Source organism: Mytilus edulis, chromosome 6 (assembly GCF_963676685.1).
Source record: "Mytilus edulis chromosome 6, xbMytEdul2.2, whole genome shotgun sequence".
NCBI classification, from domain to species: Eukaryota; Metazoa; Mollusca; class Bivalvia; order Mytilida; family Mytilidae; genus Mytilus; species Mytilus edulis.
In genome coordinates, this window is record NC_092349.1 from 84,002,045 (window position 1) to 84,074,133 (window position 72,089).

The 72,089-nt window shown below is 31.2% G+C and overlaps 2 protein-coding genes across 2 annotated transcripts; both read left to right on the forward strand.

The window, feature by feature from the left end:
• Positions 1-18,560: 18,560 nt before the first annotated feature.
• Positions 18,561-25,760, forward strand: LOC139528700 (multiple epidermal growth factor-like domains protein 11). The gene is made up of 6 exons (XM_071324825.1): positions 18,561-18,726; positions 19,473-19,546; positions 19,959-20,123; positions 20,725-20,853; positions 21,182-21,283; positions 24,736-25,760. The coding sequence occupies exons 1-6, from the start codon at positions 18,605-18,607 to the stop codon at positions 25,080-25,082; spliced, it is 939 nt and encodes a 312-aa protein (XP_071180926.1). The 5' UTR covers positions 18,561-18,604; the 3' UTR covers positions 25,083-25,760.
• Positions 25,761-28,125: 2,365 nt separating this feature from the next.
• LOC139528701 (multiple epidermal growth factor-like domains protein 10) lies at positions 28,126-36,135 on the forward strand. Its single transcript, XM_071324826.1, has 6 exons — positions 28,126-28,382; positions 28,810-28,886; positions 29,493-29,657; positions 32,003-32,131; positions 32,801-32,890; positions 34,811-36,135. The coding sequence occupies exons 1-6, from the start codon at positions 28,285-28,287 to the stop codon at positions 35,191-35,193; spliced, it is 942 nt and encodes a 313-aa protein (XP_071180927.1). The 5' UTR covers positions 28,126-28,284; the 3' UTR covers positions 35,194-36,135.
• Positions 36,136-72,089: the final 35,954 nt, after the last annotated feature.

Here is a 72,089-nt window from a genome sequence, read left to right on the forward strand (position 1 = left end):
ACCGTGATGTTTGTTCTTCTATCGATTGTTCCAATTTTTAATCGTTTATGTTGAGCTAATCACATGTTAGATACCGTATTATCTAAAGAAAAGGAGAAAAAATCTGACAATCTTTTTTTCTTGTCGGACGGGAGCATTATCTTTTAAATTTAAAAGAATTTCATTTTAGAACTTTTGCTGTTAATCATTAACTTCGATTTTAAAAAGGAACATTATTTATAAACTACAATTTAAATAGTGTTATTTGCATTATTTTGTATCTAAACAAAATTTTTCAAGCTATTTGGGTTTTTTATATTTAATTTATGTATGTGTTTGTCATTGTTTTTGAGTGTATATGTGTTTGTTGTTATTCAGGGTTTCCTTTTTATATTTCAAATTTGTCATGCCTATACTCTTAATGATCTACTTTTCAGCATGTTCATCAGGAAAATTTGGTAAGGATTGCTTGCATACATGTATTTCTAATTACTACGGGGTCCAGTGCAAACAGAAATGTAACTGTACAGATAATAAGAGATGTGACCCCGTTCATGGCTGTGTTTGTAATACAGGATTTACTGGCTTAAACTGCTCAAATGGTTAAAGTTTTTAATTGTCATCCGTGATTTATATTTACTTGCCATGCATAGCTATATCAACGATAAGCAATTCAGAATGGAAGTAGCTTAGTTTATTTTCCGTAATGAAATATTTATGTACCAATCCAGTAAAATAACAAAAATATCAAATTTAGAGGAAAATTTTAAACAAAGGCTCACTAAGCAATTGACAAAGTCCAAAGATCAAACACATCAAACAAATTGATAACAACTGTCGTATTCCTTACTTGGTACAGGGATTTTCTAATGTAGAAAATGAAGGATTTAACCTGATTTAATAATTCACCTAATCAGAAATCATCATGCATTATCACCACATCAAAATCTTTAACGATATGCTTGTTATAGTTAATGCATATATGGCTTGCCTTTTGATAATTTGTATTTTGACAACTAAACTCGTTATGTCTTCTTACTGGAAGCAAGTCATTTCGTACCTTGAACATTTCGTACCTCTGCCATTTCGTACCAACATTTGCCATTTGGTACCCAACATTTACATTTTTGTACCCATGATAAAATCAATTTCGTACTCTATGGACCAAACGCATCTACCATTTCGTACCTCATGGACTTATACCTGTTAACTATTACGTATCATATTTTTTAAGAAGTTTTTCATGATTTTAATGTTTATTTTTAAATATAACAATAATAGAATTATGCATCTAGACGTAGACATTTTATAAACACCAACGATTTGTTTGATTATTCCGCACTAGGAAACTTTAATAGTTATAAATTTAGCTTCATACTACACAATACAGTTGTTAAGATGATTTGAATTTCCGGGTTGCAAATTGGGATTAAAACGTCGTATATACCTCTGCAGTTTCTTGAATTAATAATGACATCTCTGTGTTGTTATCCATCTCAAAACTCGACACATTTGTATTTTGTCATATACATTATTATTTGTATCGCCAAATTTCGATTTATTTTTTGTGTTGTACTGTCTGCTCATCTAAAGTGAATCAACGTTATATCAATAATAACTTGGCAGATTCGTTTGTATTATACTTGTTTATGTCATTATATTCATATTCGCGATACATTATTCCAATTGAAGCATGTCCAGCTGGAACATACGGTGTAAACTGCAAAGAGGAATGTTTCTGTGCACAGGGTGCTGAGTGTGATCCTGTAACTGGAGACTGCTTATGTACTGCTGGCTGGTATGGGAATCTCTGCTCAATGGGTAAATAATCATTTGCTCTGCTTCCATTTTTTTAAATTATTTATTCATTGAAATACATGCTTATTGACTTACTAGTCAACGTTCAACATTGACTTAAGGATGTATGCTTGTCATGTTTGGGGATTTTTGTCAGATTTTCAGAATCCGCTGTTTTTATCCATTTCAATGCCTTAAAAATATTTGCCTATTGACCTCCATTTTTCCTTTTATAAATCTTTTATATGTATAATTATAAGCCATCTGTAAAAGTCTTATAACATCTTTGTTATTTTTTAATAGTTTTTGAGAACTTTAACTTGTCAATGATAAAGCTATGCAAAAACAAGAGAGAACATTTTTCCGCCAAAATTTCAATGGCTAACATCTCGTTATTTTAAAACTGATTAGCGAACTTCCTTAAGTATGGAATCACGGGTAGTAAGGTCGTCATATCGAGGAGCGTTTAGTACAGTGATTTTGTCATAGTTTGGATAAGTTTGACATGACGGTGTTAAGTTTTTTTGATGACAATCAATGCAAAAATGTAAACATTCGGATATTTTGTAAAAGGAACTTCTGATCAATAATTCAAGCTGGTAAGTACCTTTGTACAAAGTAAATATGTTAGTACATCACAAGTTGTATCATATAGTTAATGATTTAACAAAGAACAAAGCTTGCGTATGTCAAAATTTAAAAGTTGCTTATTGGTTTAACGCGCATAAAAAAAGTTATTATCTTTCTGTCTGTTACATCACATATTTCTTCATGATATAATACTGCCGTCAATTATTCTGAAAAATACCTACTTTTGCACTCAATTCAAAATTACTGAAATATCTGTGTCATGGTTTGGTTCATTCGTGTCATGGTTAAGTTCATGTTGGACATGGTTCAGTTATGCAATTCTTGTCGTGTATAATGAAGAGTTACTATCAAAATTAATAACAATTGTTTCATTTGAAACACAAAAAGGGAATATGAACGCACATACAATGTAGTAATATGTTATCAGTAGATGCAATATGATTGCCAATGAGACAACTATCCACCTAAGATCAAATCACGTAGATGTTAGCAACTATATGTCATCAAGAGGCTTTCAACATTCAACAATGAGCAAAACCATACTTCTTAGCAAGTTATAAAAGGCTGCGACAAAATCAATAAGAAGACCACTAGCCTAATTTCTGTTCAAAATAAATAGCAAAATATGATATACAGTTACAAACGATATTCACGGCATTACAGAGACAGTATATGCAAATTATTGCGGAGTTAAACATGTTTGCGGGCTCCCCAACCTCTTCTTCGAATTAACCCTGGCAGACATGCAAGATTTACCTGATCGGTTTTAAACAATAAAATCAAGTTGATTTAGTGGGACCTAGTTTCAAACCAATAACAAATTATAAAAAAATCATGATTCCAAGATAGCTTCCTTTTAAATTTCAGGATGGAATTCTGCTGCCAATATTGTGAGCTGTACAATTTAGATATATTTTCAATTCTAGGACACACCATACTGAATCATTACATAAAAAGTAAAATATTTGAAAGAATTAAGTGATACTATACACGATGCATTTATGCAATATTACTGCCATTGTGTATAAAGTACGAATCCAGTTTGTTCATTTTCACTGTTATATGCGAGTATTTCTATATTAGAATAAAGGATGACGGGAAAAACTGCGTTTGTTTACTTTTTGAAAGTACGAAATAATTGATTTAAATGTATGTTTTAACACAATTAAATAAGAATGTAACTTTCTAATGTATAATCACAAGAATAAAGTCCAAAAAAGTGTAATTAAAGCAGAGCTAGCTGAATTCATAATATCGTTGACTGGATGCTATTCATTTCAACAATAATTGCGATAAATTATCACTGAAAGTGCAATCATTTCTGATGTGGAACTTTGGCAGGTGCGATGATTTTTCATTATCATTTTATATGAAAATTCGAAATTCAACAACTGAAAATAGTCTTAAAAAATTACTTTAATACTGATGATATTTAAAAAGCAAGCTGGTCGTAGATGATCACTTGAATATACACGGGTATAACCAACTTATGGTTGATTTCGGACACTATGTACGGTTCATCGATATTTTTTCTGTACTAAATTTTATGGTTTTTTTTCGTCATTGTTCTGTACCGTTCGTAAGTAAAACATCGAGAACATGAGAAATTCAAACATATATCAAAGTGACTCGATTGTTGCCTGAACTTTTTTTACTGTATAAGATGTATATAAAATGGTATTACAAAAACTAATTACGCAGCCATCCAGACGTCAAATGTAAAACAATTGTTTGTGCGAGACGAAAACGCTACCACTCATCAATCGTGAAATGAAGATCGTTATGTGACTTCTCTTTGATTTTCATAGATGCATCCATTAGAGCTATTTTCATAAACTTGAAATGGCACATTTGAAAATGAGTATAGTCTAATATTCAAAATTTTCCTATGGGGGGGGGGGAGAGGACCCAAACCCTCCTTGCAGGTTTTGATCACTACGTGAAAACAAATTGTTTTTGATTGGCCCTGGTAAAAATTACAAGTTACTTTTTACTTTGCCTCGAAAAAATTACAGGTTATTTTGAATGTAAAAAAATACTTTTTACTTTGACTCAATGTAAAAAAAATCCAAAGCCCCCTCGCTCTTCCCCCCCCCCCCCCTCCCTCAATCTGAAAATCAAATGGTAGCTACTTTAGCTGTCCAAATTATATGTATAAAATAATGGCGTGTCAAAGGAAAGGACATATTTAATCTTACATATAGATCTGGGTCTGAACAAATTATCAGAGAATATAGGATTGACAATATAAAAAAGAAGATGTGATATATATGCCAATAAGACAACTTTCCATAAGAGACCTAAATGACACAGAAATTAACAACTATAGGTAACCGTACGGTCTTCAACAATGAGCAATACATGCCATTTTTACGGCATTTATTGAAATATTACCTCAGACTTTCACACTCACAAAGTATCATACATAATGAATCCTTCTGACTTCATAAATTATGTTAGAGAGTCGGCTAAATTACGACTTTATATGATGAAAATTTATTAAAATCCTTCTGTGAAAATGCATCGCATATACAACAGTAATGAATCGCTCTACAGTGAAAATGAAATTTATATATCATTATTCAACAGTAAACATGAATCGCATCACAAAAACAACAAAGTGGAATTTGATTCAATATCAACAAGCTGAACAACAAACCCTATTTTAAGTTATACTACATTATTAACCATGTTAAAAGGTACATTTTTTTTTCTGCAAATGAAACTTGACTGCTACTTTTAAAACTCTAAGACTTGTCCGCTCTGTTCGTTAACTATTCTTTATCAATCTGTGTATCAGTTTTACACTTGGATGGCTGTAGGGTCCGCATGAAATACATTTATCATGAATTTATGAAAACAGTACGTATTGTATATTATATCTTATTTTATTCAAAAATCGTGAATTTGTCGTCTGTTTATTTTATCACTCTACATAAGAAATTCATCACGGATACAGTGAAAATGGCATTTCAGGATTTGCACATTACATACACTGATTACAAAGATTTGTATTGATTCGTAATAATAATTGATAAACTTGAACGTTATGTCGGCTTAAATTCAAATCGAAATTGTGATCTTTCATATTTTAAATTCGAACTTTGAAAGTGTTTTTTTTTTATTGTAAATTCACATATAGTTTTAAAACTAATATGTTTTAAAACTGGTGTCCATGTCACGCGTAACGATTTGGTTTCATAATTCACGCTTTGACAATTACACCCACTAAATTTGGTTAAAAAGGCGTTTTTTCTTCTTAGGCGGTTAATATATAGTGTAACTTCGTTCAATAACAGGCGCTATCAAACAAATTTTCAGTATTAAAGTGAAACACATATATATTTATTTCGATCTAAACCATGACAAACTTGACCAAAACCATGACGAATTTCTAGACTATTAACCGAACCATGTCAATCGCTTAACCAAACCATAGCAATTCCGATATCTTGCTTATTCTTCATTAATTTCGTGAAACAACAATTCCAATGTAGATCGTTTGATTCAAACATTTTATGTGCTCTTCCTCTGCTTGTGTGAATAGAACTGAGGCAATAGTTTAGAAAAGTAACATAAATTAACCATGTCAAAATTATCCAAACTATGACAAAATCACTGTACTAAACGCTCCTCGATATGACGACCTTACTACCTGTGGGAATACAGTGTATAATTTTGTATTTGTTTTAATTAGCTTTAAACTACTTTTAAGTATATACGAGTACTGCCATATCAACCCGTTATGAAGTTTTTTTTGTGTTGATTCTTTCTGTGCTTTGATTGAATTTTATTTTAAAAGAATAGTTCGTTAATAGACTTTTGAATTATTCAAACAAATTGTGTATCAATTTAATACAACAGTATACGTCAATATATCTTGCAGAATGTCCCGTGGGAACATTTGGAATCAATTCCAGTGGAATTTGTAACTGCCCAGATGGTGAGAATTGTGACACTGTAACAGGAAATTGCAATTCACCTAAAGGTATATTGATATTTTTATGCCTTCCAAGTGTCTTCAAATGTAAACTTTTGGGATATTTCTAGAGGTTTTACCTAAAATAATAGAAAATATAAATTTTACTAAGGAGGGAAATGAGTGGTAACAGGCAAAGTGTTTATGGTAGTGAGTAGTTTACAAGTATTGATAATAAATCAAAATCAGCAAGGTAAACTGGGGATGTACGTAGATGTACAGTAACATACACCAAAGAAATATTTACGATGTACTCAGGTGCCTTAGGACATTCAGTATATGTGGTGTCTATATCACAAGATTATAATAGGAGAAGACAATATAAAATCTGCAAACTCAAACAGCATAACATCCATACTTACGACCTCGCCGTCTTGAATCAAGCAGAACACGTTTTAAAATGTTGTATAACATATTTTGACCTTTGTTCTGTAAAATGCCTGATTGAATCTATCAGTGATTGAAGTTGTTAGTTTCATGTTTGTGACTTACGGTTTTCATTCTGATTGCTTCATTTGTCACTATCTAAAAAGATAGCTTTTGACAATGTCAGGAAATTCAATTAGAATTGTGTTATCGATCAATAACAAAATGAAATGTACCTTGTAAAAGTAAGGACTTCTTTCTGATGAGTAACAAGAACATAAACCAGACTGGTTAGATATTATTAAGCAGTATAATAACTCACTTGATAATCAATTCAATAGATAATTACAGCTTATTCATAATCAGGAATAGACACCATTTTCATTAAAACATATGGAACGCCAAAACTGTCTTGTTATGACCATTTTCATTATATGATGTGCATTTACCTTTATATGATTTGCACTTGTCATTATATGATGTGCATTTACCTTTACATGATGTGCACTTGTCATTATATGACGTGCAACTATGCTTATATTATGTGCAAGTATCTATATATGATGTCCAAACATCTTTATATGATGTACAAATATACTTATATGATGTGCATATATACTTAAATGATGTGCAAATATCCTTATATGATGTGCACATATATTTATATTATGTGCAAACATCCTTATATGATGTGCATACATCCTTATATGATGTGCAAACATCCTTATATGATGTGCAAACATCCTTATATGATGCGCAAACATCCTTATATGATGTGCAAACATCCTTATATGATGTTCAGACATTCTTATATGATGTGCATTTTCCCTTATATTATGTCCAAACATCTTTATATGACGTTGTTGTGTCATTATATTATGTGCTTGTAATCTTATATCATGTGGTTCGGTTAACTTCATTATATGATGTCGAAAAGTCATTATATGATGTGCTTTCATCGTCGTTATGGTCAATGAACCTGATTACGATTAGAATGATTACTGTCTACGTCATAACTGATTCCGTTCTGCTTCTGCAGAATTAATATAAAGCCGGATCAAATCTTTAGCTATCGTTTGGGAAATGGTTGAGATGTAAAAAGAAAAAAACCTTGACATGTTTGTCACACCATATATTATTGATGGAAAATTGTCAAATTATGATTTTTTATCGATGGGTCTACAATAATGAATATACGGGATCTACAATAATGAGTATATGTAGTTAACTTATTACGTTTAAGATATAGATCTGTAATCTTTTAAGCGAAAGTGCATTTTTTAGATAAAGTGAGACAATGCTTTTTTAACAAAAATTAACGTTTCAAACATTTCGATGGAAGATTAAGATCAATTGATACAGGAACTAGTTGAAGAATTTCCCTGCAGCGGCGAAAATATGATAAAACAAATTTTGTGGCTCTTATTTATAGCTTGCTGTTCGGTTTGAGTAAAAGCTCCGTGTTGAAGGCCGTAATTTAACCTATAATTGTTTACTTTTTACAAATTATGACTTAGATGTAGAGTTGTCTCATTGGCACTCATATCATATCTTCTTATTTCTATTCATTCCAAAAGACACCAATGAACTCAAAGTCATATTTTTTTTTTTATTCTAACGCTGATAAACAATCACATGCAAGTGAAACGATTTGTCTAACAGACATCGCTTTTGTAATCCTATTGCTCTTTGGAGCGGAATATAATTAGTTTCAGATGAAAAAGAAGACCTGAATTCAGAAAAAGACACTGATAAATCGAGTACAGTTATGATTTACATAATGATGGCTGCTGCTCTTATTGGTATGGTCTGTGTTGTAACAATGATCGTGATAGAAAAAGAAACAGTATGTCGTTGAGTACAAAAACCAAAGAAGGACACGTCAAAGCCAAAGTTGAAACGCCAATTAGCAAAACGGAGGAGGAGGCGATCGTCAGTCCAGACACAAGACGCTCAAACTGGATCGTTTATTATAGATTTCAGAATTTTCAGTGTTTCCATCTCAAATGGAAGAAGATGTTTATTGTGAAATTAGAGACATCAGCACACTAGAACCGAATCGTTAATATTGTCTACATACATATAATGACGTCAAAAATTCAACTGTGTTGCTTTGTATCCGGTTAATAGTTGCCTCAACAGCACTCATATTACATTTTCTCATTTTTATAAATCAACGAATAAATAATACACAAAATCTGTTTCAAAACGTTTATCAATTGCTGATGTCTTAAATCGAAAAAAATGTTGTTAATATTAAAAGTATTGGATTTCATCCAGGCATTAGACTGGAATAAATTGCGGTCGTATGCAGTTTAAATGACTATGCCTCAAATTGTTGATCAAGTTAGTAGTGTTTTATTGCTAGCAAGTCTGCAACCGTTTGTTCATTTTATAAAGTTTCTTTAAATTTTCGTTTAGCGAGTGAAGTGACTTAGATATCTTGTCGGCAGTTACTTTTAAATTTAACCACCCATTTTTATTGTTTTAAGGTTATCACAATCAGTATATCAGAATGAATGAAAAAAAGTGAAAAATTGTAGTGTACAGGAATGTTTGAAGTATAACCAAAGTGTGTTATTATTTGTAAATATTTGTAAATACAATTTTTGAACATGATGATAAAATTCATTGGGTCTTATGTTAAAACAATGGAAATATAATCAAGTACTTTTTTTTAAATTTTACATGCAAGAATTAATGGTTCTAACTAGACAGTAAGCATGAAATTTTCTATCTTCTTGTCTGTAACTAGGGAAGCAGACATGTTGAATTGCGGAATGTATTGACATGGAATTTCTACAATAATAATATAATAAACTCACATGTTGCACCTAGAAATCTTCTTTTTATCAATTCAATTTCATTCTTAAGTGGCCAAGAAGCTAGAAAACGCCCACTGTTTACTTTAGACGACAGAAGCATACATATGACGTCACCTAGTTTGTGTCCAAAGAAGATAACATCTTTTTGTGGAATTTTCTGAAATGAAAATTTTACTCTGAAATAAAGATTTTGAAATTGTATTATGAACTTGTTTTGCACAAGTATAGATATACCTGTATTGTATTTGAAGCTTTGTGGACGTCCATCGGTAGTTTTACTGTCGCAAATACCCGTTTACCTGTCTCCACTACGTGTCTCTAGGTAAACTAAATTTGCGACATTAAACGACAGATTGATATCCAAAAAGCTTCAAATATAATACAGTTATGATTTAAATGAAAAAGCTTGTTTTTAAACAGAGGAGTAAAATCCTTAAAGAGAAAAAAAGCAATTGCAAATCTAAATGATTTCTGCATTACATACTAAGCTAAGGTTATATGAAGCTATAATAATTTATTATTGGAACAGCAGTTTTTTAAATCCTAGTGTCTCGTAAGTATGGTCAAATGAATTCCTGGTACCTATATGCAGATTTGGTGATGTTAACGATGCATACACACTTTCTTGGTATTATAATTGTCAGAAAAGTATGTTATTGATTTACATCCATTTTGAAAAGAAAACTTAAAACGATATTTATCGGATGCACTGTTTTGTTTTAACATGATTGTGATGGTTAGATATTTTATGTTGTTAACTAATATTCTTTTTTGTTAAATACATCTAATACCATAAACTTTTTTTTTAATTTACTGTTAGTTATTTTTTATTGTACACAATCATAAAACTAGGTAATAAAGGGACATTTTTAAAAAGTCCTATGTTTTATTATAAGCCTGGTTCCTTTGATAACTATTTACACCACTTGGTCGATGCCACTGCTGGTGGACGTTTCGTCCAAAAGAGTTTCACCAGCCCAGTAGTCAGCATTTCGGTGTTGACATGAATATCAATTATACTGTCATTTTTAAAAGTTTACTGATTAAAAAAGTATGAATTTATTCGAAATACATATACTAAGGAATTTCTTATCCCAGGCATAGAGTACCTTAGCAGTATTTGACACATTTTTATCATGAAATTTTGGGTCCTGAATGCATTTCAATTTTATGATTGTTAAGCGTTCTAACTATTTTGATTTGAGCGTCAACGATGAGTTCTCTGTAGACGAAACGCGGGTCTGACGTATGTAATTATAAGCTTTGATAACTAATTATACTATAAATTTATGTTGAGTAATGTTATATTGTATATTACATTAAATGCACAGAATTACTTTTGTCACAACCTTGGTTTGGTGAAAGGGGTAGTGTCTTCTACTCTTTGATTTTGAAGAATGTACAAGATATGAAAACTGTATATCCGTACACATGGATGTCCTTGTTTGCTGTTTCATACTTTTGTGTAGTTTATTTATCATTATTACGACTGTTTAGGCGTGGTAAAACCCTTTAAAGCTTAAACATAACATGTATACAAAACAGTGATACATTGTATTGAATGTTCCGAAAACAACTTACGAATTTTGGTCATTCATAGGCAATTGAATGAGAAGGAAGAGGAAGTGTGTTCTAATTTTATTTTTTTATAAATGTACCATGTGACTTGTTTATGTTGCTGATAACACCATCACGACATCAACATTTCATTTCAAAGATATCGAATTACCTTGATTATCTTTCAAGAAAATATGTTCTAATCAACATATTTGACCTCTCACAAATAAACAAAAACTTGAGAAAGTAAGCACCTGAATGAGGTATTACAAAAGTTTTGAGGATTGAAAAAAATTAACTTAGGAAAAAATGTTAGATGGTGCAAAACCCTTTCCTTGTCAACGCTGTGTTTTCTGCTATGTATTTTTCTTGGATGATAATCGTTCCTTTTTAAAAATGAAAGGACAACGTAGAAATTTATATATTTTTATCGATTTAAAGCGAAAACAAATAGATAATCATTATAATACAATATCATTGTTTGTAGTGTTTACATTTCATTCAATTAAATTTTTCCTTTTGTTTTCTTTAATTATTATTTTTAAAATTGCAGAATGCCACCTTGGATATTATGACTACAATTTGGATTATAATTGCTCAAAAACGTGTATATGCAACAATGAAGCAGTATGCAACAAGATATCCGGCACATGTGACTGTAACGACAACACGTCATGCATTAACATCAGAAAAATAACATTCCCGAACAACACTACAGCAAATTCTATTAACAGGTATTATAATTATGATTTTAAATGTTGATCTTAATTACAAATTGCACAAAAGTATGATTTAAAATTTCTTATTAGCTAATTTGCACTTAATAAATCGATAAATCTATCAATCAACAGACTTACGATATTATTTAGAATTTTTGAAATACTAAGGCTTTTCTACCTCAGGCATAGATTACCTTAGCTGGATTTGGCAAAACTTTTAGGAATTTTGGTCCTTAATGCTCTTCAGCTTCGTACTTTATTTGGCCTTTTTAAACTTTTTTGGATTCGAGCGTCACTGATGAGTCTATTGTAGACGACACGAGCGTCTGGCGTATATATAAAATTAAGTCCTGGTATCTATGATGAGTTTATTGACTCATAGTGTAACTAACAGCCTTCAAACAGTAGCTTTTGCATCCTTACTGGCTGACCTTTCTCTTTTTAACATGCCCAATAAGTATAGAAATATCAAGTCAGGATTGTGGCATTTGTTATCAAAATAATTCGTTTCTAAGTATCTTAGCATTTGTTTTTTTACACTTCATAGTTCCGGTTGTGTCTTTGTTTTCCTCTTATAGTTGATGTGTTAATTTTAGTGTGTAACGCGGGTTTGCTTCCTCCCAATCGATTTACACTCGATTTATAACTTTGAACACTGGTATACTAATGTTGCCTTTATTTGTATCAAGTTCACTTTATTTTTTATAAAAATCTTAATTTTCAAACGAAACCGATCTTTAAATGATGAAAGCAGTTAGATATTTGATAGTTCACGGAAGATACTGTTGGTGAATTATATTTCAATATCTTCGTTTGCTTATTGTTCAAATTGTGTGATGGGTTTGTGTCTTAGTTTGTTTAAGTGACTGCATACCTGTTTGAACTTTAATTTGCATCCATTTTAAGTATACCTCAAAGACCATACTGTGACCAATAATGGTTTACTTTTACAAATTGTGACTTTGATGGAGATTTGTCTCATTGACACTTATACAACATCTTTTTATATCTTTTTAGTATATATATATTTTGATGATCCAATACTAAGTTTACTGGTTGGTAGATTCTTATAGACTCTCTCTCTCTCTATATATATATATATATAGCTACATGAACTATTGTAACCCGTTATTTCTATGTGTAGTGAATCTAGAATGGTGTTTAAATTTATAAAACATGAACCAAGCTTAATGTATACCAAAAACAAAACAATGGGTACCTAGGAAGATACCATTTACAATGATTTATAACCTGTTGTAGTCGATCTGATTCAATCCGGTTTTTAAGAAAGGAAATTCATCTAAAAATCGAAAGGAAATGGTCTTTTATGATAACAACTCATTTATCCTAACGGAAATACAAACATTTTTTTTACTCAGACTATTAATTCCCATTTGACACAAACCCATTTGTTGAAAGGAATTTTTATTGCTGTTATATATTTACAGGAATTTATTGGTTCTGGTGATTACTGTCGCTGTTTCATTAATTGGTGTACTTTTGCTGGCTTTAACATATCTGCCTCTTAGGAGGTACTTGAAGCAAAGGACGCAATCGAAGCAGTCAAAATAACGTTAACGAAACAGACAGTGTCCAAGGACCTTACAATGAAAGTTATTATTACATTGAAGTACGTGATGATCAATTGGATAATATAAGGAGTTCTCGTTTGATAGAAAATGACAATCCTCAGAATAGATTTCAGCAAACCACAAATGGAGAGCACGAATATCAGAACAATGCACAATTATTGTCAAACATCGACACGTTTGAAGATCAACGTCCTAATTCGTACTGTTCTGTACTACATATAGACGATGATTATCTAAACCCATACTGTGCATTAAGGTTTGAAAGACGTGTGCATAGCTGTATATTTTGAAATTGCATCATACGTATTTTTTCTATTTACTGTTAATGATCTGCTTTGATGAATTGATTAATAGATGTATACTTATATATCATTTTGTTCAGATATGTAAGAAAACAATGAAATATTAAACTTTATAAGGTGATTAAATATATAGAAACTAAAAATTGAAAGGTCTCTGTCAATGGGAAAAGATGAAATAGTAAAACATGCTCAACTACCTTCTGATAGAACAACTAATATTAGTCTGACATTATTTAAATATTAAAGCAAACAAACCGAAAAAATCCTTTGACGAGGTTATCAAACTAGGACGAAGAGAAATTGGTTTTCCCAGTAATTTGATTTCAAACAAATGTGCACACTGTCGTTACATTTGCCATTTGGGGGCTTTTATAACTTTCTATGCGGTGTGGGCTTTGATCATTGTGGAAGGTCGTATGATTACCTATATGTTTCTATGTGATTTAGTCTCATGTTGAGTGTTGTCTCCTTGGCAATCATACCACATCTTCTTTTACTTTTTTCAATTAAGAATAATATTTCAATAGAAAATAATTCAAACACCTTTTGTCAGCAAGGACTTCTGTCATGAGTAGCTGACTAACTGAAAAAAGTAGTCACTTCAAATGGCAAATGCATACAATCATTTAAGAAACGTTGAATCAAAGATTGGATGTAAATTTACCTAAATACCTGATGTTAAGGCAGTTAATAATTATATTTGTATACTAGAATATGAATTTATAGATTCAAAATAAAATGATATGAACTATTTTTACTTGGTTTTTTTTTTACATTTTTATTTTCATAATTTGTCATGTTGTGTGTGTTCTTCATTTCTGTTTGTCGTTGTCACATGCACATAACATGTACATTTCATAATACATATTTGAATTGTTTTACTCCATTACTTTGCCAAAACACACGCCTACTTGAAGATACAATGAAAAACACACATTTAGTTAGTGGATTGATATTATTTGGAAAAGTACTAATACTAAACAATATAAAATGTACATTTGTAATATAATCAATTATTAGTACCATCTTTAAGTGTTATCCATCCAGAAAAGCTACTCTATACCCTTTTCATCCTCCCATCTACTTTTTTTTTTTTATTAAATGTCAGTTCATGTATTACTAGATTTAATTAACTTGTACACTTGACTGGGCAGGGTTAAACCGGTCGCTCATTATTTTCTACGTGAACTAATTAAATTAAATGTGAAAGTCCCGCTGTGTTTGCATTACACCCAGAATAAAAAACGTCTCTCTTACAGACTGTTTACTTACACTTATTATCAAGGCTCAATCGAAATTCCAGAGAGATACAAATGGTAAACGTTTAATTTAGATGATTTTATGATGTCATATACTTATAATATGTCTTTTATAGTTAAACATAGTAGGATATCATTTTTGGAACATGTGCCTTCGATGAATGTAAATGCAGATAATCGCTTTAGAAATGTTTTTTTTTATTCTATCACTGGTTTGCAACCGGTACTAGTCGACTGTTGTACCCATCAGTACCATCAGCTCAGTAGTCTGTGAAGTTGTACATGTACCCATCGGTACCATCAGCTCAGTAGTCTGTGAATCGAAACCGGAATTATTTATATCAAGTTTTACTTTATGAAACAGAGTTAGGTTATGTTTTCTCGCCGAATCTATAATATCAAGTTCATTCGAACAACTGAGATAATACAAGCACTCATTGATTTAAGTTGTTTTCAGAGACATGATATGGTCAAACTAAGAATTGTTACAATATCTACGAGCAGCTTAAAAGATTTGCTGTCGATTAAGGATTACATTATTTTTAAGACATGTTCCTTTGCATTATTGTCTATGATTCTGCATTGTTTGTCAGAATGTGTTAGTTGTTGAGACTTAAAACAATAAGTAAAATGTGTAACTGCATTTCCTTGAATTGTATAAACGACGAAGCTAATAGGAAAAAGGGTACAGTTTAATTTCCCGTTAGGCTAGCTATCTAGGTAAAATTTGTCTTGATGAATTAGGAATATATCTATTTCAGGTTTAAGGAATCCAAATCAGACAAAATGATATACTCAAAGCCTTCGTTGTATATCAAAGAACTCACAAAATGATATTATTAAGGTCTTTATTGTATATCTATGAACTCACACAATGGTATACTCAAAAGCATTGTTGTATATCAATGAACTCATAAAATTATATACTTTAAGCCTTCAAAGTATACCAATAAACTCGCAAAATCACAAAATCTTTATTTTATATTTTACTGTTAATTTATTTGTTCTTGTTCGACTATATATATACCTAGTGGTATACCTTCTATATACATTTCATGCATATTTACAAGAGTTAATCGAGATGTCATGCTATGCAAATAGTAAATAAAGGCAACAGTAGTATACCGCTGTTCAAAACTCATAAATCCATGGACAAAAAACAAAATCGGGGTAACAAACTAAAACTGAGGGAAACGCATTAAATTTAACATGTATAAGAGGAGAACAACGACACAACATTAAAATGTAACACACACACATACAAACAGAAACGGACTAAGCATTAGACAAAATCCTATTAGAATAACAAATATAACATCAAAACCAAACACATGAATTTGGGATAGATAAGTACCGTGAAACATCTTATAGTAATGCGAAATCACTTTCAAAAATAAGGGAAAACAAGCGACACAACAGAAACACAACGTTAAAATGTAACACACACAAAAACGAACTATAATATAATAATTGCCATATTCCTGACTTGGTACAGGACATTTTTTAAAGGAAAAAAGGAAAAAAATGGAGGGTTGAACCTGGTTTTGTGGCATGCCAAACCTCCCTCTTTTATGGCATTGTGAAATGTAACATTAAAATGACAACACAACATTACATGACTACAATATAAATAAATTGGAGAACACAATTGACAAAGAAACACATGAATAATAGCTATTAAAAGGCAACAAGTTTAAATTTTTTAATACGCCAGAAGTGCTGTTTCATTAAATTTCAATCATTAGGAAACTATTTGATACTAAAGAAAATTAGTTTGGAATATTCAGACTGAATTTTATCTTTAACTAAAATGGATATAGCTTTGTGTATTCTTTTTAATGCCTTTTGTATTATATTACTGAAGTATCAGTAAACTCAGTGTTAAGTGTCAATTTTTGCAAAATATATTATTTATGCACACATAGAACTTGTCCAGTTATCATTCAATCTGAATCTTATTTCGTTTGTCTACTATTGCTACAAAATGGACAGTTGTGTGATGTCTAATAATGCAATAGAGTGTATGTAATAACAATGACGTATTTGGGCTTTTGTTAAAAAATGATCTAATGATGCTATGAACGACATTTCTCCATTATAATCATAATGGCTTATTGTTTCAACTAGATTTATATACCACAAATGACAGGAATAACATTCGTACAAACACCTAAATCAGTCACACATGTGTCATACAAAAACAACATCATGGACTTTGATCACTTTATATTACATTAAAGGATATGGGTAATGTATTATGTTAGTACGTCCTTTATCACACACAAACCATCATATTATATGGTCATGGTATAGAGTACTAATATAACCAGTAATACTAAATGGTGTCAACATGTACTTTTGACATATACTTCAGGCAAATATTGTAATTCCAAGTCCAAGTGGAAGAGTACAGTATAAAAATAAGATGTAGTATTATTGACAAGGAGAAAACTCTCCACAAAAGAATAAATGACACAGTATTTAACAGCTAAAAGTTATCATACGGCCTTCAACAATGAGCAAAGTCCATATCGCATAATCAGCTATTAAAGGCCTCAAATATCAAATGTAAAACAATTTAAACGAGAAAACTAATCTACAAAACAAACCCCGAAAGACAAATATGTAACACATTATCAAACGATAACCCAGGAATTACAGGCCCCTGACTTGGGACATCACATATATACAAAGTGTGACGGGGTTACAATACAATGCATGTTATAAGTTATATATCCTAGGTAATATATTTCATGATTGAAATCTGCAACAATAAGTTCTACTTCTACCACCATCACTGCTGACACATCTAAAACTAATTATGATATGTTGAATTTAAATATTTGGAATATATCCTTCATTTATCATCCATTTAACTGTTTAGAAATGGAATTTAGAGATTGACATTGTCCGCTGGTGAGATAAAATTCTCATTATTCAAAACCGATGAATAATAATGTAGGTTTAACATGTTCAGTGACAAGGTTTACTGGATTCTCATTTCTAACTTTATTCACATTTTACCTCGAATATGATAAAATTGTTCCGAGAAACATCGACTGCAATCTCACGAGAATATTATAATTATGCACCCTACCCTAAACTAGGAATCTATTTTCTTTATTTTAGAAATAGAAAAAAGTTAACATTTATTTTGATGACAGAATGGTCAAAACTTAGATAAATACACCATTTCTATTGATCTGTTCACATATTTGTTTTATTAAGTTAAAAAAAAGACTTTTTTTTATATAAATTAGGCCGTTAGTTTTCTACTTTGAATTGTTTTACATTGTCATATTTGGGCCTTTTATAGCTTACTATGCGGTATGGGCTTTGCTCAGTATTGAAGGCCGTACGGTGACCTATAGTTGTTAATGTCTGTGTCATTTTGGTCTCTTGTGGACAGCTGTCTGATTGGCAATCATACCACATCTTCTTTTTTATATTTAATAAAAAACAAAATGATTTCATAAAATAAAACGGAAACAAACATGATTGTTCTTATTTTTTTTTACAATGCAAAAATACAACGAGGAAATTATTATTGAAGTAAATCGTCACATATATCGTCATTGAGCCGTACTAATAGTTGAGTTTTTCTATTGAATTGATATTAGGATAAGCAAACAACAGCAATGCAGAAACGTTCCAGATCTATTGCTAAATGTATAGGGCTTCTTGCTTATGTCTTTATTGAGACGATCAGGTGCACAACAATGCAGAGAACAGATCCAAATGTGTGTCCAAAATTTGTAAAGTAGGTACAATATTTTTTTTATTAATATAAAGAATACAAGTGGGTACTATTTAAATACATTTTTAATCAAAACCATTTATATCGCCTCTGCTCCAACAAACAAAATGTATGACTGATTTGGTTAAGGACACATATATATATATATACCGAATTTAGTGGAAATGAAACGTTTGTCTGAAATAATATTTATTAGGATACACAAAATGGTAATTAACTATTAAAGACTTTCATCATTTTATTTTAAGAAAATTTAAAAAAAAGTTGCAAGTACTATAGTGATCAAACGTTACCATATATATTCATAGGAGGTGTTTCATATTTAAATAAACGTTTATACATCACAATTTCATCATACAATTCTTCATATCTAACACATGTATAACATTTGCATATTCCTGGCGCGGTATTGTTCATTTATGAGAAACTTGAAATTAATCATACATTGTTAACAGCGCATGCAGTCATTTGTTTTTTGGTTAAACTAAAATAATAATAAAAAAAAAACTGCACTCTATTGAATAGAAGAACCAGAGAACCAGACAGGCAAAATATTCTACATGTTTGACCATGAAATAAATAGAATCTGAACTTATTAACTAGCAGTGTAACAGGCTTTCCCAACAGCAGGGTTAGTTATTCAAAATGAATGCAGCTGTTTAACTATCTCGACAGTCAGATGTCAATTATAGAGTTAAATGTGTTTTGTAACTTTTTTCTTATTATGCTTTTTTTTGTATTTTAATCAGACTTAATGGAACCGAAGTAAAGCTCATATTTGACTGTTGTCCTGATTTCTCTTACCAGAATGGAAAATGTCAAGGTATATTTGTTTAGTAAACTAATCATGATAGTAAACCGTGTTTATACTTCTATTCCTTGTTGAAACTTTTAATCTTTTGTGTTCAGCTAATCAAATTTTAGATACCGTAGTATCTAAAGAAAAAACAATCTTACAATCTTTTTTTCCTGTCTGACGGGAGCGTTATCTTATAAATTTAAAAGAATTTCATTTTAGAACTATTTCTGTTAATCATTATTCATTAATTACAATTTAAATAGTGTTATTTCCTATTTATGTATCCAAACAAAATGTTTCAAGCTAAATTTTTTTTATTTAGTTTATGAATGTGTTTGTCATTGTTTTTGTATGTATATATGTTTGTTGTTATTCAGGGTCTCCTTTTATATTTCAAATTTTGACATGACTATACTTTTAATGATCTAATTTTCAGCATGTCAAGCAGGAACATTTGGTAAGGATTGCTTGCAGCCATGCATTGTTAATTATCATGGGGTTCAGTGCAAACAGATGTGTAACTGTACAGACAATAAGAAATGTGACCCAATTCATGGCTGTATTTGTGCTTCAGGGTTTACTGGATCTAAATGCTCAGATGGTATGTTTATGATTTTAATACAAGGTTGAGATATTCTTGTATAAGCTACGTTAACGTTCATTTGCCGTACTTAGATATGTATGCAACAATCAAGCAGTCGTTTTATATTAAACACACTAATGCTACCTTGATAAAAAATAGCAACAAAAGAATTGAACTCCGAGCAAAATCCCAAAAGGAAAGTCCCTAAGCAAGTAGTAAAATCGAAAGTTAAAACACGTGACACAATTGGATAACAACTGTCATATTCCTGACTTGCTAGTCATTTTCATATGTAGAAAACTGTGGATCAAACCTGATTTTATTAAGTTCATTTATCAGAAATTATTATACATTATCACCACATCAAAAATCTCGTACAAGATGTGTCGTACAATTTGTGCATGTCTGCATTGTCTACTGATCATATGTATTTTGGCATTCAAACTCAATATGTCTACTACAATGTGCAATAGACATATACATACATGTTCAAATTGGTATTGCTTAATTTTTAATTGTCATACGTCTTGTACTCTCTGCTCATCTGAAGTGAATGAATGTTTTATAAGGATATTTTAGCAGACTGTTTTGTTATCACGATATGTTGTTCCTGTTGAAGCGTGTCCATCTGGAACATACGGTCTAAACTGTAAAGAGGAATGTTTCTGCGCAAACGATGCTGAGTGTGATCCTGTGACTGGTGACTGTTTATGTACTGCTGGATGGTATGGAAATCACTGCACAAAGGGTAAATAATCATTTGCTCTGCTTCCATTTTATGAAATTATTTATTCATTGAAATACATGCTTATTGACTAACAGATCAATGTTTAACATTGACTTAAGTATGGATTACAGTGTACAATTTTTTTTATTTGTTTTAATTAGCTGTACTACTTTAAAGTATATACGAGTACTGCCATATCAACCCGTTATGAAGGTTTTTTTGTGTTGATTGTTCCTGTGCTTTGCTTGAATGTTAACTTAAAAAGAATAGTTCGTTAATAGACTTTTGAATTAATCAAACAAACTGTGTATCAATTTAGTAGAACGATATATGTCAAGATATCTTGCAGAATGTCCCATTGGAACATTTGGAACCAATTGCAGTGGAATTTGTAACTGCCCAGATGGTGAGACGTGTGACACTGTAACGGGAAATTGCAATTCACCTAAAGGTATATTGATATATTTATGCCTTCCAAATGTCTTCACTTTGGGAATATTTCTAGAGGTTTTACCTAAAATGTTAGAAAATGTAAATATTACTAAGGAAGGAAATATGAGTGGTAACAGGCAAAGTGTTTATGGTAGTGAATAGTTTACAAGTATTGATAATAAACAAAAATCTGCAAGTAAAACTGGGGATGTACCTAGGTGCACAGTAACATCCACCAATGAAATATTTACGATGCACTCAGGTACCTTAGGACATTCAGTATATGTGGTGTCTATATCACAAAACTATAATAGGGGAAGACAATATAAAATCTGAAACTCAAACAGCATAACATCCATACTTACGACCTCGCCGTCTTGAATCAAGCAGAACACGTTTTAAAGTGTCGTTTTACATAACTTGACCATTGTTCTGTAAAATACTTGATATAATCTATCAGTGATTGAAGTTGTTAGTGTTATGTTTGTGACGTACGGTTTTCGTTCCGATTGCTTCATTTGTCACTATTTAAAAAGATAGCTTTTGACAATGTCAGGAAATCCAGTTTGAATTGTGTTATCGATCAATAACAAAATGAAATGTACTTCGTAAAAGTAAGGACTTTTTTCTGATGATAAAAAACAAGAACATAAACCAGAATGGTTTAATACTAGTAAGCAGTATAATAACTCACTTGATAATCAATCCAATAGACAATTACAGCTTAAGCATAATCAGGATACGACACCATTTTCATTTAAACACTTACATATAAGGTCCAAACATGTAAAAAAGAATAGACACCTGCACATCACAATTTCACAACACAAAAAATCTAAATATTTACGAGATCCTATTGATACAATGAGCAATACATCTATCGTAAGAGGATTTAAAACTAGAGCCATTTTAAATGCGAAGTAGTGTTTATCATTGCACAAGAGTGTACGTTAAATATTGATTTTTGTTTAGGGGTAAAGGAGTAGGTCCGGTAAGAGCCGATTGTGGTCTCAAATTTAAGGTTCATCTATGGAACGATTTTAAACACTTTTTATACAGTTAAATGTCTATTTCAGTTGATTCAATTAGTTTGTGTGAATGTTTTAACTGATTTAGGCCGAGTTCACATCAAACGCTTTGTACAGTAAACATGTTTACATTTAGTTTAATGTAATGTACACTTGTTTCACATTAAATGTGTTCACATCAATACACCTTGTTTAGTTACCTGTACATAAGATTTGTTCACACTTTTCACTACAAATGAATGTGTCATTTAAATATTCATTACGCAGACCGAATGCAAATTTTTCGGACAACTGTTTTAGCAGTTAGAGAACAACCGTTTGACCTCAAAAGGGGGGTGGATTTTTTCCCTTGCTAACATTTGATAAAAGAAATATTCTGGTCGTATGATTAAAAAAAATGGGAATCCAGAGCTTCCCCATAAATAATAGTGTAACATATTGTAAAATAATAAAATTTGAATTCTAGCGCGAAAAAAAATCTGACTTACCCCCCCCCCCCCCCCCCCCGCCCTGTTTTTAAGTTAAGTGGTTGCTCCTTTGTTAAAGCCATTTTGATGATTTGCAGTAGTTAAAAGAGATACTAAAGATTTTTCGATTACGCATAAGAAAACGTAGGCTGCATCAGCATGCTAACAGACGAAGAAAAAGGATTGAGATGTTAAGGAGACTAGTGGGTATAAAAAAATCAGCAAAAAAATAAACATTTGTTTTTTCATTACAAATTTTATTTATTACACTATTAGTTATTACTTTATAATAGGGTACAGAAATCACCTTGACAAATCGACTTGGTTTGGCCACAGATGACTTTAAAAAGTATATATAATTGAAAACTCTCTAAAATATCTCCCTTTGGTGCAAAAATGTCATTTTTTTACGATTAAATTGAAATATCTTTATTAACTCATCGGTGACCTATATTTTTTATTATCGTTTCCGAACAAGCTGTACATAAACTCAATGATAGTAAATGTAAGCGATTTCTGTAATTTAGTTCTTTTTTTATTTCGATATCGCCAATATTTCTCCATTAGTTCAACAGAAAAAAGGACATTAACAAAAATGTATGCTTCTCTCGGAGGCAGATTGTGAGCTTAAATGAACGGTGACCCCATATTTTTATTTTATATTTCTATTAGGTATAAGATAAAGTTTAATCATAGAAAAAAATAGCAAAATCCTATATTAGAAAATAAAGTTGATTTAGACCCGCGAGCCCCCTTAAGAAGCACTAAATTTCTATCTTTTCTGCTTGTTTCTTTTTCTTTTGTTGGTCTTTTTTCTTCAAGGAGTAATTTGCAAAAGTAGGGGGCAATGTTTTTTTTTATATATTTCTAAGTGTATTTTAACGGATCTGAGAAACTAGACAAACAAAATAATTTACCTCACACTTTTTGTAGTGATGCATTTATGAATGAATCGTTGTTAGAGTAAAGAACAGTGGCAAATATTTGTGTGTACGGGAAGACCTTTTCAAATGAATTTTTGTTCGGCAATGATAATGCTATGAGTCTTGGTAAGGGGTTAATAAAGAAACCTTAAGTGGTTTTTATAACTATCAAGAATATACAAATATTTCTGTCGAGAACTTTATTAATAATTGTTATAAATATCAACATGATCAATTTTATTCAAAAATCGTTTCTTCTTTTAAAAAAATATGATAAAGTTGATGTCTTAAATGCCTAGTTTTGTGTACACTTAACCTACACACGGCTTACATTGACTATCGACTGAATGTAGACAAAACATGATTTAAACTTCATGTGAACATTGAGTTTTATCAATAGGAACGTAATTTTGTTTAGTTTACTTGTGAGTTACACTAATACAACACCGAGTTTAGTTCAATGTGAACACGGCCTTAGTTATTAAATACGATTTGATTCAACTTAAATATAAAAAATCTATCAAATATGGCAAAAAATGTCACTTTTCAGATAGTTTTGGTCAAAAATGAAAGTGGCCGCATCCGTGTTCATCCTCAACCTTTATATATGTTATGAATTATCATCATTTCAATATTAAGAATAAACACGAATGCGGCCACTTTCATTTAAGACGGAAACCGTCTAAAATTTAACTAAAAATGCTAAAATTGTGAAGATTGTGAAGATTTCAGTAATTTACTAGGACGTTATGATGCTAGTATCCGATATATGTGTATAGTATTGTCAAAACCAGCCCATATTCAAGTATCAGAAGTTTTCTACTTTCCAATAATTAACTAAAAGTTTACATTTCAACAATTTTGTAAAACTGCTATATTTTGGGGCTAAAAAATGCCTTACTGGACCTACTTCTTTAAAGGAGATTGTCATTTAAATTTATTTTACTCTAACGCTGATAAACAATCACATGCAAGTGAGAGGTTTGGCTTAAAGACATCTCTTTTGTAAATCCATTGATCATTGGAAGCTGAATAAAATTAGTTATGTTTCAGATGAGATGGAAGACCTGAATTCAGAAAAAGACACTGATAAATCAAGCACAGTAATGGTTTACATCATGATGGCTGCTGCTCTTATTGGTCTGGTATGTGTTGTTACAATGATCGTGAAAGTAAAAGAAACCGTATGTCGTCAAGTACAAAAACCAAAGAAGGACATATCAAAACCAAAGTTGAAACGCCGGTTAGCAAAACGAAGGCGATCGTCAGTCCAGACACAAGACGCACAAACTGGATCGTTTATTATTGATTCAGAATTTTCCATGTTTCCACCTCCAAGGGAAGAAGATGTTTATTGCGAAATTGGAGACATTACCACACTAGAACCAATTCGTTATTAATGTCCACATACATATGCAGACGTCATCAATTGACAAATCTTTGTCTCTTGGTCTCCAGCAATAAGTAGTATCAATGGTAATCAAATCATTCTCATTATAATAATTCTACGAACTTTTAATCAACCAAATGTACTTTAAAAATTACATCAATTGTTAAATTCTTTAATTGATAACATTTCCTTTTAATATAGTGTAAATTGTCTATCAAACTAACAGATTGATTCAATAAGGATAGAATAACCATTCCAACAAGTAATATACAAAAATGTTGAGGATAAGTTAGAAGTGTTTTATTGATTACAATTGTTTTACCATTGAGTATGTATTTCTTTCAGCGTTTTGTTAATTTTTTGTTTTTGTATCTTTTTAAAAGGTTTGGTTCATACGCAAGATGCTCCTTTATTTACATTACATTATAATATTTTCAAAAACGGACTATCATCATGTTCAAAAATTGTATTATATTAAATTACAATAAAACATTATGTAGAACAAGGTAGAAAAGCTATGTTCGACATATTTGGAATGATTAAAACGTTGTTTTTTGTGCTATTTTTAAAAGTGAGATAGAAGATGATTTTTATTTTGTTCTATAGTGTAGTACATGAACTGATTGTATTAAAATAATACATTAAAATATCAGTACACGGTATAGTAAAAAAAATACAACAATTTTAATGTCATCAATTTTGTTTTTAAACATATTGCTGATTACTTCAGGTTCGAAGTTGACAGGGAACAATAAGTGTTGTTAATTGATGAAATTTAGATAAAACTATGATTAAATTTATTAAGAAAACCATATACCACAAACATATATAAACAGTTGGTATAAAGATGCGAGACAACTCTCCAATAGAGTCCAAATGACTCAAGCAATTACAAATATGAATAAATAAGACGGGAAAAATTTCATTTATTTGAACTAATCTTCATTTTTGTTTGACACCTCATCACTTTGAATTTTTGATTCAAGGAGTGTTCAAGGATGAACACATACAAGTTCAATTTAAACTACATGATGTGTGGAACGTTCGACTTTTCATGGGTTGTGTTGCATACAATAATATTTTTGTGTAACGTTTTTGAGGACGGATTCCTATGGATTTTTATACTACTGTCATACAGGTGAGAGGTTAAGTTAGCTATACAACCAGGTGTAATCCATCATTTTCTACTTAAGAAAATGCCTGTACTAAGTCCAGAACATGACAGTTATTGGCGATTTGTTTGATGTGTTTGATTTTGCAATTATATAAGGGATTTATGTTTAGAATTTTCATCAGAGTTCAGTTTTCATTTGTGATTTTACTTTTTGTCGGTTTTCTAGAAGTTTCCTGTCTACAGTTTTCGTGGTAATTACATATTTAGTGACGATTCATTGTACTAAGATATAGAAATATATTAGTATTCGTAGAAGATCTCTTGAGTTTTTGGGTTGACAACTTAATACAAATAAACATCATGCAAATTAGTACACTTATAAGCATTCCATTGGATTTCTTTGGAGTTCAGAAAAGAATTCTAAAGGGAGAAAAGACTATCAAATCTGCCATTCAGATATTTCAACAACTAAGTTGATATTTCTAGTTGTATTACATTTATTGTAAAATTGTATCATAAAAGAGGTCCGACAATACCAAAGCGACATTGAAACGCATACAATGAAAATAAACTGGCAACGCCATGACCTACAAAAAAGAAAAAGACAAACAGAAAAACATAAGTACACAACACGCAACAAAAAAACTGAAACTGAAAAACAAGACACCCACCCTAAACTTGTGGTGATCTTATACAGTGTTATATGCTCCGGAAGGGAAAACAGATTGTGCTCTTCATGTTGCACCCGTTTATATTTACGAATGAATGATTTCAACCTCACAATTTGGAACTCGTGGTTTAATATCTTTCTTTTTATAAATTATGTTACAGTTATTACTGATTTTGTCTTTTGTTGGATACAATGTAAAAGTGATTTCAGGCTGGAAAAAAATCTACGCTGAACGAAAAAAAATGCAAAATTTAACATGGCCGCCGTCATTTTGTTTTTCTCAGTATACTTGTAATGAGATTATGTAATGTACTTATGGTCTTACATACTGATGATAATGGGAAACTTATATACTATTATATAATATTAATCGATTAAGGAAGATAAGTATTGAGATGATTTATTTCCGTAGCAATAACCATTTTTATAAAAGGCAATACGTGTCTGTCATTGATATATATAGAGCACTTTTGTTTTATGACAAAACTTTTACATATTATTTGTGTGTATCTCAAAATTAGTTCATTTGACCACTTTATAAAAGTTGAATTAAACCTTTCCTCTCACTTGAGATGAAACATCTCAGTACTACTAGGAACTAATGAACTAGGTAAAATGTGTGGTACAACGTATTAGCATCTACTAATTGTGAAAGGGGAATCTTGAATGTTCATTTGAGCATCTTTTATGTCCATAGTTTAATCAAATTTTATCATTTAAACATGTTATATTACAATCGTCGAGAATACACCATCATTTAAAAGTTTTATTCTTCTTGAATTGTTTGATTGACTCATAAGATTTTAAAGAAAACTATGTCTTTCATAATCACTTTCTAAATGGTATCATATGCGCACTATTAATATGTGTCATAAATGTATATTATTCGTGTTTTGTGTTTTGTCTATGGGAACAAGCACACCTTTTAAGGTGTAAAAAACCAACTTTTCTAAACCAACCATAAGTGTTAAAATCTATTGAATGAAAACGCGCGTAAACATGTGCCTCTGAAATTAACTTCATTTTTACGCTTTTGACAATTAAATTTGAAAGTTAATAGAATAACAGAATATAGTAAAGGCAAGACTGCAAACAGTTGAGAAAAAAAACTAAAATCAACATTTTTTCTGCATATTCTTTTTTTACTGTACATACAAATGTTTAAAAGTTATGTAAAATAATTTAGAATTGGAACACACAATCGGTATATAGTACATACACAATGAAATGATAAAAAACACACTAAAAAGTATTTCAATGACCGGATATATTGTTTTAACAATGTTATAGGACAATGAGGAAATAATGATATGAACGATTTGTAGTATATTAACACAGCTCGTTACATGTTTGCAAGAGTGCCGACAGATCTAACGACAACAAAGCAGCTTCGAAACATCAATAATGTAGAGAGTGTTTAGGGTCATAATGTACAGTTATTTGTTATTTATCTTTGCTTATGTTGGTAGAATCATTAATTTGAAGATTGGAGATCCAAATGTTTGTGCAAAGCCAGTGAAGATAAGGTACGTCTGTCATGAAATTCGCGTAAAAGAAAACAGTTACTTTTCAAAAACATTAAATCTTTATCAAGTATTTTATTTTTATAACCACCAATGGTTTTGGTTTGCATAATTTTTGCCTCTCAGAGTTCATAGTTAAGATCTTTTGAATACAAATTTCGAAACCTGACACCTGTCTGTACTAGGTTGCATAAAGTGTTTGTGGTAATTATCGTATATCATGCGCTACAAATAAACTTTGTTAAAAAGTTCCAGCATTATAAATGTGAACGAAAACTAGCATTTCGTCAACAAAACTCACCAATTACGCGCAAAACCTTAAAAAGTGCAAAATAAAAATTTGAGATGTTATGCCGAATACGAATACACAAACTTGTAATGATGTGTTCAATAATGCTTAATTTCAAGTGTATTTTTGTTTTCTTTTTAGTAATCTATCTGTTACCCAAAAGGAATTAGATATAGAGTGTTGTCCGAACTATATTTACCAGAATAGAAAATGTGAAGGTAACATTGCCTTGTTGCATACATAACTTATATATTTCATTGTGTGTTTGTTATCGTATGAATAGATCTATAGTTTAAATGATTTGTATATGACAACGAGAAAACAAAATAAAACAAATTTAGAAGTTAAAAACAATAATCGACAGATGAAATAAGATTTCGAAATAATTATATAGTTCAGAAAGATAAAAGACATTATGTAACATTCTATGTTATTTAAGTGATATACTGAAATTGAAAATGACAAATGTACAACTTATAAAATCTTTTGAAATCATGGCTAAATTTTATATAATTTTCGATAAAATACTATTTGCCAGTTTTTCGAAAAGTGTCTAATATAAAAGACTAAACTGAGGGATTTTCTCGTTGCGTTGAAGACCCATTGGTGGCCTTCGACTGTTTACTGCTCTTTGGTCGGGTTGTTGTCTCTTTTTCCCATTTCCATTTTCAATTTCAATGATATCTAAATATTGCTTATGCTTTACAATGTAACGATTTAAGTGTTTTCGTTTGACCCTTTTTGTTTTATTTTTCACTTTTGATTTTTTTTTTTATGTATCTGAGTATTATATGTTTAAAATGATAAGACATATATTTTTGCAGCATGCCCGTCAGGAAAATTTGGTCAAGATTGTTTAATGCCATGTTTGACTAATTACTATGGTGTGCAGTGCAAACATATGTGCAACTGTACTGGTAACACAACATGTGATCCAATTAATGGTTGCGTCTGTTTTGAAGGATTCACAGGAAAGCATTGCACAGATGGTATGCAAATGTTTTAAACTACTAGTATAATGAATCTACACTTCCTAACACAAATATTGAATTCTATTAGGGTATTCTAACATGACGCCCGTCAAACGCTTTGAGTACACACCCGTGGTAAAATATGAATATATTGCATTGGCTGTTCCGATCGTACTCCCACGTCATATGTTTTTTTATGAATGAAGTACCCGATGTCATAGAATAATGACGTAATAATTTAAGCATTTTACGGGAAATTACACGATTCTGATACTGAAAATCATCACAACAAGGAAACGTAAACAAACGATGCTAAAATGTGGTATTGGCCCATTTTTGTTATACATAGAAGACATATACATGTAAGTAAATTATCATTAAAATTCATCCAAATTTATCTAAATACGTTATAGTAAATAGTTTGAGCATGTCACTAATTCTGTTTGCTCCGTTCTTTTACGCCAATCTAAAAGTGCGTTAATGTATTGGAACGGCAAATATTTGCCTCCACTTAGAGCGCTTCGATCCAAAAGAATTGCCGTATTTGTCCTATTAGAATCGAAAAAATTCATGGGGGCTTGAATATATCTAGATTTTACCACGGGTTGTCCCTTCATGCCGATATTTTACCCCCCGCTAATTAAATCAAACTGATAGGCGATAAGTGTGATATGAATGACAAATGAATAAACCTTTAGCCACGTTACCTACATATTATAACGCAATCATAGGTTTGAACGTAGTTTTCAATTTACACTTGTTTATATTTTTTCGTTTGGGCTTGTATCATATTTTCCCTCCGATTTATATGATCCGTTCATCCTATATTGACTCTTTAAAAAAAAAATCAAGAGTCTGTCTAAAATTGATGGTAAATTATGTGGCCTTCCAAATACCGTTTCGATCCCTAACATCACTGAAGACATCGAAATCCGGATCTGGTGTACTAAAAATATTGACACCACATGTTTGTGGCATAACATCTTGGCCACAAGTTTATTGTTTTCTGTTTAGTATTAATTGATATTAAGATCCATTTTGTTACATCTTGTGATCAATTTAATTTGGCAATCGCCAATGGCAGTCAGCAGGGTTATAGAACATCAGTTGTTCGACCTGTTAGTCAAATGCGTTTTGTTTAAATATACTTTTTCACTTTTTTGGTCTTTTGGAAAATGTTGTTTGTGCAGTATTTAGACCCTTCTACAAAGAAATTTGTTTTACATACACACGTAAAAATATTGCGGTTTTTATCCAACGCAATCATAGGTTTGAACGAAGTTTTCAATTTAGACTTGTTTATATTTTTTCGTTTGGGCTTGTTTCATATTTTCCCTCCGATTTATATGATCCGTTCATCCTATATTGACTCTTTTAAAAACAATCAAGAGTCTGTCTAAAATTAAGAGTAAATTATATGGCCTTCCAAATACCGTTTCGAACCCTAACATCACAGAAGAGGCATTTATTGTCGAAATCCGGATCTGGTGTACTAAAAATATTGACACCTCATGTTTGTAGCATAACATCTTGGCCACAAGTTTATTGTTTTCTGTTTAGTATTAAATTTATATTAAGATCCATTTTGTTACATCTTGTGATCAATTTTATTTGCAATCTCCAATGGCAGTCAGCAGGGTTATAGAACATCAGTTGTTCGACCTGTTAGTCAAATGCGTTTTGTTTTAATATACTTTTTTACTTTTTTGGTCTTTTGGAAAATGTTGTTTGTGCTGTATTTATACCCTTCTATAACGAAATTTGTTTTACATGCACACATATAAAAATTGCGGTTTTTATCCAACGCAATCATAGGTTTTAACGTAGTTTTCTATTTAGACTTGTTGATTTATATATATCACTTGACAACAAACGTCGATAGCATGATTACACGTGAAAAAACTTTGAAAATAGCAATTAAATTGAATTATTTGAATTCTCTTTAATATAAAATACATATGCACTGCTTGATTTCTACTTCATGATCTTATCTCCATGAGTTAAGATTAATAAAAATAACATCGTTTTTTTGTTTGATGACATTCGTCGACTTGACCAATAATTTGTTGTTAAACGTAGAACGAGAACTTTTCAAATGCAATAAGTTTAAGTTGCAGTTGATACGTTTGAGAAGGCACGATATGAAAACGCTATGTACGAAGCAGATACTTAAAATTTAGCTTTTTGGTTTTTATATATTGTAAAACTGTATCACAAATCTTGTTAAACGGTTCTGTAAAGGTTTGCCTGTTTCTATTATGCTATTTTATCTATCTTAAGTACGAGGATTTACATCATCTTACATATTGTCATACTATTTGTATATTTTTTATTCATAAACAGTGTGAATTATTTTATTTAAGCATGTTCATCTGGAAGATACGGTGTGAACTGCGGGAAGGAATGTTTTTGCGCACAAAACGCAAAGTGTGATCCGGTAACTGGGATGTGCCTGTGTCCTGCGGGATGGTTCGGAAATCACTGCACAAAGGGTAAATTGACAACAATTTAAACATGTATTCCCTTGTTCAAAGATATACTAATTATAGCATGATTTACCTGCATTCAAAAAATTAAGTCACGCAACATTTACAAAGTCTCATTATTAGTCGAGCACTGAATGTATAGTATACCAATACAAAAATAATAACAGTCATTATCGTATGACTCCAAAACTTATGAGTTGTATTGACTGAGATCCATATTAACTTTTGTTCGATATAAAGTCATGAATACATTAACATATTTATAGTAAAATATGACAAGTACTTATGGAATGAGATCACGGAAACTTTTGTTAATGACTTGTGAACACTTATTTAAAAAACGAATGAAAGTCACGTCTGTATATTACTATCAATTTTATTATTTTAAAAAGAATAATTTTACTCAAGGAAATTAATCAGTGTACAATAAAGGCAACAGTAGTATAGCGCTGTTCGAAATTCATAAATCGATTGAAAGAAAAAAACAAATCCGGGTTACAAACTAAAACTGAGGGAAACGCATCAAATATAAGAACTACGACACAACATAAAAATGTAAAACACACAGTAACGAACTTTATTATAACAATTATCATTTTCCTGACTTTGATCATCAAAGTACTGTATTAACTGTTTTAAAAGAAATTCATTATATGTGATCAGAATATCTTGTAGAATGCAAATCTGGAAAATTTGGAAAGGATTGCAATGAAACTTGTGACTGCTCAGATGAAGAAACATGTGACGTCAAAACTGGTCAGTGCAGTAAGTTGACGTCCTATTCTAGTAGAAGACAAGGTTATACACCAAGGTTCTGATATATATTTATTGTAATAGCACATCTACTTGCTATTTCCTCAACTGGAAAGTTTTAAAAAATCGTATTAACCTATTAATCAACAATACCGGAAAACGGAGAGACACATACTGAAAGCTAGGGGAACCTTTGAAATCCAGCTAATTATTTTGTTCAGAATGATTCGGAGCTTTTTGTTTTTTTTTTGTTTTCGTTAATTCATTTACAGAAGATCCAATTTGACATGAAAGCTACTTTTCATATTAAAGTCGTTTTAACCCTAACCCTAGTCGCAAAACTCTCAAAAATAGATAACTCGCGAAAAATTAAGTTAGTTAACTGTATTGGTTTTATAATGTTTGTTTATTTTAATTTTTAATGATATTGTTGTTCTTCACATATATAATCTTTGGTACCTTGATAGTTTGAATATCTAAAATGTAACCAGAATATTCCAAAAAAAAATGTGGTGTAGTTTGCCATCGAATCCAAAGTTATTATAAAAAAGAAATTTTCAAAAATAATAGTAAGGATACTCATCATGCTCATAACGTAGACCAACGTGTGCTAATTTTGTCAAAAAATAAAGAAAAGATAAGTCATTTGCCGGATAAAGCTAAAATATACAGGCACACTACAACTAATGGAATAAAATTCGAGAATAAAGACCACAATGTTTTACAAGCAAATACTGCGTTCAATCCTTGACATGATTGGACCACAGATGATACCATTATAAAGTCGTTGTGGTTAATGTTAACAACAAAGGAAGACTTTGGATTATAAATGTTTTTGATATAAGGGGCAAATTAAAGTAAAAAGATTACTATTCAGGGTTTAAGGTATAGTTGTATCCTACTTAGGCTTTGAAGGACATGTTCATCGTTTTGTCTCAAATTCTCATATTTGATTTATAACAATAGACAAAATTAAAACAATATGTTACAAAAAAGTGGGAGTTTAAATAAGAAATGTTTTGGATATAAGGGGTAAACTGAAGTAAAAAGATTACTACTCCACGTTTAAGGTATAGTTGTATCTTATTTAGGCTTTGAAGGGCATGTTCACTGTTTTGTATCAAATTCTTATATTTGATTTATAACTGAATAAAAAAATGATACAACAAAGGAAAAGTTTAAATTATAAATGTTTTGGATATTAGGAGCAAATTTAAGTAAATAACGAACAACTCAACGTTAAATGTATAATTGTATCTTAATAAGCCTTTAAAGGGCTTTTTTTATAATTGTTGAAAAAAATCGAAAAAAATAAATATTAGGGCATGAGTCAATGATTTGTAGTTTCGCTTTGTGTATTTAAGTTGAAACTTTTCATCATATAAACTATCTCGTTGACCTCTAATGACCTCCGGTGGTCATATTAGCGATATAAACATAAATATAGGTAGGGATATGAATAGATTTAGCGAACTCGTGCAATTGAATTTTTCTAGATCCGTTTAATTTCATGTTATAGATTAAAAATATATGTCAATCATCGTTTTTACCTGTATAAGAGTGATTGTTGTGGATCGAATCAGTCAATCAAATGATTTGCCTAAGTTTCACTTTCAATGTTGATTTTTTTCCCTTTACATATCTCAACACGGACAACTCATATGATATCTTTCTGTAGCTAGTGTCTTTGCTTATTTTGACAAAATTAACAATGCTTGCTGCATAAACGAATTAATATTTCACTTTTTCACTTTACATTTACGATTGAACAAAACAATATATCTCGTAGCTAGTGTCCCTTGTTTAATGGTACAAATCTAAGAAAAACACCTGGAAAATATCCGACATACACATTGTACACATTTAAAAAGGTATCGTGTTTAGAAATTGATCTACAAATAAATGTTGATTTTAATACTTTTGAACTTTCAGGCGAACGAGTAAATCTAAATGCAGACCCAGAAATAAATGAATCAAAAAGTACAGTTACGATTTACATAATGATGGCTGCTGCTGTTATTGGTTTGGTCTGTGTTGTAACGATGATCTTGAAAGCTAAAGAAGCGCTATGTCGTATGGTACAGAAACAAAAATCAGATTCTACAAAACTAAAGATTAAACGACGAAAGGATCATCGAAGACCATCAAACCACAATGAAAACTCTCAGACAGTGTCTTTTACAGCAGAAACAGAAATGTCAGCGTTGGAACCTTCATTTGAAGAAGACCTGTATTGTGAAATTCAAGACACCAATGCTACAGAACCGGTCGGTATTAATGCCAAAATGAGTCTACGAAGTTTTAGTCAAAATTGAAAAATGACTATGACATCAGTGCAATCATGAAATTGTAAAATATATGGACAAATAGAATTGGACAAGGCTAAACAAATTAAGAGGAGGATTCCTCCATCGTATGAAAGCTTACAGTGGTGTCATTTCCCGTTCGTTCTTATTTAATCTTGATAACATTAATTCTTCTTAAATTGCTTTATAGTAGGTGTTATTGAAGATACAAAAAACTGTTTTTATTGATTCTGTTCTCATTGCTGCTGCTTAAACTCATAAATCCATAGTTTGTCAAAGTATACTAGTAAGTTAATGTATATGTTTAAAAATGCTGAAGGTATATACCATGGATCACACAACATGGATGTATAAAAAATAGGTCGACAATCGGCCTTCAGAACAAATTATACCCAAAACCTTATGGTATAAATAAAAATGAAAAAGTACTTACTAGGTGCAAAATTGTGTTAGTATTTAAAGTCTTACATATATATTTCATAGACTATCAACTATTATATTTGGTTCTGTTATTGCTCATCTCGGGTTACGAACTAACAATAATTGTCCCATGCATATATGTAAATTATATATTATAATTATTCCAACAGGGAATTTTTAAATCGCAAGTACTTTAAATAAATAGCATAGTTATATTTTTCTTTTTTGAGTTCTTGAATGAGGAGGTTAATTGTTTATCTGAGCTGCAATTTAAACCTTTATATGATAACTGTACATTTTTATTTTTTTATACTCCATCTTTGATATACCGATTTATGTTTTCCCAGAAATGATTTTAATTTTTTGTGAATGCTCAAGTTTAAGTATGATATTCAATTGAATGTACATAATGTTTCACGTTTAAGTATTATGTACAACTACATAATTGATATTGTATGCGTAACACTGAATAAATGATTCTATAAAATGAGATAAATCGTAATAAAACTAATACACATTTATTTATCATAAGTTATATCGTCGCTTTATTTTGCATTATCCTTTCTACATAATTGTTATGGAACGAAGCCAACAACTAAGTTTATATAGTAGAATTGATATTAAGACGTTTGTTATGGATTCCAAGTATGCAAAGTTGCCTTTTAGAAAAGCTGAAACCATGAACACAAAATGTATATGAGAATATCTACGTAATAAATCGATACAGAATATAATGCACTACACAAGTCTAAAAGTCTGAAAAGACCAGTTTTTGTCTTGATTTGCATGACCTTTTACTCGACATTCTCCAAAAGTATGACTTGTGTCTTAATTTTTCTTGACAAATTCTCATTTATATCAAGTTTGTATGAAAATTACTTGACATATTCTTGACATTCTGAATATGGTCTTAAAATTTCTTGACAAATTCTTGACATTTAAATACTGTCTTGAAATTTCTCAACATGTTCTCGACATTCTTATTTTTTCTCAGTATGTCTTGACATATTCTGAACATTTTGAATTGTGTCTTAGATTTACTTGACAGTTCTGAGTTTAAATCTAATGTTTAAAATAATTTAAATTTGGATGTGTTGATATAAAACAATTTAAAATTGAGTTTTTAAATAATTACAAATTTTGATTCCTAAATTTTATAAATTAAATGATTAAAACCAATCATACTGTAGACATATTTCATTCTACATTCATAATATTAAATGTTTATATGGTAAAAAATTATTGTACCAAAATGTGGTTTTTACATTAATAGCAAATTATGATGATATACAAATCATTCATTTAACAGAAGAAATATTGTGTAATGTCATCTGTTGGAATATATTTTAAGTATTACACATGTACAGGATGTTCCCCATAAAATTAAGATATTCCACACCCCCAGAATACACGCAACTGTCAAGTAGAAATTACTGCTTTACCTGTAATAAGCCATACAAATTATCAATTGACCGACCATGCCACTACAATTTAAAAAGTTTGCTCATAGACGAAAAAGGAAATCATCATTTTGATGAAAAAAAATGAATTGAAAATTGAATATTTCCCAAAGATTAAAAGAAAAGTATTATCTACCCAAGGAATAATAAAAAAATGTATTTTTAATGGGTTCATTTTCTATAAAAATCATTGGAAATCATTGAAATGGATCCCAAACAGACATGCATAATATAGATCTTAACATTTTTTTTCTTTTTCGGAAGGTCAGTTATCAAAAATATTTATTTTTGTTAAAAATTTATAAAATTCAACACTCAAATTGAAATAAAATATGTTTTTTTGGTTGTCCTAAAAAATGAACAAGGTTTTTGAATCAAGATGCGAACTAAGTCTTTGACCTTCACGAAAAAATCTAAATGCTGTTTGTTAGCAACTTCAACTTATATTCCAAGTGAAAACAATTAATTAAACGTTTAATAAAAATTAATCAAAATCAAAGTACATGGGGGATTATTCAGGGTATTCAAACTAAGTTGCACCAAAAGGGTACAGTATCTTACTACACAAAATTAATACAATGTCAAGATTTTTTTTAAATTCTTAAGACAAATCAAGAATGTCGAGTAAAAATTCATGCAAATTCAGACAAAAACTGGTCTTTTCAGACTTTTTGACTTTTGTAGTGATGACGCTTTAAAGATCAAATAAGAATAAGCAATGAGATTATTTTTGTCATTTTTACAATAACGTTAACACGGTAATACATGAACTAGTTATCATAATTGTTTTTTTTAGAAAATCACACTATCAAAATACAATGTGATCATCTCAATATCAGAATATTGTTTCAGTTGAAACTAAGCTTTCATCATTGCTGTTTAACACACTATTTATCTTACCTTAGGTAGAAATATAATGGTGTTCATATTTTTTGCTTTTTGGCGTTTGAAAAAAAAAACACCTTTCCATGCAGTTATGAATTAGGGGGTTTCACATTTTCCATGTTGTCCACTTTTTGAGAGTACTTACTTTTTTGATTTCGTCAAATAAGCTTTTTGAGTTTATACTTCGTGTTTTATGTTTGCATGGACTTTTTTGGTTCGTTTGACAAAATCAATCAGTCTTTATACAGTCATTTTGAACATAGAAAATAATTCATTTGAATTTGCAGTTTAGAGGCTGCTAAAGTGATGAGAAATATTCAAATGACATGTTTTTTAACCTACCGGAATACAACCGGAGTCCAGCCATTGACAGACAATTGTTTATTAGAAAAAAGGAAATATGTTCTACTTTTTTTGTTGTCGAAAAATCATTTTCTGTAAATTGAAATGTGCTATCAACAGGATACAATAAATAAAACATTAAAACCTCAAAGAATTAAACATCCAAAAGCCTAACATATTTTAAATTGCTTAAATGATAATGGTAGATATTAATTGTCCTTTCATTTGTAAAAGTAGGAAAACCTTTTATTGTCTATTCGTGATTTGATGCGCTTTTATTTATTAATTCATCTCATTAAACTCCGGATTATGTATCAACACATTGAAGGCCAACAATCAGCGTATTAATAGGCAATCAAATTCCTGTACACTTGACCGGTGTTTAACTCCCTTACTTCGATTAAAAAGAGACATATCAAGGCTAAATATCAATACTTAGAGAGGCGCATCAGCGTTATCGTCCTACTATGCATGCAGTAGTCAACATATGTATTTACACTTGGTCAAGATATCACAATAGAAAAAAATAGAAAAACAATTATAATCGAATTCAGATCAGAAGACTACATCGGTTTATTAAAAAAAGAAGATATGTCAAATCGTTTGGTGTATCAATTCGTGGTGGTGATCGTCAAATTTATTTAGTGTTGATGCACGACGACTACATTTGTACATATTAACTTATATCTGTAAACGCAATACGATGAAACATGGGATATGTAACTGCGGAGAATTGCTAGTATAATATTTAAAAATTAAAATCCTTCTGTTTGTCATAGATTTACGTTTAAAGTGTTTCATCTGTATCAATATCAAAGGCTAAAAGATTGATGCCGACCTTTTACTTTTGGTAGTACACATTATATCCGTTTTCCTGGTTTGATGAGGTGTAATGAATTATTGAAATATGGCTTATTGAGTAAATAATCATGTATAAACTGTGCGGATCTTCTCATACATGTGAACTATTTTATACAACTTGTATAATAACTACAACAATACATCATTGTTTACATGATATATAAGATATACACATAAATAAAAACCATTAAAACTTTGCTATGGATAAACTAGTATACATCATTTGGGGTTCGTGTTGTTTATTCTTTGGTTTTCTATGTTGTGTCATGTGTACTATTGTTTTTCTGTTTGTCTTTTTCATTTTTAGCCATGGCGTTGTCAGTTTGTTTTAGATTTATGAGTTTGACTGTCCTTTTGGTATCTTTCGTCCCTCTTTTGGACAATAACTTTAGTGAATAAAACCTATTTGGAACTAACACATTTTTTAGATACAGTCTACAATCATTTTATTTAGCTACTAAACATTCTCAAGCACATGACATGTCTAGTATATGAGCACATGATGTTTAAAACTGGTATTTATATTTGAAAAATTGCAAGTTGTCTATGATATGTGAACCAATTAATCCTACGTGTTCCTAACTTAAATATAAACTATCAGGAGCAGTAGTTATCAAATCCATGCAAAACATGGAAATCCAAGTAGAGATAATAACTAAGTTGTATGAGGTATAATTATAATAAATCAACAAATAAAATATGAAAATAATAATAGAAGGAAGAGTTCTTACTAAACAATTTGTGTAGGGTACATATCAAATAAGGAAATATCAATATAGAGCAATTGTTCTTGAGTGTATATTTTTAAATTTCAATACTTTTACGTATCGATAAATATAAATAAACGTTAGAGGGTTAGAACAGGCTAAACCCGTTTAGAAAAGCCATTTTTTTTGGAAACAATAACAAAAAATGTATTAACCAACGATGCTCGTGCATTTCTTGTGATTAAAATGAGACCCTTAGTTACATTCCAACATTTTTATTTCAAAAACTGACCATTTATGTTTGGAATAAGACCAGTCAATTGATATTGAAATTTTTCAGCTAGTACATATTCACGGGTAGTAAGGTCTTCATATCGAGGGGCGTTTAGTACAGTGATTTTGTCATAGTTTGGTTAAGTTAGACATGGTTGTGTTAAGAGTTTTTATTGACAATCAATGACACAATATAAACATTCAGATTTTTCGGTAAAGGGACCTCTGACTATAGATTCAAACTGGTAAATATCTTTGTTTATTGTTAATATGTTAGTACATAAAAGTTTTCATCATATAGTTATAATTTGACACAGAAAAATGCTTGCGTCTGTCAAAATTTATAAATTGTTGTTTGTTTCTAATGCATAAAGTACAGTTATTTCTGTATTGTCGTTACATCCCATATTTCGTTGTGGTATAAATCTGCCGTCAATTATTCTGAAAAAAAAACTACATTTGCACACAATTTAAGATTACTGAAAAATCGATGTCATGGTTTGGTTCATTAGTGTCATGGTTAAATTCATGTTCAACATGGTTCAGTTATGAGATTCCTGTCGTGAATGATAGAAGTGTTACGATCAAAATAAACAGATGATTTCCAATGAGACAACTATCCATCCTAGACCAAATGACGTAAATATTAGGTCACCGTACGTCCTTCAACAATTAACAAAACTCATACCTCTTATCAAGTAATTAATGGCTCTGACAAAATTGAAGATAAGTCAATTCAAATAATTAAACTTACGGCCTGACTTTTGTTTTAAACAATAAGCACAAAATAAATATGATATACAGAAATAAAAAACGACAGCTAGTGCATCACAGACTGTAGACTTTATACAATGCCCTACAGAATATGACGTGGTTTAAATGTTTGCGGGCTCTCAACCAGCCCCTTGTCTTAATGTCCTTAATCTGGGCATACAGGTTACAGCACAACAAACTATAAAAAACAGTCGATAAAGAGCAAAGAAAAGAAACAAAAACACCATTGAAAGAACTGATCTGTGAGTATATTCCAATACATGTAAAAACTAATAAAAAAACATAAATCTTAGAAAAAAAGTTCCTTTTTTCTATATTTCAGAATGGAATTTTTCTACCAATATTCATCTCATTGTCTTTGATTTCTCGCCTTGTCGGGTCAGAAATGAGTCTGAACACAGTTTAAATGTACTTGTATTAAGCACAGCAGTACGTGTATCATTGAATTGTTCAAATATGTTTTTCAATCACATTTAATATTGTACATTTTTTCATACTAAATATTAAATCGACAGAGCTTTTCCTGATACTATCGGAAATTGTGGCATACAAGTAAAAAAAGGTTTAACGAGTAAAGTGGTAATGCATAATATACTTAAACAATATGAAAAAACATAATCATTTTTATTGGTTCGTAAAAATAGATATTATTGACCTATTTCTAATTCGAACTTGTGATCTTTCATACATTTAAATTTCACACGTTGAAATTAATTTTAAGCTGTTGTCCATGTTAACATTGTGTTCCGTGAATGTTTGAAGTCTGTATGGTGTCCTTTCGATACTGTATCATTGTTTAATTTTATAGTTGAATTATTGCACAATGGACGGTATCATTTCTATGAAGGTTTACTCTGCTGGTGACAATTATCGTGAGAGATAATTAATGACGTCTTCTTAGAGTAACGTAACAGTTAGATAGTAAAAAAAAATTCTTTCGGTACTAACTTTCAAATCAGTCCAAAACATTGGTGATATCATTTCATATATATGATTTAATTTTCTTAAAATTTGGAATAAATTGTACATATGAGAGCGCTTAAGGATGTTCGCTACTCTGTTAAAAAACAAGCTTTTTAAAAGACTATTATGAATTGATAGTATATTAATAAAGAAACTCAAAAAGTAGAAAAAAAATGGAGGGTCCGTGTGCTAATTTTCGAGATATAAGCCATTGAAAATTTGGCGGGAAATAATTCTCTCTAGATTTTTCATATATTCAACATTGGCACCTTATTTGTTTCAAAAACTATGAAAAAACTTAATGTAATAAAATTATGAAAAGAAAAGTAGGGGTTAGTGGGCAAAATTTTTTAATAACAATACATGGATAAAACCAGAGGATTCCAAAAATCTGGCAAAAAATCAAAACATGGAGGAGCAAACATCCTTAAAATGCAGTTCTCCATACAATAATATTTCTGATGGACACAACTCTTTAAAAATTAATTGATCGGCACTAATTTTTCAATTCGTCCAAGGCATTGCAAATATAAACCTATGATGTAAGTTTCATAAAATTCTGGCAAGAATTGTACATTTGAGAGTGCTATCAATGCAATTTTTAATAGAACTAATGTTTCCAAGGGGCATAACTTTTTTAATAATAAATGATCTGCACTGATTTTTGAACTCAACTAAATTACTACTTAAAAACTATGATATCAGCTTCATAAAAATCCACCAAGAATTGTGAACGTGAGACCGGACGAATGATATATAAGCTTCCAATAATTTAATTAGAATACTAGTCAGTTTCAGAAAAACCTACAAATATGTCAACATATAATTTTCAGCCGCCTCGGCTGACGTTTCTGTATATCATTTAACTGTAAGTTTGTTCATTACATGATAATGATATACGTGAAAGACGTATAACAAAAATTGCATGAGAAGGGAGGTAACTCAAAAATATAACAGTTACTGCATTTTAAAACATCATGGATAACACTGTCTTTCGGATTTTTTGTTTGTTTTTTAGCATATAGAGCTTTTTCGGTAAGGTTAATATCTATTAGAAAAGCATCAAATCATATGAAAGCCTGACTTGTAATCAAGCGAGTGGAGCGTTTTGTGACAACGCATGATATGATTGAATACAAAGGAAACATTCTAGAATCAAACTACATGTACATCAAAATCTTGTTGAATGACATATTCAAATCTTATAGGGTTAGCAAACACAATGTCATCAAATGTGAAAAAAAAGTTTCTAATTTGCACTTTGTTGGCTACACATTTTCAACTTGAGATATTTAAAAAGATAAAAAAATTCAATACCACATGACACTGAAGGCCGTACGGTGACCTATAGTTGTTAATTTCTGTTTCATTTGGTCTCTTGTGGAGAGTTGTCTTATTGGAAATAATACCACATCTTAATTTCTATAGATACCACAAGATAGGTTTATTTAATGTGTTTCATTTTGTTTTTACTACAGTTTAATTCCCGAAAGAACATTTTAAGAAAAATAAAAAAAATAAAATCTATTTGTAAAAGAGAGACTAAAGATATCAAATGGACATTAAAACTCATAAGTCAATAATAAACTGTCAACGCCATGAATAATAAGTAATAATTGTTATATGGAAGGAGTATATTATGCTTTTTAATAGCCCTTGTGTGTGTATGACGCACAAGTACATAAGATTATTGTAATATAAAGAATCAAATGTCATATGTTAAATACATTTAAGGGGAAAAAAACTGTGTGAAAATTTTCAACAAATACAAATTAGATGGTTTAAGATAAAGTCATTCAATAAATGATTCAAACGTCATTAAAAGTATACATTAACATAAGAAAGCCATAGTCAAAACTATCGAACAACATCTATCACATGGCTAATCTGCACTCTTGACATGTTGAAATTAATTGACAAATCATTTTTTTTTTAAACAAAATTTTAACTTTGATAACACGGATAGTCTACATGAATGCAATGCTCTATGAAAAAAAAAATATCTAAGTAGTGTGTTATTACCATGTCGTTGTGTATCTCGTATTTGACACGGATAAGTTCTCATCAGTTAATGTATTTCTTGTCATGCTCGTAAAAATACGTCAAATATCATTATAGATTCGGTCAAATAGAACGAAACTAAATCGGAATATATGACTTCCATTAGTTTACATCAATATGCCGATGAAAATGTGAAACATATATCTGACTATAAAGATTTTTAAAATGTGACTTTTAATCCTATCGTTCAGAAGGATGTTCACCTTTGAGGAGCCAAAAATTTCTAGAATTAAACTTAAAGAAAAAATCATATAGTGGTGTACTTCATTTTTTGCTACAGCCCTTTAAAAGTACCAAATTTTGATGATTTTACCTATTTTCATCAGTTTTTGCCCATTATGGGATACTATCGTGAAAAAATCACAGTTCCACAATTAAACCTTCTTTCATACTTAGAATAAAGATGGAGTGGACCAATCTGAATAAAAACTTTAAAAAAAAACTAGAGGTACATGTAGGTCTTTATATAAGAAAGTTTTGTCATATTTTGATGTTTTTTCTTTGCAAGTTTACCATGCTGTCAATTTTGTAATTTGTGATTTTTTTCTGTTTAAAGAACAAAATGCGTATGATTTTAATTTGTTTGTTATAAATATTGAAAAATACATTACTAAGTAATTTGAAAAGACAAAAGAGACATGGGACGAACATGTTTCTGGTAAAATCATTTTTAAGTATCCCTTACCTATTTTCTCAAATTTTTGACTAAATAGACTGCCTTGATTAATATTATTGAAAAATTAATTACTAAAAAATTACTGAATGTAAAGAACTAATTTCTTCACAGAGTTAAGTTTGATTATGATTTTTATAAAATTCATTGCTATTTTCAACTTGCATCACATATTTTGGAAATAATTTCAGAACGATATTTCAATGAATAGCTTTGCAGAATAATAACAGGAGAGACGATTTTTCAAACTTAGAAAACATAATAAACATATTGTGTCAAATTGTCCTTAAAGGGCAATAACTCCATAAGGGGTCAATTGAGAATGTTGGTCATATAAAACTTGTAGATCTTACTTTGCTGAACATTTTTTCTGTTTACAGTTTATTTTTATGATTAATAATATTCAAGAAAATAGCCAATCACTGCAAAATGTCCTTAACACTACCAATTTTGTGGCAGCAACCCAACAATTGGTTATAAGATTAATTGCAAATTTCAGGGCTGATCGATTTCGACCTATTAAACACTTTTACCCCTATCAGATTTGCTCTAAATTTTTCGGTTTTTACGTTATAAGCCAAAACTGCATTTTAACCATATGTTTTATTTTAGCCATGGCGGCCAGGTTTTTTTTTGACGAAACAAGAATTAAAACACATAATTTATTCTTGATACCCTAAGAATCAATCACCAAAAGTGTGGTTGGAATTTATTCAGTAGTTTTAGAGGAAAGGATTTTTTAAATATTTTATACTGGACGGACGACGACGAACGACGACGTACGATGAAAGACGACTACGGACGACGACAGTTGACGACAGAGGATGGCGGACGCCAAGTGATGGCAAGAGATAAAAGCTATAACTGTCCAGTGTACATCTAGTTCTTACTGTGTACCAAATTTTGCAAATCGTAAGCGTCTATATCAGAAACAATATTCTTTTTAATTTAATTGCTATTTTATCAATGTTATTTTGTCAATATATCGTTTTGAGGTTGAATATGGATACTAACTACCATTCGTAAATGTGTGGAGGTTTTATATATAGTTCCAATTGATATGAAAACACAATGTTGTTAAATTTCCATTATGTTTTTAATCTGAAAAAGCGAATAGCGTCTAATGAGACAAAATATTTAATATAACCTTTTTACAAACTTGTTCGTAAAATATAATTATTTTTAGACGAATTAATATCCAAGATTAGTAATTTAAGTACCAAGATCAACAGGTGTCTTATCAATACACATTGATATATTGTGTCAAATAAATTATTGACAAGTTCTTGTGAAAACAAATGACAAAAGACTTATCGATAAGATCTAGCAGCAAAAGTAGGGCAATATCTCGTATGGAACTTTTGACATATTTAGAGAAACGAAAGTTAATATGCAACTTAACAACTGGACTTATTTGTTGACAGTTCCAGATTATCGAGCCCTTATAGCCTGCTGGTCGGTGTGAGCCGAGGCTCAGTATTGACCGTTATTTCACTTATAATGGTATGTTTTTACTAATTGTGACTTGGATGGCTAGTTATTTCATTGGCACTCATACCACATCTTCTTATACATATGAACGAGTTTGCAGACTTTTAACAGACATGCCAACATATGTTTTGTATAATATCCAAACCAAATATCATATCAAATATATATTGAGCCAAATTATGCCTGAAACTGAATTTATAATAGTTTTGATAACATGATTACATGTGCATAGATAATAAACTGGAAAGGAAAAAAACGTTGATATTACATAATGTAATACAGGCACATGAACATCACGAATTCCATAATTAAATATATTTTTGAATTAGTGGATTGATAAAAACTACACAATAAATATCTGTACGGGTTAACGATCAAGCTAAATCAATGAATTATAGTCATTTCGTAACCTTACCTTTTCGTACTCCCTCTTTTTCGTACCCTGGCAAAAACCATTTCGTATCTTGACCATTTCGCACTTTAACCATTTCGTACCACATGGAATACTATCTTGAATTCCATTTCGTACCTCATGGAAGATTTATATGTAATACCATTTCGTACCTCATGGAAGATATATATGTATGCCATTTAATACCTCACGGAAGATTTATATGTATGCCATTTCGTACCTCATGAAAGATATATACGTATGCTATTTCATAGATTTGATTTGGTTCAACGTACTTTGTACGATGTATTACGTTTGCAGTTTGATTCATAATAAACCGGACATAGCTATATAATATACTGCGATTATAGTTAATTGTCTACCTGCTACCTCAGTTTGATATCAATAAGTATTTCATTGTTATTAAATGTAATATAAGTATTTAGTACAAATACTATCTTAAATCAATTCTAATTCTATCTTATTTTTTGAGAAATAGTTGATGTCATTCAAATTTGACGTCATTTTTTGTGTGCTGTTTTAGAATTTCAAATGTGATGTCATCTTTTGTGTGCTGTTTTAGAATTTCAAATGTGGCGTCATTTTTTTGTGTCTTTTTTCAATTTCAAATGTGACGTCACTTTTGTGTTGAGGTCTTGACTTACTCGGATGTGTCTATTTTTTGTGTTGGTATATGTTGGTTTATGTAATGTATCCGGTTTTTCTCTGTAACTAGTTAATACTTCAGTTGTATCATGTACATCTTTTATATAGTCATTTTATCAAATTTATTGTTTGCAAAAGTATAAATTATTCTAAAAAGTAAGGATGTTCTTATCCCAAGCAGAAAATTCTAGCCGTATTTGGCACAACTTTTTTTCAACTTTTAGTCCTCAGTGCTGTTCAACTTTGTACTTGTTTTGGCTGTCGAACTTTTGTATCTGATCATCACTAGTAAGTCTTGTGTGGACGAAACACCTTTTTGACGTATTAAATTTTAAACCTTGTGCCTTTTGTTAGCTATTAATCGTGTGTTTATTTGTGTAATATGTTCTCCTATTTATTTGTTTTGTAGTCCTGTAATGTTATGTTGTCATTTTAATGTTATATTTTACATTGCCATTAAAGCAGGAGGTTTGGCATGCCACAAAACTAGGTTCAACCCACCATTTTTTCTTTAAAAAATGTCCTGCACCAAGTGAGGAACATGGCCATTGTAATATTATAGTTCGTTTCTGTGTGTGTTACATTTTCACGTTGTGTTTCTGTTGTGTCGTTTGTCGCCTCTTATATTTGACTGTGAATTCACATTACTATAAGACGTGTTACGGTACTTTTCTATCCCAAATTCATGTATTTAGTTTTTATGTTATAATTGTTATTCTCATCAGATTTTGTCTAATGCTTAGTTCGTTTCTGTGTGTGTTGCATTTTAATGTTGTGTCGTTGTTCTCCTTTTATATTTAATGCGATTTCCTCAGTTTTAGTTTGTTACCCGAATTTGTTTTTTTTTTCTATTGATTTATGAGTTTCGAACTGTAGTGTACTACTGTCACCTTTATTTTAAAAAGATATAGATGTTTTACGATCTCGTACCTCATGGAAGATATATATGTATGCCATTTCATACCTCATGGAAGATTTATATGTATGCCATTTCGTACCTCATGGAAGATATATATTTATTACCATTTCGTACCTCATAGAAGATGTATATTTATTACCATTTCGTACCTCATGGAAGATATATATGTATGCCATTTCATACCTCATAAAAGATGTATATATTTACCATTTCTTACCTTATGGAAGATTTATATGTATTACCATTTCGTAACTCATGGAAGATTTATATGTATACCATTTCGTACCTCATGTAAGATGTATATGTATACCATTTCGTACCTCATGGAAGATTTACATATATACCATTTCGTACCTCATTGATGATTTATATGTATGACCATTTCGTACCTCATGAAAGGTTTATATGTACACGATTTGAAACCTCATTGAAGATTTGTATGTATTACCATTTCGTACATCATGGAAGATATATATGTATGCCAATATGTATTTCATGGAAGATTTATATTCAATTCCATTTCGTAACTTAGAAATTAAAACACATACTTTATTCTAGATACCCTAAGAATTAATCACCAAAGAGTGTGGTTGGAATTTGTTCAGTAGTTTTAGAGGAAAAGAGTTTTGAAACAGTTAATACTGGATGGACGACGACGAACGACGACGCACGACGACAGACGACTACGGAAGACGACAGTTGACGACAACGGATGACGAACGCTAACTGATGGCAAGAGCTATAAACTACAAATGTCCAGTGAACATCTAGTTCTTACTGCGTACTAAATTTTGCAAATCGTAAGCGTCTACTTCAGAAACAATATTATTTTCAATTTAAATGTGGAGGTTGTGTTTATAGTTCCAATTGATATGACAACTCAATGTTTTTACATTTTCATATAGGATTTTAATCTAAAAGAGCGAATAGCGTCTAATGGGACAAAATATTTAATACAACTTTTTAAGAAACTTTGTCGAAAACTATAACTTTATTCTTAGACCGATTAATATTAATATTATAGTGTAAAGATTAGTAATTTAAGTACCAAGATCAAAAGGTTTCTTATTAATACATATTGATATATTGTGTTAAATAAATTATTGACAAGTTCTTGTGAATACAAATCCCAAAAGATTTATAGATAAAATCAACAGCAAATGTAGGGCAATATCTCGTAGTGAATTTTTGACGTATTAAGAGAAACGAGTCCAAATACATCTACACAACTGACCTTATTCTTTGACAGATCCATATTTTGTGGCCTTTATAGCTTGCATTTCGGTGTGAGCGAAGGCTCAATTTTGACCGTCATTTGATGGTTTACTTTTACTTACTGTAACTTGATGGAGAGTTGTCTAATTGGCACACATACAAAATCTTCTTATACCTATTAACGAGTTCCAGACTTTCGACAGACATGCCAATATATGTTTGATTAAGATCTAAACAATATATTATATCAAATATATATTAAGCCAAATTACGCCATAAAACATTTTAGATGTATTTTGAGACTAAATATCATTTGCAAATAATTGGTCAATTAAAAATTAAAATAAGTTCAATATATTATATGAATCTATGATAACAATTGTGTTTCCATTTATTTGTCTTATTTTACTCTTAAAAGGGTGACGAAAGATACCAGAGGGACAGATCGATATCAATATTAAAGCGAAAAATTGAGTATTTTCATAAATAATTTAAATACTCGGATCAACACTTTTCTTATCAATATTAATTCATTGTCAAATAAACAATTGACAAGTTCTTGATAAAATGAATATATAAATAGATCAATTTAACCTTTCCAAATGAATAAAGTCTGTGAGTTCGTTGATTCAAATCAGAAATCAGAAACTAGACTGGTTTGTTAATACCCATGCTACACCAATATATTGCAATTCACTAATACTACCTCTATTATAAATGTACTGCTGTTCCCTCAAATGAAGTCCAAGAAAAACATCATTTTCGAGAATAAACTCATCATAGTTCCAGGTTTAAAATTTTACACTTACGCCAGACGAGCGTTTCGTCTACAAAAAAACTCATCAGTGACGCTCGAATCAGAAAATGTTTAAAAGGCCAAATAAAGTACGAAGTTGAAGAGCATTGAGGACAAAAATTCCTAAAGATGTTCCAAATACAGCGAAGGTAATACAATCCTGAGGTAGAAGAGCCTAAGTATTTCAAAAATTCAAAATTTTGTTAACAGTTTACTTATTATTATGAACATATCAATGATAACTCAAGTTAACACAGAAGAGAGTAAATCAAAATTGATAAATGAATTAGGTTTAGACAATTTACTTGAAAACTCAACATTTACTCCCACATAACTTTCAATGCCTAGTTAAAAGAAAATCCTGGTTAACTATAAGCCTTTTTCTTCGTTCCTTTGGAATTCCAACCAAACATTAGGAAGTGAATCTTCTATCACTGTTTTGGGGTACCTGAAAAGGTAAACTCACAATATACTGAACTACGATTGAAAATTCAAACACGGAAAGTCCCTAATCAAACGGAAAATATCAAAAGCTTAAACACATTAAACGAATAGACAACTCTCATATTCCTGACTTGGTACAGGCATGTTCTTATGTAGAAAACTGATGATTTAAACTGTTTTTATAGCTAGCTTAAACTCTCACTTGCATGACAGTCACATGAAATTCCATTATATTGACAACGATGTGTGAACAAAACAAACAGACATAATAAATAAATAATATAAAAAATAGAGGTACAGTCGTCAACAGTGTGCCATCATCTCAATCACTCTCAAAACAAACAAATATATAAACAAACATTAATCATGGCAAAATAACACAATGACGGGATGGATAAGTACAGAGCCACGTCATATGCAAGAAAGAAACACAAAACGGTGCTTTTGTTTATGCGCCCGTACATTACGGTACGACCTATTTCAACACATTGATACTTTGAATATATGCAAATCTATTCTACAACCGAAAACGATATTTTAATGATGTTTTTGTTTTATAATTCTAAACTAGCATTGATTAGTTTATTATGATAGATAAAAGCATGCACAAAATAAAACTCAACTAAACAAAAAGGTTGCTTCGGTTTCTATATCCTGCTATTTGCATTGCACACGGTCAAAACGATGTCAAACTATTCCTTTACACAAATTAATAATATCTAACATCATACATCTAATAAAGGAATGATAAGTATTATACATGAGGGCAAGATATTTATAAACAAAACAATCCAACAACTTCGAACATCATGATCACATTGCGTGTATTCACATTATAATTTGTAATAGTGTATTAGTAATAATGGTATGATATTTTCGTGTGGGTAGGTTCTTCTATGGATACTAGAGTAATTATTCTTATTTTCCACCTATTATAAACTTGATGACAGATTGGAAATTATTAATACTTTGTTAAATTTTAAAAGAATAGACAACGTGGATACAAATGTTTTGTTCTAAGAAGGGATAAATCATACCCATAAACACAATCACCCTGTTTAAAACAAAAACCGTATCTGATACACTGACATCATCAACATAATTTGTAAATGTCTTGGGGACGTGATTATCTTTTAAAAACAATACTCTTCTTTTAGTCACAAGTGGTTTTAACTTGCAAGACATTTACAAATTATTCTAGGTTAAGAACAATTACTCTAGTATCCATAGAAGAACCTACCCACACGAAATCGATTTATGACTATTGAACAGTGGTATACTATTGTTGCCTTTATTGATAACATGCTGAAATTCTATAAACAAATATTCCGAGGAGAACTTGTGCCATAAGATGGTATTTGCCTGTAAATATTTGTCATATTATTCATACACGAGCTCCTCAACAAGAATGAAATAAGCTATCAGTATCATTTTCCTTCGTGTTTCACTATAAACGAACTTTCACAATGTATCTATGCTGAAATCATCTATCCAGGCAACATTGAATCAAAGGATAATAAAAGTAAAGTTAATTCTGTTCAATCTGGACTTGTATCAAGAATCGAAATGTGTTATTGAAGGTAGACTCAGAATAAAACTCTCTGACCAAACCAGGTTACCTCTCTTTCATTTTCTAATTAGCAATAATTCAGCATAGAGAATATACGAAATGTATATATTTACAGTGATAAGATACTCAGGTTTTGCGTTTAATCATAATCTTCTACACCTTTATCAAAAAGGATGCTTTCGAACAAAGAATTCCTAGTGGTAAGATGTAGGTTATCCATTTGCGAGATTTACGGACGCCTTTGTGGGTTTATGACCCGGTATGGCACATGTGTGTCAAAGATGGGAACAGATATTACTCGATTACGACATCACTGATTGAGACCTTACACGATGTAACAATTGTAATGTTTTTTTACTACGCCACACGCGCGTTTCGTCTATCAAAGACTCATCAGTGACGGTCAGATCGTAATAGTGATAAAGCCAAACAAGTACAAAGTTGAAGAGCATTGACGGCCCAAAATTCAAAATAAATGGTGCCAAATACGGCTGCGGTAATCTTAATATAAGGCAAAACTTTAAAGCATTTACAAATTGTACAGAAACACAAAATTATCAAACAGACAGACATAATATGACTTCCAAAACTTAAACATGTGACCCAGATTTGTTTTTGGTTAATCGATTTATGACTATTGAACAGTGGTATACTATTGTTGCCTTAATTGATAACATGCTGAAATTCTATAAAAAAAATATTCCGAGGAGAACTTGTGCCATAAGATGGTATTTGCCTGTAAATATTTGTCATAAAGTGTTTCTAGTATATACATATAAATGAACTTAGCAATCTTTGCAACTTTTTCTTACTTCCTGCTTTCTTAGAAAGAATTAAAAAAAAGATATAACTATCCTTTAACTTGACTTCCCACTACAAACATTGTATCCTCTCATTTAATAATTAAATGTTAGATACTATGCTAGATACGACATTGCTATCAAATTGAAAATAATGGATACAACACATACATTGAAGCATGACACATATCTTGACTTACATTGTAGACAAAACGCGCGTCTGGCGTACTGAATTATAATCCTGGTACATTTGATAACTAATTAGACATTGAAAATATGGGTCGATTGAGAACAAAATAATTTACAAAAGTGAAGATTTTATCATCCAAGTTGTCAACTTCTCATTTCTATTAACGTCACGTATTACAGCACGGCCTGCATATCCAGTACATATATCGCATTTGATACCATATTTCAGGGACTGCGTTTCTATCTTAACTTGCTTGACAGAGTGTTTCAAGAGGCTAATAAATCAATAAATTCGCAGATTATTAAGATCCAATCGTAGTTACCACACTTCCGTCTTCCTTTTCCTCCAATATGACCCACTGAATTAGATTTATCACCGAGTAAGTACTTACATGAGCAACACAGCGAGTGTCCTATATGGAGCAGGATTTGCTTGCTATTCAGAAGCAATTGTGACCACACCCACTTTCGTTTAGGTTGGTGTTGCTTAGTTTTCAGACTCATATGCTCTGTTCTGTATACTATTGTTTGTCTTTTGGTAATTGTCTTGCGTTTCCATGGCGTTGTAAGTCAATTTTTGACTTGAGTTAAAATACTCCTTTGTTATCTTTCGTTTTTCTTGCACTCGATTAGAATGTTCCTCATATTTCATTTTCTAAATGTTAAACATAACATTAATATAACCATCTTAATCCAACAAATTGACCACTTTCGAGTTCTGTCCTTCACCACAAATTGAAAAGTTCATCAATTAAGCACGCCTTTGTGAACTCATTTATCAGATAGAGATTACCGCCAATATCCCTGCGCTATTAATGTTCATCAAGCGATTTCATGATTATCATTTTGAAGGATAGATATAATATTTGTACGTACGTAGGTACGAAATGAAAGATATCCTGAATTTATAAGAATTTTATTTGCCGAATAGTTCATGCAAGATAGAATCATCATTTGGTTTTCAACAGCTCGCAAATGGGAAGTTGTTTACGACTCCCCTTATTGAACAAATGATGTTCACTAAAATTAAAGTTTTTCACCGAACTCGAAAGCGGTCTATACCGATTGTATATAAGAAGAAGGACAACTCTATTTGTTTTACTTGGTAATTCTATCTTTTTGTCATTCCCTTCGTATTTTATGTTTGTGGCACATCAATGTCACTGGTTAGTTTTCCTCTTTTAAACAACATCTGTTTCTGGAATAAATCGAATATGCACGCTCAAGGTCCTAAGACATCTGTTATCAGCCGCTTTTAAAATATTATAGTTCTTCAAATGTTTCGGTTCTTTTCTTATACATCCTTGTTTTTAAATATTCCGCTGTGAACGTTTTCGATAAGGTTGAATCCAGAAATGTTCTTTGAACGCATGAATTTTACATATATATATTCTTTTTGAGTATGAAAACAAATGCCGGAATGCTGTTTTATTCATATTTTTAACAGTGACCTTCTATCTTCCACATGTGCCATAATGAACATGAAAAAAGACCTGTAAGTTGGTACGTATTGAACTGTTTTATCAAATAATTTTAAATGTGTATTAACAAAGACTCATGATTTCTAAAATCAACATTGTGATATTCAGCTTTATTCATTAGCAATAATATTACGTGTTTGACATTTTACTTCAAAACAGATATATAAAGTAAGAAATGTAAAACAGTAATTATCTTTTTTATCAAATATCAATTAAGTTATTAACACGTTAGGCTGAACGGGTTAAAATTTGTAATTAAATTATAATCAGTCATAAAAAAAAGATTTATGCAAACATTTCACGATGATGTGCGTATACATGTTATCAGGCAACCTAGGTAAATTTTATATTTTATGATATACTGCATATTAACTAAAATTCAAAGTGTGAAAATTAAATATTACTTTGTTGTATCTGTAGGCAGAAATTGAAAAAAAAATCTCTTAACAGATCTATATAAATCAAATAAAAAATAGATTAACTTGTAAGTATCACATTTATAATTCAAAATTTAAATTCAAGATTTAAATTTCTAAAGAAATCTGAATTTAAAAGAATTAATATTATGTACATAATGTAACAATTTGGGAGTTTTCGCTATAAAACAGCATTTGTACTATTAAAGCTTCATAATTCGAAAGGCTAATGAATTTAATTTATTGTAAATGGTAACAAACGGATGATGCGTCAATTTTTCCTCTTATGATAAGAGTACAGTAAACGAGCTTTGTCACGGAGATTAGTTGAATAAATATCATATAGAATAAGTCGGTTAGAAGAATAAAGTAACTGTACGTAACCAATCATGGTTACAATACATCTTGTGAAAGTTTGCATTTGAATATAGTTAATATGAGGAAGGCGCTACCTTAAATGCCAGCTTTGTACTAAGACAATGTCCTAAATATAGATTAGGTTGTTGGTTGTTTAACGTCCAGTGGCAAATATTTCATGCATGTTCAGAACGAATGTCCTAGGCTACATTAATATATTGTTTATGTCTAAAATAAAATTATAAGTTCAGATGGAAAATGTGTAGGGAACGAACATTGAACTTGAAAAGGCATGAGGGGTAATGGTATTTTTCCTGAAAAAAATATTCTGATTCCCAAATTGATGAATAAAAAATCTATTCAAGCATACGACAAAAAAAATATTTTGATATTGACCAAAAATGATTTTATCTTTCAGAAATGCAAAATAAATTGAACTTTTATATATCTAAAAACATAAAACTTCCCAAACCGCACATGTAACTCCGTACACAGTAGTTTTTAAGGTGATAATAAGGCTGTATTTGCCAATTTGTTATGATATACCTTTAAACTAGTGTTAAATTTTGACTAAATAAGTTTAATTGATAGCGCTGAAGGGCTTTCGTAAAAAAAAATCAGACTCTAATAAACAAACATTTGTAATTCTGATCATCGTCAGTTTGTGAGTTCTACATCAATTTTTTGTACTAATTAAGAGTCGGTTTTATGTTATTTTTTGCATATATATTTTTTTTTTTTACATGTACAGGATGTAGCTTACTTTTCAAGTTTTTAAATGGCAGCAAAATAAAATTGAGAATGGAAATGGGAAATACAATTATTTTTGTATGTGCCTGTCCCAAGTCAGGAGCCTGTTATTCAGTGGTTGTCGTTTGTTTATGTGTTACATATTTGTTTTTCTTTCATTTTTTTACATAAATAAGGCCGTTAGTTTTCTTGTTTGAATTGTTTTACATTGTCTATAGGGACCTTTTATAGCTGACAATGTGGTTTGGGCTTTGCTCATTGTTGAAGGCCGTACCGTTACCTATAGTTGTTAATGTTTGTGTCATTTTTGTCTTTTGTGGATAGTTGTCTCATTGGCAAACATACCACATCTTCTTTTTTTATAATACAAGCATACAAAAGTAATCATGTCATATTTTTGTGTCATAGTTGTTTTCAAGAAGACACATTTGGTTTCTAGACAATAACTTGAGAATAAGTGAATGGATCTCTATGAAACTTTAATACACAAAAGGAAGATTAGAATTGATTTTGGTACAACATTATTGGGGAGGGTTCTTTTCCAAATTTTGGGGTTTTCTTCCAAAAATTACCTTATTTACATTGATTATACTCGTCTAGTATTATATAGATGCAACAAATAGTGATTTGGCAGGAGATGCACTCAAAATAGGGTATTTTTTATTTAATATTTTATCTGTAATTTGTGCACTTTTCCAATGATATGTACATGTACTTCTTGATAATGTCTATGTGAGTATCATGATGAAGAAAATATATTTAGTAAGTATATATTCACAATTGACCTGCTCAAGTGCACTGCAAAAGGATCTTCTTTCCCTTCAATTCCAAAAATTACACATGATTGTTTGTTCTCACAGAAACACATGAGTTATTTGGTAAATAAAACACTTGTCATTGTTTGAAACTTTCAGTAATAAAAATTTAGTTTAGCCTGTTTGAAAGTTTCACTGATTATGAACATTTTTAACAGAAAATGTACAAAACACTTGATAAAATTGCATTATCTGCAGAATTATTGATATCTTTCCTCACAATATATTCACAAGTACATTAGAACTAACATATTGTCCATGCTATTCTGATCTGAGTTTTTATTCATACATATACTGGCATGGCTGGTGCTGTTTTAAGTTATCTTCTTTTTCTGTTTCTTGAGAAGTATTTGTTTGACCTGTTCAGTCACTATAAAGTGTTACAATTCTTATTTAGACGCAACACATAAATAGTGACCAAAAAGGTACTGCTTTCACATGAGAGAAGCTAGAAAAAAAATTAAATGTACACATTTTCAATATTTTTTTAGGACTTACTATCATATGAAATTAAGGAGATATGTAGTTAGAGACTGCTGCTGAATAGAAATATGTGGGTTCACCTGATACCTGTTTTTAAATTAGTCCATATTGAAGTTTAAAGGATCCAAAATTAAAACATGTTTGATTCTAACTGACATAAATATATTTTATATGCTAAACATACATCTGAGGTTGTATCAGGCTGTGCATGGCGAAGCATTTTATTGCCTTTAGGTTTGTACTTTTTTTTGTTTTGGTCATGAAAACAAATTTGTAGTTCTGTTGTGAAGTTGCTAACATGAGAATACCCAAATTGCACCTAAATTGTCAGTTTTTTACCAACTTTTTTTATGTACCAGACAAAAGTTTATTCTATGCTAATTTTGTAGACTATCCTTGTTTACAATATAGATACACCATTTTAATTTTGAGTCCATGTAGAGTCATTGAAAAATGGGTTTGAAATTACATCTAAACAATCCATGATACTGTAATGAGGTCAGTACCCAAATTCCATACATCATTACATGTATGGTTACTTTCAAATCCTTAAAACTGGGATATAAACATAAATTTTGTTTTATTTCTTCAAATATTTCAAACAATTTGACATTATTTAATACTTTAAACTAATTACTATTTTTTTTAAGAAAAGGATGCTGGTAACAAATTTAATTTGCTCATTTTAAAAAGATGATAATAAGATAACTTCACATGGTGAAAGCAAACTTAGTAAAATTTTTGAAGGTTTTTTTTGCTGAATAGGTGCAATTTGGTTACTGAGTATAATTTTGGTAATTGTGAGGTTATATAATCATAAGTGTGTATTGCTAAATAGGTTGAAATGTGAACCTGATAGTGATATAGCGATAAAGTACTTGGTAGAGTGAAAATGTTTTGATCAGGTTTAAACTGATGCATAAAATATGCAGGCCACTGTTGCAGCTTGAATTTTAAAGGATGTAGCCCACATACTTCCAAGTAACATGCCCTGTATATACCTATCAAAGTTCTCATTCTCATGGGTTAAAATAAATCCATCTTCCAATAAAATCCAATTTTGGACAATATGGGAGCATACAATATATACAGTAGTCAGTTCTAAATGTACTACTCAGACTCAAGTCTCCTTTTATGAATAAACTAAGAGGGAGAAAACAAAACAGTTTCCATCTCCTGGGACTGTACATGCTGTATAAGGTGTGACATAATCATAGAAAAGATTTGTTGAGATTTTGCCAAAGAAGTACAGAATTAGAAGATTGTGAATTATTTGAATATTTGTTTGTGTTCTAAACTTTTGTTAAGTTTTGAATTAGTCTGTGGGCTACCATAGGATCCAGAGGGGGCGGTCCGTGGGAAAAAAATGTTGATTATATAGGTAATCACTGAAGCCTGAAGCATGACTGGAGCACCCCGTCAGCGCCCCCCCCCCCCCCCCCTTTATGAAAAATGCTGGATTCGCCATTGACTCCATGAATAACCGTGACAACCAGTCAACAGTATAATTATCACTGTTCCTTGATTTGGGGAATAATGTGGCAGATGAACATAAGTAGTCGTGGTCAACCAGTGCACCGTAGTTTACCCCGCATATACCGCATGGCCATTAAAAAAAAAATCCGAAATGTATTGCTTGTGGAGTTCTTTTCTGTGTTCCCATGCCTGGACGGAACTTTTACACTAAATATGTTATCGTTAACTGAGATTGTGTGACTTTAAAATGAAGTACCTGTGATTTTTAGGTAATTTGTTTTGACTTCACTGATTATGGAATGTTGAAGCAGACGAAACATGGCGTCAGATGTTGTTGTCCTCACTTCGGTAATTTCCGTGGTACAATTAAATTTAAATAAGCTTCACAAGTTACAAAAATTTCTGAATTCTTGTTTTTGCAAACAAATAGAAATTCATGTCGTATTAAACATTGAAATTTTTCCGATCTGCCCCGTTTTTACAAGATCGCGTTGAAACGTTAAATTTGGCCGCCATTAAAAAAAAAAATCGTACGAGATTTAACGAGAGTGACGAAACTTTTCAGATGGGTCGTCTAGAAAGAGTTATCGTTCTTTATTCCAAAACGATGCTTCTACCATAAGTGCCAGCATAGCTGGCATATAAAAGTTACCAGGATTATAATTTGTAATACGTTAGACGCGCGTTTCGTCTTCAAAAGACTCATCAGTGATTCACAGATCAAAATAGTTAGAAAGCTAAACAAGTACAAAGTTGGAGAACATTGAGGACCCAAAATTCCAAAAAATTGTGCCAAATACGGCTCCGGTAATCTATTCCCCGGATACGAAAATCCTTAGTTTTTCGAAAAAAACAAAGTTTTGTAACAGGAAATTTACAAATGACAATACAATTGATACTCGTGTCAATAGTTATCAAAGGAGGTACCAGGATTATAATTTAGTACGCCAGACGCGCGTTTCGTCTACACAAGACATCGAAGTGATGACTACTGTGCTGGTCATACACTAGGAGACGAAACATTCACCAACAGTTGCATCGACCCAGTGGTGTTAATAGTTATTAAAAATAGACGGATTATAATTTAATACGCCAGACGCGCGTTTCGTCTACATAAGACTCATCAGTGTCGCTCAGATCAAAAAAGTTATAAAGCCAAACAAGTACAAAGTTGAAGTGCATTGAGGACCCAAAATTCCAAAAACGTGTGCCAAAATACGGCTACGGTAATCTATTCCTCGGATAAGAAAATCCTTGGGTTTTAGAAAAAAATCAAAGTTTTGTAACAGGAAATTTATAAAATGACAATAAATTGATATTCATGTCAACACCGAAGTTCTGATTACTGGGCTGGTGATGCCCTGGGGGACGAAACGTCCGTCAGCAGTGGCATTGATATTCTAATTACGTTTTATTTCAATGTAACAGAATACTTCATATATGTGTGGTCTCTCTCATACTTGATGTAACTAACAAAAACAGGATCGATTGTTCTAAACACGATACCATAAATAATTTTCAATATGGGTTATCTCTAATTATTTCTTACTTTTTTGTAAAAGAGGGACGAAAGATACCAAAGGGACAGTCAAACTCATAAATCTAAAACAAACTGACAACGCCATGGCTAAAAATGAAAAGGACAAACAAACAACAGCACACACGACACAACATAGAAAACTAAAGAATAAACAACACGAACCCCATAAAAAAACTAGGGGTGATCTCAGGTGCTCCGGAAGGGTAAGCAGATCCTGCTCTACATGTGGCACCCGTCGTGTTGCTTATGTGATAACAAATCCGGTAAATAGTCTAATTTGGTAGGTCACATTCATGAAAGGGAAGGGGTAAGGAACATATCCGATATCATTTGTGAAACGGTTATTCCATAACGGTCAACCAACTCGTGATGGCGTCCGTAAAATTTACGAAGGGATGATTTCAACTTCACCATTTGGAACTCTTGGTTTAATAGCTTCCTTGTGAGCAGCAACCCTCTATCAAGAAAATCATGATAGGAAATGCAAGCACGGGAATATCGTATCAGTTGGGAGATATATACACCGTATGCAGGTGCTGCTGAAATGTTGCTACTTAGAAATGGAAAGTTCACAATTGGAAAGCTGAAATCATCTCTTTTGTCGTAAAGTATTGTTTTCAACCGATCCTCATTGTCAATTTCTAGATGTAAGTCAAGATATGAGACCGACTTACCTATAATAAGCTTTAGTGTTGTAGAATTGGTTACTGAAAAATAAATTACAAAAAAACTCCGAGGAAATTCAAAACGAAAAGTCCTAATCAAATGATTATATAGCTCAATCACATCAAACAAATTGATAACAACTGTCATGTTCATACTAAATTTTGTTTACACATAAAACAGAAACCTAAAATGCTTTGTATAAACTCTTACAAATTGTAATTTTCGTTTAGCAAAAAAGTCTTTCCTTATGGTCTGATCGTGGTAGTGTTTCAGAAAAAGGGAGGCGAAAGATACAAGAGGGACATTCAAACATATAAATCAAAAATGGCAATGCCATGCCTAAATATAAAAAGACCAACAAACAAACAATATGACACACAACACAACATAGCAAACTAAATACTGAGCGATGCAAACCCCACCAACATCTCAATAGAAAATGTCACCCTTGAAAATCAAAATATAAAGATCACTTAGAAATGCAGATTTTGGTGAACTATAACCTATAATGCAAAAATACCAACACAAAGGCGTCACCACATGATCTTTATGTCAAATCATTCATTTGGTATTGTTGTATTTAGAAGCAAAGACCACAACAACAACAAAAACATAATTTGTATAGATTATAGCATTGTCGAAATGTAATGTGCAAGGATACTGTTTTTTACTAATTCTGTAGAAAAGCTCACACGCACATTACATATAAATAAGAAGATGTGTTATAATTACCAATGAGACAACTCTCAACAAAAGACGAAATGACACAGGAATTAACTTTTATAGGTCACCGTAAGGTTGTCAACAATGGGTTAACAGTCAGCTATAATATAATATAAAATAAATATTAACAGAAAACAACAGAAAACACATCAACAACTCAATTATAATAGTATTTGTCGAGATTAAACTAGATTGACGGCACTAACCCTACCCTTAATTTGGGACAGTGCATATAAGAAAAAAAATCATAAAGTATTGTTTCTTTTCTACAGCACTGGGTCGATACTGCTGCTGGTGGACTTTCGGTCCCGAAGGTTTCGCCAGCTCTGTAGTCGGTACTTTGATACTAATATGATTTAAAACAACCCATTCATAAATTGTCCGTTTATATATTTAGAAAACATAATGTACTAAGAAACCAAGGTTTCGACTACTCTATGCTAAGTTGATCTTAAATGGTCATATAATTGGCTGTTATTTCAATTCCTTTTGGTTACATATACCTCTTCAACTAATTCTGTTCTTATATATTATTGTCTTGAATTTCAAGATATTTGGCTCTGAGCGTTTCTAATCTAGATAAATCAAGACACGAGCTATAGACACATACGATGTGTAAATGTTTATTCTTTATATTATAAAAATGATGTGTGTGGGGTAGAGAATTTGAAACAAATAACAATTTCATCAATGGCAATCAATGCTATGAAAATCAATTAAATATGAAGATATTGAGATGAAAAAGTGTTTACAGTGTCTGATTACACTAGCATTTGGGGGATGAAAACACTATACATATTGTTAGGTATGTTGTTCATTTATTGAAGTTGAAGCTTCATTTTATAAAAATATCAAACATATTTTTCTCATTCAAATACAGTTATTAAAGTCGTTAATGAATATATTTAACATGTTAATATATAGCTGTTATTAGTTATCAAAGCGGGTTGAACATTAATATTACTTATGATGAATATGATTTGAGTAAACTTGGTTTCACCTTGGCACACATAATAGATCACATCCACGTTATGATTTATGAAGGTGTGCTCCACAATCAAGTATATTTAATAAATAATTTCTTTTTCATTATCGAGTTCTTCATTAGGGTTATGTGCTCATACATATAATCCAAATCTGTGTTTTATATAGGACACTGACACAGAATGTTAACACATATCCGATGTGAAGCCCGAATTACAATCATATTATATTGCAGTGTCCTGTTTTGACCACGACCTAAAAAAAAATAGTTAGCAATATATTACATTATATGTACAAAATTATGTACCACCTTTTCGGATCTGATGTAGAAGAATGGTACCGTTTATGCAGTAACAATTTTCAAGTCTAGGAAGGTACGTATTTACACACTCTGCATTTGAGATTTCATTTTCAAATACTTAGCACAATTTTAAATGACTATTCTGCAACATTTCTGATAGATAGAGACCCATTTTTGGGGCCATTTATAGCTTGCTGTTCTGTGTGAGCCAAGACTCCGTGTTGAAGACCGTACCTTGGCCTATATTAGTTTACTTGTATAAATTGTGCCTTGGATGGAGAGTTGTCTCATTGGCACTCATATCACATCTTCCTATATCTATAGATTAAAACGTACGAATACCTTAATGAGGAATGTCCGTAACAATGTTGTTTATGCAAATCGCCCATTAGTCGATTGTGTAAACAAATAGCAAAATAATTCAGTAACAAGTCAAATGATCCGGCTTTTCTAAAATTCACACAAATTAATGTTAACATAAATTTGTTTAATTGAAAGTTCCTTATATCGATACTTAACTTGGACTTTATATGCTCGCCAACCAGGCATTTTTTGTCTTTATTTCTTCTAATCTGGTTCCCCTCATCGCACCCGTTAGTTTAAACACGGCATACATATTCAAACAATATTAAAATAAGTTGTGTTATGATTACCGATGAGACAACTATCAACATAAATTCAGATGAAGTGGGTGAAAGCAATTACTTGTATAGGCAATCGTAGGTTATCAACCATGAGAAAACCCCATACCGGTAGTCGTTAATAAAAAGGCCACAACATGAAAAATATGAAACAATTCAATTGAAGAAAAATAACGGTCTTATTTAAAAACCTCACCGCGTCTTCTAGTACTAATGATAAGATGATATAGGTTAACTTCCTTATACTTTTAAACATGCACATTGAGCATTGAGCGGAGGAAATTAAGTTTGTCGCCACGTCAGCAGCGTTGTCTTCCTAATTAAGGAAGGAAAGTGCGAGTGTTGTTATTCTCAGCAACTGCCGTTAACCGCGTAACTATACAGTTGGAAAAAAGTATTGCAACACCAAATTGAAATTGAAATTAAAAAAACACTTTTCATTTTTTTGGGATATAATTTGGTAAAATAGAACTAGTTAAACATTATTTAAGTATCACCTGAGTTTAATCAATAAATATCGACTCGATATTTTTTTATCTGCACATGCAGCTACTGTACCCGTAAACAGCAAAACAGTTGTTTTTATCCTCTTTGTTTTCAACCCTTTAAAAAACCAAATTTTTAAAGTTATGTGATTGACACCTTTTAATGGGTCCTTGACAACTCTTAACTGCAGCCAGATGGCAGATTATCAGCACAAGGGAAGCAGGGATGTCGATGCAAAAACTGCACGTATTGTTGGTCATCACCATTTCACTATAAGTCGTTTTGAGAATAAATCAGGCAATAAACGCTGTTAAAGACATTTCAAGATAATGAAGACCCCCTGTACCATTTGCTAAGGAAAATCAAGCATAATGAAGGTTGGTCAGAAGGAAACCCATTGCATACAGGACAATCCTAAAAAGAGAGTGGTGGCCATACAGGAGCTTTTTAACAAGAACTGTTCGAGATCGACTCATCGCTACTGGTGATCGTGCGATAAGACCATTTCGGAGACCTTTGCTTACGAACAGACACACAGTTTTCCGTATCCAATGTAGTGCAGAGCTCGCCAAAGTTGGAAATTAGCATCGTGGAGGAAGATTCAATGTTCAAATGGAATTCGGTTTATCTTCCATGGCACGATCGTAGCCCGGATTTCAACCATATCGAGCATATTTGGGACACTATTGGGCGGAAAGTGCGCGAAAGGACACCCCTGTTCAAACACATCATGAAATAAACAATGCCCACATCAGAAATGGTTGCTGCCTTAGCAACAAATTAGTCGATTTAAGGCAGGATTCAGAAGACGTTCAGATGCGGTTATCCGTTTGAATGGAGGCTGCGCACAAAGTACTAATTCTTTGGCGTATTACGATCAACCATGATATGAACAGTCATCTAAGGATTAATTTTGAAATGTCTGACATTGTAAAGTTCGACTACAGTAAAAGTTGTAAAATGCATTTTTTGGTACAAAAAACACTCCATTTTGGTATTAAAATTGTGGTGATATAAATTATTTTTTTTTCAAACATTTTTTGTTCGTTTCAATGCCAATGTTATCATAAACTATGTTTCAATAATATTGTACACATATTTTATTATATTTCATCCAAAAAAAAGAGGCTCATTTTTCAAATTTTAAAAGATCAAGGTGTTGCAATACTTTTTTCAATGTGTATACAATTTGGGTAAAACATTGATAATAATCTCAAATTAAATGGACACGTTTTTTTGGTTTTTTTTAATCAAACACATTACGCGGTTAAATCTTATTTAAAAAATTATATGACAAGGAAACATGAGGCTTAAATTAAAATATTGATTGTTTGCCCTTTACCGACCGACCCTATAAATTCGTTGCGCCTGAAAATCTTTTATTTGTATTTACCAGCAAGATTTTATTTTAATTTATTTTTTCGTTCCTACCAAGAATCACGAAAGGTGTCACTTAGAAAAGCATACTTTTTTCAATATCCAACAGATACATTATGGCGAGGGGTAGATATCAAATCAAACATAATGGCGAGAGATTCAAATTGATTGTTTTTTAATGTATAATTTCTCTATCGGAAATCAGTTGCGGCTTCTCCTAAAAAATCAACATATCATGTTTTTTGAGTGTGAAGAAAAAAGTGTCATATCGCTTCATTCGGTGGTAAACGAGTATAATGAGTTTAATAGAATTATACCCCACGCCCTCTCCAAAACTATGGATCCACTTTTTTAAAAGAAACACTTAGAATATCTTAACCAACCATACTATCAATTTTTGCATCAACCCATTTTTTAATCCATTCAACTTTATAACTATACTGCTTTGTTTTTATAACAAACTTAACTGGTTATGGACTTCGTCTGTTGTCGGCTCTTTGGTGGGGTTGTTGTGTCCTTGACATATTCCCTATTCCATTTTATTTTGTTACAGTAAGAATAATCATTGAACTTTATTTTGTATTTATCACATATCCAAGATGTTACGCTAAAAAATACTTAAGTGATTGAAAACAAAATAGTGAAAGCCTTAAGTCAAGTCAATCAGATACTTACTTATCAGTCAACAGAAATAGTGATCAATAGAATTATCTTTATGGGATTAAAGACCTTCATTATAGGAAAGCAATGGGTATTCAACACGGAGAAAACTTCCGCTCCCGAAAACATGCTGCACCTGTCTACTAAACACAAATTTTTATGAGTTGAATGAAAACGGACGTCACACTAAACTCCGAAACATATAAATGAACTAAAATATAAAACAAAAACATACAAGAGGGGGTTTTGACTTGGGATAGGCCCATAAATGCTGATCTGTTAAACATCATAAGTGAGATTGCAACCCTCCCCCTAAGCCTCTAGCCAATGTATTGAATAAACAAACCCACAACAAAACGCACAGTAAAACTCTCTAACAAATCTTTTGTATTACCCTGTTTACAAAATCGTACGTCGTTAGTAGATGATCTTTATCATCACCAGTGATCCTAATTCAGTGGTATAATACCCATAATGCAATAGTGTGTCCGTGTTTTGTTGTCTCTATACATTTCTCTTAACTATTATAATATTCTTTATTATTTTCTTTTAATGTGTTTTGTTTGTTTGTTTCAATTGTTATGTCTTTTTTTATTTGTTTTAATTGTTATGTTATGTTATATCAACAATTTACTCATATCACTGTTATTCTAGAAGTTCCATATATCGCTCTATACATTTCTCTTAACTGTGTTCTTTATTATAATTTGTGTATGTGTTTTTTTTTAATTGTCATGTCTTATCAACAATTAACTCATATTTTATTCTAGAATTTCCATATATCGTGACTTGTAAGAGTTAATTCAGTGCTTTTATTGATCTTTATTAGGATAGTGGCTTATTTTAATTCATTTTCAACAATACGTAAATTTATACATTCAAATCTTCCTGTATACCAGATGTATACTATTCATTAGTTTGCAAATTGATGTTTTATTCGGACATTGAAAGAAATGTGACATCACACATAAATGTCACCAAAAGATGTCTTAAGGTACAATGTAATATCATTCTCAGCCTCAAAGTGGTTCCATGGAGAAGTAAAATTCTAATCAAAATGTTTTAGTATTTATTTATACCGTAATAATGTTTGTTTACATTCTACAGGATATTACCCACGGTTGACCAGAAATTGATCATTTAAATCAACATCTTAATCCTTAAGGGTTTTCTATGAACTTTTTACACTTTTCTCTCAAATAAAAAATTGTAGAATGTATCAATATGGATTAGATTAATATATTAATGTGTCATACTCTTATAAAATTGGAGCCTATTACACAGGGGATGTAACAAAGTTTTTTCACGAGTTTTGTAATACCTACATGGTGTATTATATGTCGATTGAAGCATTTAAAAAGTTATAAACTACAATTGTGTTAATATATATATATATATTACCCCAAGTATCAAATGAAATGAAATATTCTTTCATATAATTCACTCAAAGTCGTTTTGCTTCGTTGTTCAGTCAAGGTCACACATCCTTTAAAGATACACATGACTTTTACATTTGTCATTTCTGGGCCCTTTATTGCTGACTATGCGGTATGGGCTTCCTCATTGTATAATGCCGTACGGTGACCTATAGTTGTTAATTTCTATGTAATTTTGTCTTTTGTGGAGAGCTGTGTCATTGGCAATCATACCACATCTTTTTTTATTATATTAACCTAAAATTTGACTTCTGTGTACAAAGGTTATTACAAAAAAGGTTATGATTTTATATAAATAAATACGAATATAATTGTAACTTAAACTATTTAATAACTGTACTTATAGTTTAACGTGCAGATGATATACGATTATAAGGATAATATACAAATAAAATATATACAAGCAAATTTTATCTTCATTTTATGGTAAAACATACAATGTTAAAGTTGATCGCTACAAAATGTTATGACAGTCATTATGAATAATAAAAAGCCCATCTTCCTTTTTCTTGGATCTAAATTTATAATGAACATTTACCACATATTACCGTCATGTAAGGCAATATAACAATTACTTACAAATAAAAAGCAGATCGAAAAATTGATTTTTGTTTTTATGACCCTCGACTGACAGCTTGTATGTTTGACTTTGATGAGAAGTGTTAGCAAATGGGGGAAAGTTGTTTTATGTGTGCTTTCTTTAAGAATTACCATGTTTACGTGATATTAAGTTTTATAGATTTAAATGTAAATATAATGGATGCTTTAACATTAGTCGGGTAAGTGCTTCTACTTAACGTAAAGTTACATAATACACTTCTGAAATGAATAGATTATATCACAATGCACGAATGATTCTACTTGTTCTAAGGAGAACTGGTCCAACATTTTCCTATCTCTTTATCTGTAGTGTTCATACAGACATATTTTATTAATAATCAATTATTCTACTCGTGTTCACTCACTTCTAATTGTCCTTTTTTTTTCTAAAAAAAAAGAAAAAAAAAAAGGATCGCTTGCAAGTTCCTCTCTGTTTCCATAAGACTTGTATCGTTTCTATCTAAAAACTGAACTAAGATTTATCTATTTTTCTTACGTTCAAGGTTAATATTGAAACCGATTTGAATTTGATTCAAATTGACATGCATTGACCATAATGGTTTACTTTTATAAATTGTTATTTGCATGGAGAGTTGTGTCATTGGCACTCACACCACATCTTACTATACCTATGATAATAAAAATCGACCTTGTTTCTTTACTCCTTACAATAATGCTAATTTCCTAAAAGTTTTGATGAATCATTCCCTTATGAAAACTAGTTGAAAAATCAATTAACTAGGTAAACCGACACTCGCTACGATCTTGGTCTTGTTATAGAGTATACGGAAACAGACAATGACTTAACGTACCATGAAAATACAAGGAGGTTCAGTTCACAGACAATGACTTCACGTACCATGACAATACAGGGAGGTTCAGTTCACAGACAATGACTTCACGTACCATGACAATACAGAGGTTTGGCTCATATGCAATGACTTCACGTACCATGTCATTGCAGCATGTTTGGTGCATATGCAATGACTTCAAGTATCATGACAATACAGAGGTTTGGCTCATATGCGATACCTTCATGTAAAGAAATATTTTGTCTGAATTTCAGTATCAAACTATTTAAGCGAAGCCTTTTTTTCTAAATCTCACATTGTGTTTTAGACGAACGTATTCAATATCATGTATATGTCTTATTGATTGAATGCTATGGTGAAGCAGCCGTGATCGTGAGCTAACAAGAGTTTTCGTTTGGTCGCATCAGCTTTAATTTGAGTTAGTATACATGTAGCTCTACACAGTGATGCAATGGCAACAACAATTCCATCCGTATTGCAGCCAAATATGGAACTGTCATAACATAAGGTCAATTGTTAACTTCGATATAAACTATAAATTCTTATATCACAAAATTTCAAAAAGGATGTTGCACTTCTTTTGGTGTTGATCTTATCTATAAGTCTTTTGGGATTTGTTTTACAAGAACTTGTAAATAATTTATGTGACATAGTTTATCAATACGTAGTCATAAGAAACTTCTTTATCTGAATACTTGAATTACGAATCTTTAAACTTTAATATTGATATCAATCGCTCAAGAAATAAATTACGGAGTTGAGACAAAGTTTGAACAAAGTTTATATGAAATATTTTGTCACATAAATAAAGGCACCAGTAGTATACCGTTTTTCAAAAGTCATTAACCGATTTAGAGAAAACAATCTAAACCCGAAAGAAACAAGGAAACAAATCAAGTATTAGTTGATAACAATCGAACAACGGGAACACTAAAGTGCAACAAAAACAAACGCTTATACAACATACATAGTAAGGAACTATTCAATAACAACAGCCATATTCCAAACTACATGACATTTTTAGACAAAATGGGGGGTTAAACCTGGCTTTATGACTAGAAAAAATGTGCGTTTTTTTGGCAATGTTATAAATACTGTTAAAATTACAACATTACATGACAGGAATACATTATCACGGTCGTGGTGAGGTCTTAAAGATCGCGATGAGCGTTTCTAACTTTAAACATGTTCAAAACAATCGTGGTGCGATGGTGGCAAAATCAAGCCGTAGTAGAAGCGTAGTGAGAGCGCAGTAAAGTCGTGGTAAGATCGCAAAGGTCGCTATACCATCGAAGCGAGAGTGTAGCAAAAGCGTGATTCTATTTGTAGAGACTTCACTATGATCTCACATAGACGTTATTACGAGCTCAATACGACCACCACGTTCTTACCGCAATCCAACTACGCTTTCAGTACCACGTTTACACCACGCTGTTCAAAACCTTAATATGATTATAGCACGCACATGCCGTCCTCATCGTGCTCTTCGTACGACCTGACCACGGTCATACTAAGACCATCATACTCATCGTCTTTTTCACAAACAATATATATAAGATCTCCAGGTTTTGTTTGTCTGTATGTAATTTGGACTTCTTGTCCTTTGTCTTAACGGCTCATTCATGCTTGACACATCTGTGTCAATCTTGCTATCGTTCATTAAAACATCGTTTGATGGACCAACATAAGATTGTGATCCAGGTTGGATTGGTCGGTCCGACTTATCTGTTGGATCAAGATTCGTTACGATCAGAGCTCCTTCTGCCTCTACACCTCCCCCGACTATCAATGCCCACGTGTTCTGGTAGATTTTGTTGGCATGATTGTGTTGTTTTCGATAAACCTACGTATTAATCAGACATATAAGGAATGAAATGGTATTCATATGGAACACGATGATGACGTTATTGGTGAGAGAGTAGTAAGATCGCGGTACGAACGTAGTGTAATCGTGGTAAGACGTGCTATAACTGCAGCAGAAGCGTGGAACGATCGTGTTGCAATCGGATAACTCGTGGTATGGTCGTAGTGAGAACGGAGTATTATCGTAGCAGGATCGTTGTAAAAGCGTAATGAGGACGTAGTATCAGGGTGGAAATAACGAAAATTTAAATTTCCAAGCCGTTCGTACCACACCTCATCACGATCTGAATGAATTTAAGATCACGTTGAGCGTGGTGCGATCGTGATCTAGCAGCCGTTTATACTAATAAAAACATGATTCTTTACTGCAAAGGACGAAAGGTATACACAAAGTAAACATAGATAAGTAGAAATTATTAGTAAAAGTGTAAAAGATTATACAAATAAAAATGCAATATCCTATCTATGGACTAAGTTTTATATGCATCAGTCACTGTTATAATTCGAGGGTACTATTTGTGTAACAATATATAAGCAGCGCCTGTCTATTGAGTATATATATCCCATTTGATACTCTGTTCTTGGGCTTACGTTTCATGTCATAGGTTTCTTGATAAAGAGTTACTGCATTGAAGGCAATTATTTCATTATTGCATCAAAGGTTCTAAATGATAAGGTTGAATAGTCTATTGTTTTGTTGATTGTGTATTTTTTTTTTTTTTTTTTTTTTTAAATATTTTTTATATTTTTAAATATTTGCCCACTCGTGATGTTCTCTCTTTTTTTTTTGCAGGTTGTCATGAAAAATATGTTGGATTGGTATCATACATCTTTGCCATCTCGGTGAATAGCTTTCAGATAAAGTTAATTGAATAAGGAACATACATCTTTGCCATCTCGGTGAATAGCTTTCATATAAAAAGAATTGAGCAAGAAACATAAATCTTTGCCATCCAAGTAAATAGCTTTCAGATGAAGTTAATTGAATAAGGAACATTCATATTTTTCATTTCTGGGGATAGCTGTCAGAGATACTAAATTAACTAAGTAACCTACATATTTGCTATCCTGGTGGATAGCTGTCAGGTAAAGTTGAATGACGTAGTAACATACATCTTTGTCATTCCGCAGATAGCTT

What these genes read in the sequence shown, in the direction of transcription:
- LOC139528701 (XM_071324826.1), top strand. Translation starts at nt 28,285, where the DNA reads ATGTACAGTTATTTGTTATTTATCTTTGCTTATGTTGGTAGAATCATT. An exon ending in GCAAAGCCAGTGAAGATAAG is followed by an intron (nt 28,383 to 28,809) that starts GTACGTCTGTCA and finishes TTTTCTTTTTAG; the next exon opens with TAATCTATCTGTTACCCAAA. An exon ending in CGGAAATCACTGCACAAAGG is followed by an intron (nt 32,132 to 32,800) that starts GTAAATTGACAA and finishes AATATCTTGTAG; the next exon opens with AATGCAAATCTGGAAAATTT.
- LOC139528700 (XM_071324825.1), top strand. Translation starts at nt 18,605, where the DNA reads ATGCAGAAACGTTCCAGATCTATTGCTAAATGTATAGGGCTTCTTGCT. An exon ending in TGGATCTAAATGCTCAGATG is followed by an intron (nt 20,124 to 20,724) that starts GTATGTTTATGA and finishes TTCCTGTTGAAG; the next exon opens with CGTGTCCATCTGGAACATAC. An exon ending in TGGAAATCACTGCACAAAGG is followed by an intron (nt 20,854 to 21,181) that starts GTAAATAATCAT and finishes GATATCTTGCAG; the next exon opens with AATGTCCCATTGGAACATTT.